This window comes from Procambarus clarkii, chromosome 70, assembly GCF_040958095.1.
Source record: "Procambarus clarkii isolate CNS0578487 chromosome 70, FALCON_Pclarkii_2.0, whole genome shotgun sequence".
NCBI lineage: Eukaryota > Metazoa > Arthropoda > Malacostraca > Decapoda > Cambaridae > Procambarus > Procambarus clarkii.
Window position 1 is genome coordinate 16,217,641 of NC_091219.1, and position 72,089 is coordinate 16,289,729.

Here is a 72,089-nt window from a genome sequence, read left to right on the forward strand (position 1 = left end):
ATGTTATGCTTCACAGTCCAAAAGTATAATTTTCCTTTCATTATATTGAAAATTATACATATGGGAGGGGGGGGGGGAGAGGGGAATCTATAACTATTTAACATGTAAGTGTGCTTGCTTAGTTAAAGATTTACAGGAAATGAATGTTTAAATTATAGAGTTGTTGCACCTGACCCAGTCATATTAGAAAGCACACAATACAGATTTATTATACAATATATAAATTTAAACAAATTTAACACCAGGAAAATCATACAAATGACATGTCACGTATTGTTATTAATGTCTAATTTACACAGTTTCTCACTAGATGCTGATGCATCCTACTTAGTAAATAAAAGTAAAACCAATGGCTTTTGCACAATTATGCAAATTTTACCCATTGGCCAATATGTGAACTAATCTTAGCAAAATCTAACAAGGTCTAAAATTTGCACCTAGCGCAATGTTATACCATAATGCATCAAATTTGTTTTCCCCACATTCACACATAATGTGAAATAAAATCTACCCACTGACACATCCATTTCACACACTTGCAAACTCCCACTCACATTGTCTTCAGACCACATGGGTCAAAATTATGACTAATTTGTGGGTTCTATTTTGTGTGTACTTTTGGAAACTTACTAATTCTAAATGTCTGTAAAATGAATCTTCACTTTAAAATTAACAAAATTGCACTCTTCTTCACAACACGTCACTCCTACAGAAATACCCACATTTAAAATTGTTCTGCCTTTGCAACACAAATTCACGTCATACAAATCAAGATAATTAACTCTTAGGCAGCGTTATCGTCATAACTTGATTCACGGGGTAATACCGTTTTTGTCACATGAGGATTATCATCTGTGGGGGCACATTGGTGGCTTACGCCTTTGTTTAATTTATACTCTCGCCCATATGCATATGGTGCCAATTAGGCCATTTGTCATGGCCCAGAGCCCAACACCATTGAATATTATGTTCATATCCTTTTCACTACTCTATATGCTTGCAATGGAGTATACCAGATAAACTAACCATCAATTGAAGCATTATCGTTTGTTATGTGAATTATGTGATTTACCGAGTTATTCAACAAACACTCTTGTAAATAGAGAAATAAATGTGAAACATTGGAGAATAACACAGAAAGTGTCAGCAAAGTCGAACACGAGGCAGTGACAGGCGCCAGACACAGCCACCACGCCACTTGCCTGAGCGCCACCACCCAATAAAATGACAAATAATATTCACTTATTTAAGTGTTTTTCTTACATTTGGAATACAAATGAATAATTTTATAATGAAAGTATATATATATATATATATATATATATATATATATATATATATATATATATATATATATATATATATATATATATATATATATATATATCTATCTATCTATCTATCTATCTACATCTAGAGGTTATCTTGAGATGATTTCGGGCTTAGTGTCCCCGCGGCCCGGTCCTCGACCTGGCCTCACTCCTAGGAAGCAGCCCGTGACAGCTGACTAACTCCCAGGTACCTATTTACTGCTAGATAACATATATATTATATATATATATATATATATATATATATATATTATACTGTATATTGCGCATAAGCAGGCATGACCATTTTCTAATAGTCGCTGCCCAAGGGTTAATTATATACAGTATTACACAATTATAGCATACATATTTGAAATATCTATTCTTAGATAAAACTGTGTAATGCTAGTATACTATCCATGGTGCCATGAAATTTGCCTAGTAAAAAACTCAGAATGAAGAAATAAATATAAAAATTTCATACCAAATATGAAACCAATATGATTTTCAGTCACTGAAAGTCAAGGCTAAGGCTTTGCTGGCAGTATGATTTAGGAGAAGGCAATGGGTTTTACCTGTAATATCCCTTCATTAGCCAATGCTTCCTTACTTCAAAGATCATTTATGCCCTTTAGTTTTAATAGGTAAGCTTAATTTAAACATGGTTTAAAATTTCTTAACACGTCTTGCATTTAATATAAGAAAAAGACAATGGCCCGGCTCTCCAGGTACTTAATAAATAAGACTAAAGTGACATGAGAGAAGGTAGAAAACTTGTTTAAGACATTCTCGAGATGAAATTAAAAATAATAAATACACAAATTAACTCGCAGTTTATGAGATATTGGTACCAGAATATACATCTTGATACAAAAATTATATGCTTTATAATCAAATGAAAATATATAAATAAAAGGAACTTACATCATCCAAAATTACTGGAGCAAATTATTTAATCCGTCCTCGTATCTCTACTGAACTGAACTAGTTTCAGCTCCAAATAAGAGCCAAATATCATGCAGGTAGGAAAAGCTTGAAAGAAAAAAGAAAATTCAACATGTGAGAAACTCCATTACTAATTAAATTTCGAAGTACTGTACACTGTAAAGTTATACTGTACCTTATTTGGAGCTGCCAAAATATACAATTTAGGCAAATTAATTGCATCTTTATGTCCTTCCTAACAATAAATTTTCACTAACGCTGCATATATTTATATACTGTGTAATCATATCAATTTTGCAGGAATACTTTCAGAAGAGCAGAGGCCTTCCTAAAGAACCTTGTATCTTCCTTGAGCCTTTACAGGACCTGCACTAGTTCTCAGTTTCACAAGTTCTTCACGTATTAATCGAATGATTTCAGCTTTCGCTTTAGACACAGCTAACTCGGATGTAGATTCAATAGCTAAGAAGAGTTTGCGCTCCCCTTCGGGCGGATTTTTACCCTGAAAAAGATAAACAAACATAAGTAAGCTGCAGAATGATAATACTGCAAATTGGAAGTGTTTATAATACAGTTTACGTAAACTTACTTATCTTTGTCAATCAATTAACTGAAACTCATATTAAAATGTGCTACCTGTTTCGCCAACATACTACAAAGACACAAGGTACATACCGCTGGACAGAATGTTCCTCTTACTGTTATTCCAGCTTCGGAATATTCAGAGATTTGGGCCAGAGCTTCCTTACTCGTTACTCGCCACCTGAAATGTGGATAATCATCACAAGACTGGCACAACAAAGCTAGAATAAATAACAATGCCAAAACCACTCTTTGTGGACGAATCATTATATTAACATTTCTACACAAAATATTATAGGAAAAGCAGTAAAATATATTCTTCATACAAGAGCATAGACAAATGGGAGTAATGGGAGGCTTTAACAAAAAATTATAAAACAGTTACACAAACATCTCACATAATAAAAGCTTTAAGAGTGACTAGGACTCAAATTTACAGTTTCATGGAAAATAGTGAACTTCATAACCCAGGACAACAGGGATTTAGGGCGGGAAGATCCTGTCACAGTTACTCAATCACTATGACAAAATCACAGAAACTTTAGAAGAAAAATAAAATGCAGATGTGGTAGACACAAGACTGTGCAAAAGTATTCAATAAATGTGACTAAGGAGTGACAGCCCATGAGATCATTAGGAATAACGGCTAAAGTATCTGTAAAGATACGGATACGGGGGTAGTTGGATTTTCAACTTTCTGTCAAACAGAATTCAAAGAGTAACAGCCAATCAAATAAGATCAAGCCCAAGTGCAGTTACAAGCTCTGTACCCCAGGGTACAGTCCTAGCACCACTGCAATTTCTCATTCACATCTCAGATTTAGACAAAAATACTAGCTAGTTACAGCTTTGTGTCATCCTTTGCAAATGATACAAAAATCAACATGAAAATTTCCTCTGTAGAAGACACTAAAAAACTTCAAGCTGAGATAAATGAAAACTTTGATTGGGCAACTGAAAATAGTATGATGATTAATGGTGATAAGTTTCAGGTACTTAGGTATAGTGGAAACGAGGAACGTAAATGAAACACATAGTACAGGACACAATCAGACTTAATCATACAATGAAAGCAACATGTAAAAGATCTGGGAATTATGTCTGATGTGACATAATTTAGTGAACATTTAGTGACATAACCGAGCAAATATAGAGACAGCCAGGAAAATGATAAAATGGATTATGAGAATGTTCAAATACAGAGACCCCACAGCAATACCAATACCAGTATCCACTCGATTTAACGGCCTCTTTTATACCGATCTGTTGGTAATAACGACCGATTTGGGACACAAGTATCTGGAGCCTCATATACTGGTCAGGCGGTCGATATTGGATTTGTTTTGGTATAAGCAGGCCCTCACATGACAACAGGCCAGCGACCTCCAAGGCATTGAGGGAGGGATGGGAGGCAGTGATTGATGGAGGGAAGGCAATGAGGGGAGAGGCAGGGAGTGATAGAAGCAGTGAGGGAGGGAAAAAAATTAAGCAATAATGAGACCCAACAAGCGAGAAGTCTCGCTTGTTGGGTCTCATATACTGTATAGGAATATTCAATCAATTCAATTTCAACAATAAGAGGATTGACTGGGAAAAAATAAATGTAGACCTTGCAACCATTCAATGGGAGACAGTCTTAAGCGACAAAACTCCCACACAGGGAATAGCTCAACTGACAGCTGAAGCTTACAAGGTCTGCTTGAAGCACGTGCCTGTGAGGAGGGGCAGAAAGAGGACCACTCTAGAAAGAGAATGCAAACGACTGTACAGGAGAAGGAAAAAAATAACGGAAATGCTTCAGCAGACACAACTATCACAAGCAAGGAAAATAAGCCTAAGCAGGGAGATCGAAGAAATAGAACAAACGTTGAAGCGATCATATGAGTCTGAGGAAATGGAATTGGAACAGAGAGCTATACAAGAGATAAGGAAAAATCTGAAATATTTTTTCACATACGCAAAATCAAAATCCAAAACCTTGACCAGTATTGGACCGTTAATTACAAATGAAGATACGTACATAAAGGACAACAAAGAGATTAGTGAAATTCTAAGAAGCCAGTATGAGGCTATGTTTAGCACACCAATAAACAACATGAAAGTTGATGACCCAGACGGCGCCTTTATGAATGACATTCAAGCTGCAGATAATATAACGGATATTACCACAAACTCGGAAGACTTTGAAAGAGAAATTGACAATATGCCTATGCACTCAGCTCCTGGGCCTGACTCATGGAATTCAATATTCATAAAGAAATGTAAAGTACCAGTAGCGAGAGCACTCGGCGTAATATGGAGAAAGAGCCTGGATACAGGGGAGATACCAGCAGCACTTAAATCTGCAGATATAGCTCCATTGCACAAGAGGGGGAGTAAAGCCTTTGCCAAAAATTATAGGCCAGTTGCACTAACATCACACATAATAAAAGTGTTTGAAAGAGTGATTAGGAATCAAATTTCTAGTTTTATGGAAAACAATGAATTGCACAATCCAGGACAACATGGATTTAGAGCAGGAAGATCCTGTCTGTCACAGTTACTCAACCACTATGACAAAATCACAGAAGCCCTAGAAGAAAAGCAAAATGCAGATGGTGTATACACAGACTTTGCAAAGGCGTTCGGCAAATGTTACCATGGGGTGATAGCTCACAGAATGAGGTCAATGGAAATAACTGGAAAAGTAGGACGCTGGATACTCAATTTCCTGTTGAACAGAACACAAAGAGTAACAGTCAATCAGATAAAATCGAGTCCAAGCGATGTTAAAAGCTCTGTACCTCAAGGTACAGTCCTTGCACCGCTACTGTTCCTTATTCTCATATCTGATATAGACAAAAATACACGTCACAGCTTCGTGTCGTCCTTTGCATTTGACACAAAAATCAGCATGAAAATTACCTCTGCTGAAGACATTGAAAAACTACAAACAGATGTCAACAAAGTTTTCGATTGGGCAGCAGAAAAAACATGATGTTTAACAGTGATAAATTTCAGGTACTCAGGTACGGCAAATATGAGGATCTGAAACATAATACAGGGTACAAAACACAATCGAATCTTCCCATAGTAGAAAAACAGCATGTCAAGGATTTGGGAATAATGATGTCCGACAATCTAACGTTTAGGGAGCATAACCAAGCAAATATCGCGTCGGCAAGAAAAATGATCGGATGGATTACGAGAACTTTCAAATCCAGGGATCCCATCATAATGGTTGTACTCTTCAAGTCACTTGTGTTGTCCTGTCTCGAGTACTGCTCAGTACTCACTTCCCCCTTCAGAGCAGGAGAGATTGCTGAAATAGAGGGAATGCAGAGAACATATACGGCACGCATAGACGAGATAAAACACCTAAATTATTGGGATCGTCTCAAAGCTTTCCAAATGTACTCTCTAGAAAGGAGACGAGAGAGATACCAAATAATATACACATGGAAAATACTGGAGGGCCAGGTCCCAAATCTACGCAGTAAAATAACAACGTACTGGAGTGAACGATATGGAAGAAAATGCAAGATTGAACCAGTGAATAGCAGAGGTGCCATAGGCACAATCAGAGAGCACTGTATAAACATCATAGGTCCGCGGTTGTTCAACGTCCTCCCAGCGACTATAAGAAATATTGCCGGAACAACCGTGGACATCTTCAAGAGAAAACTGGACTGTTTTCTAAGAGAAGTTCCGGATGAGCCGGGCTGTGGTGGGTATGTGGCCCTGCGGGCCGCTCCAAGCAACAGCCTGGTGGACCAAACTCTCACAAGTCGAGCCTGGCCTTGGGCCGAGCTTGGGGAGTAGAAGAACTCCCAGAACCCCATCAACCAGGTATCAAGCAGGGGATAGGGAGTGTTGGGTGTGTGGTATGGTGTGGTGGGGTAGGGGGTGTTGGGTGTGTGGTATGGTGTGGTGGGGTAGGGGGTGTTGGGTGTGTGGTATGGTGTGGTGGGGTAGGGGGTGTTGGATGTGTGGTTGGAGGTGGGGGGATGGGGTGTGGTGGGGTAGGGGGTGCTGGGTGTGTGGTTGGAGGTAAGGGGAAGGGGTGTGGTGGGGTAGGGTGTGTTTGATGTGTGGTTGGAGGTGAGGAGATGGGGTGTGGTGGGGTAGAGGGTGTTGGGTGTGTGGTTGGAGGTGGGGAGATGGGGTGTTGTGAGGTGGGAGAGGGGTGTAAGGGTGTGGTTGGGGGGTAGGAGGGGAAATTGGAGGATGGCACCTAAAATGTCTTACCTAGCTTGCTGTGGGAAGTCATTAATTTCAAGTTCTTCCTCATACTTGTGATGAGTCTCTTCTGCAGTCCTCTTCCTCCTCCTCTTGATCATCACGGGGCTGATAGTTCAACTTATTATTCAATTTTTGTGCCATCTGAGAAAAGATATCTAATTAGTGGCTATCAGACATTTTAAAGTTAACAATTTGTTGTTACACTCACTTTGAGTTTCTAATTTGGAAAATGTGCAAATATGAGTCCTCCTCCTAAAATGAAAGTACTTGTAGGAGTGATGTGGTTGAAAGTACAAATATGTCATGATGGACCACCAGAAAGTAGACTTTCGTATTACTGAATTTGGATAAATTGAAAAATGTTTTATATTTAATTGCTAGTAAGACCTAACTGAATCCAACCATTCTAGACCTAATACACTCTATTCTGAGACCTAATATATCAACCCATTCTCGCAAATTTAATAAGTCAATATTGACTTATTAAATATGTGCATAGGTGACATACTTAACATAATAGATACCCTTAAAAAGATTCATAGAAAACACCGACCTTACCTAACCTACTTAGTATGTTAAGATAAGCATCTTATTGCTTCGTAATTACAATTATTACCTAACCTATAATAGGTATAGGTTAAGTAATAATTGTAATTACGAAGCAATAAGATGCTTATCTTAAGATACTAACAAGGTTAGGTAAGGTCGGTGTTTTCTATGAATCTTTTTAAGGGTATCTATAATGTTTAGTATATCACCTATGCACGTAGTTAATAAGTCAATATTGACCTTACGAATTTGTGAGAACAGGGTTGAATATATATATATTTTTTATTTTTCTATTTGTAATCACAAGAATTTTTACATTTTTGTACAGCCACTAGCACGCATAGCGTTTCTGGCAAGTCCTTAATCCTAATTTTCCCTGGAATATGACCCGCCAAATCCTGTAACAACCAAGTAACTATTCACTGCTGGGTGAACAGAGACTACAGTTAAGGATAGGTGCCTAGTCAATCCTTACCAGTCAGGATATGAACCAAGGCCAAATCGCTCACAAAGCACCAAGCGAGTGTTTTACCACTGCACCACGGGGACTGCTTAGTAATATGTAATAAATATATAAATATAAATATATATATATATATATATATATATATATATATATATATATATATATATATATATATATATATATATATATATATATATATATGTGCTATACTAGGAATATTTAAGTTTGGTTTTAGTTTTAGTTTTTTCCAGACTATAAAAGTGAGACTTACTGGAGCTCCAATACTACACATAGTATTACTACTGACTCAATAGTTACAAAAAGTGTTATCATTTCAGGAGGACAGGTTGAAATATTGTTATCATATTTGGTAAACATGCACTACTTTTGAGAAAAAAAATTAAAGCAATTGTCAGGAAATGGGATATTACACAGAGCAACAACCAAAACTGCGAGTCGACTCGCAGACGACATTTATAAAGCTCGGCACAACAATATTTTCTTAATCCTTTGGCTATGCTAATTCCACTGACATATAAGTTAGGGACAAGGGAGGCTGTACCTGTTCTGCAACAGTCTTGGCAGATATGGTGGGTTGCATAGCTGCTCCGCCCTTGAGAATAAACTCTGCAGCCTGCTGACTGGCACCTTTGGCCTCCTTGCCAATGTTATGTTGAAGATTGATGCGCTGAGCCAATTTACGAGCCAGTTCCAACTTGTCGGAGGCAGAAGGACCACCGAGGGAGATGCCCGACATGCTATCCCCTTGCGTTGAAGACACGTCAGGAGCCTGTCGAAATGTGAAAGCCTTCGAAAGATGTTATAACAAATTTATAAACTTGTTACCCAACCTGCTGTACATACTTTCTTTAAAAATACAATGTCACTGACTATATTTTAGTTGGTTATCTAATATAATCTCATAAAAAATCAAAATTATTTCACACTGCAAAATTATTTCAAACTGGTTATAGAAACATATATAACAGACACAATCATGCAGATCTATTTTAGTACTAACATTAACGTATACACATAAAAAAACATTTAAGTGCTTCAAAATTTAACATTTACAATTTACTCTTCATCTTCACATGCACAAAAGACATCATCAACACTCGCCAAACAAGACAGATGAAGCTGTGTAAAACCAACCACTGGACAAAAAGGACAATGAACACCACTAACCACCTTAATTTCCTTGACTGTCCTCTTTGTGTTTAGCATACTCTCAATCTGCTGGTCAATGTCCTGCTCAATGTCCTCGTCATCAGAGTCGGCAAGACCCAGGGCAGCTTTTTCAAATTTCTTCTTCTCCGAGGCAAAGTTTGCCTCAGATTCATCAAACTTGTAGCCTTTGCCATGGAAACCCCCGCCGGTTTTCACTTTTTTCCCCTCTCCTTCCATTTTCTGCTTATATTCATCATAGAATTTCTGAGGAAAAAACAAAACAAAAATCAATTCTGTTCCTCCTATATAAATTTCAAAGCCAAATGAGTTGAGATTGTAGTTGATCAAGAGAGAAATCTATGGGATGTAATACTTCAGTACAAGAAATTAGTACAGTACTGTAGTAATGTACTGTAGTGTAACAACCCAACCCACACGTATGAAATGAAATGAAAGTGTTAACATTTCAGCCCCATTCTGGACTCTTATTAAGGTCAGCTGGTAACAGTTCAAGAATCAATTCAATTTCTTTCTTTATTATGCACCCCATACCCATCCAGCGGGCGGTAGTGTAAAGGATTACAGAGGCACATAATCGGTTCAGGAACTGAACCCTCTAGTTCGTTTAGCTAAGCAAATAACAAATTAAAAAATGTCACATTCATTTAATTACATGTGTGAGTTGGATTATTTGTTTTAAAGTTACCTTATTGTGGCTTTTTATCTGCATAATATAATGAGTACTGCAGGTGCAATTATACAGGCTGCAGTAATAAGTACAGGAAACATAAAGAGTAAAATACAGGGAATATGATGAATTTTAGGTGGAGCTATGACCACAGGATGCAACAATAAGGGGGAGGGGGGAGGTTATCTTGAGATGATTTCGGGGCTTTAGTGTCCCCGCGGCCGGTCCTCGACCAGGCCTCCACCCCCAGGAAAGCAGCCCGTGACAGCTGACTAACACCCAGGTACCTATTTTACTGCTAGGTAACAGGGGCATAGGGTGAAAGAAACTCTGCCCATTGTTTCTCGCCGGTGCCTGGGATCGAACCCAGGACCACAGGATCACAAGTCCAGCGTGCTGTCCGCTCGGCCGACCGGCTCCACTCCCCACTTTCCCCTCCCCTCCCGGGGAGGGGAAAGAAGAGGTACTGTATGGGGAATAGAGTGGTAACAATAATGGAGATTGTACCTGGTACCTGGATTGTACCTGAATGGGGTTCTGGGAGTTGTTCTATTCCCCAAACCCAGCCCAGGGGCCAAGCTTGACTTGTGTAAGATGATAGATGATGAGAGATGATAACTAATGGAGGATATAGTAATTATGATGGTAATGGTGGTGGTGATGGTGATAGTAATGAGGAGATTGGTGATAGTTACAATAGCACAGTAGCAATGATACTGGGACAAGTGTCCTACCAACTACCCATTTTGGTTCAGTGTGTACTTAACTACTTCTGTGAAACTTTGATTTGTTATTGTATCTGCTCTTCAATTAGTGATTGTCTTTCCAGTTTCCACAAATGTCCTTATGATCTACTTTTTTTTTAAATAAAGAGGCTATATTTATTTGCCTCGTATACTTCTTGCAATTGGAGGGGATGTGGTTAATGTTCTGGTGTTGGGGAGGGAAGGGGGGGGGGCAGGGGTGCTGCACAGTGCTGGGAGGGGGGGGCAGGGCTGCTGCACGGTGCTAGGGGGGGGGGGGGATTGTTGTACTGGAGTTGGGGAGGGAGGGAGGGGGGGTGATTGTTGTATTGGTTAGGGAGGGAGGGGGTGATTGTTGTATTGGTTAGGGAGGGAGGGGGGTGATTGTTGTATTGGTTAGGGAGGGAGGGGGGTGATTGTTGTATTGGTTAGGGAGGGAGGGGGGGTGATTGTTGTACTGGTGTTGGGGAGGGAGGGGGGGGGTGATTGCTGTACTGGTGTTGGGGAGGGAGGGGGGGGGGTGATTGCTGTACTGGTGTTGGGGAGGGAGGGAGGGGGGGGGTGACTGCTGTACTGGTGTTGGGGAGGGAGGGGGGGGGGGTGATTGTTGTACTGGTGTTGGGGAGGGAGGGGGGGGGGGTGATTGCTGTACTGGTGTTGGGGAGGGAGGGAGGGGGGGGGGGTGACTGCTGTACTGGTGTTGGGGAGGGAGGGGGGGGGTGATTGTTGTACTGGTGTTGGGGAGGGACGGGGGGGGGGGGGGGTGATTGCTGTACTGGTGTTGGGGAGGGAGGGGGGGGGGTGATTGTTGTACTGGTGTTGGGGAGGGACGGGGGGGGGGGTGATTGCTGTACTGGTGTTGGGGAGGGAGGGAGGGGGTGATTGCTGTACTGGTGTTGGGGAGGGAGGGAGGGGGGGGTGACTGCTGTACTGGTGTTGGGGAGGGAGGGGGGGGGGGGTGATTGCTGTACTGGTGTTGGGGAGGGAGGGAGGGAGGGGGTGATTGCTGTACTGGTGTTGGGGAGGGGGGGGGTGATTGCTGTACTGGTGTTGGGGAGGGAGGGGGGGGGGTGATTGCTGTACTGGTGTTGGGGAGGGGGGGGGGGGTGATTGCTGTACTGGTGTTGGGGAGGGAGGGAGGGGGGGGGTGACTGCTGTACTGGTGTTGGGGAGGGAGGGAGGGGGGTGATTGCTGTACTGGTGTTGGGGAGGGAGGGAGGGGGGGGGGTGACTGCTGTACTGGTGTTGGGGAGGGAGGGAGGGGGGGGGTGACTGCTGTACTGGTGTTGGGGAGGGGGGGTGATTGCTGTACTGGTGTTGGGGAGGGAGGGAGGGGGGGGGGGGTGACTGCTGTACTGGTGTTGGGGAGGGGGGGGGTGATTGCTGTACTGGTGTTGGGGAGGGAGGGAGGGGGGGGGGGTGACTGCTGTACTGGTGTTGGGGAGGGGGGGGGGTGATTGCTGTACTGGTGTTGGGGAGGGGGGGGTGATTGCTGTACTGGTGTTGGGGAGGGAGGGGGGGGTGACTGCTGTACTGGTGTTGGGGAGGGGGGGGGGGTGACTGCTGTACTGGTGTTGGGGAGGGAGGGGGGGGTGATTGCTGTACTGGTGTTGGGGAGGGGGGGGTGACTGCTGTACTGGTGTTGGGGAGGGAGGGGGGGGTGATTGCTGTACTGGTGTTGGGGAGGGGGGGGGTGACTGCTGTACTGGTGTTGGGGAGGGAGGGGGGGGGTGATTGCTGTACTGGTGTTGGGGAGGGGGGGGTGATTGCTGTACTGGTGTTGGGGAGGGAGGGGGGGGTGACTGCTGTACTGGTGTTGGGGAGGGAGGGAGGGGGGGGGGTGATTGTTGTACTGGTGTTGGGGAGGGAGGGGGGGGGTGATTGTTGTACTGGTGTTGGGGAGGGAGGGGGGGGGGTGATTGCTGTACTGGTGTTGGGGAGGGGGGGGGGGTGACTGCTGTACTGGTGTTGGGGAGGGAGGGGGGGGGGTGATTGCTGTACTAGTGTTGGGGAGGGAGGGAGGGGGGGTGATTGCTGTACTAGTGTTGGGGAGGGAGGGAGGGGGGGGGGGTGATTGCTGTACTGGTGTTGGGGAAGGAGGGAGGGGGGGGGGTGATTGCTGTACTGGTGTTGGGGAGGGAGGGAGGGGGGGGTGATTGCTGTACTAGTGTTGGGGAAGGAGGGAGGGGGGGGTGATTGCTGTACTGGTGTTGGGGAAGGAGGGAGGGGGGGGGGTGATTGCTGTACTGGTGTTGGGGAGGGAGGGAGGGGGTGTCTGACCGCCTCCGATGCGGTCAGCTCTGCCCATGCTGTTAGTTGGGAGTTGCAACAATGATGATATTACCTAATTTTTTCAATGTCTCTGACTGATTTTTTCTCAGCTTTTTTTGCAATAATATTATTCAATAGTATGTAGTGTGATATATTTATATAATAAAATGTGTGAACCATCACCATACTCAAAAGTATGCTGTGCATATTAGTGATTCAATAATATATACACTATTTACACATGCTATATATAAGTATCTGCATGTTTAGTTCACCATAACGAACAACAAAGTTGGTATGGTGAGCCCAAACAACAAGAGTGGCCACCACACACTAGCCAGCATACGCCACCTTCCTCCATCCTTCAACACCCTACTCGCCAACATTCCTCCTCCCACCATACTGTTTTTGCTGTTATTACACTATATACAGATGTTATATATAAGTATCTACATGTTTTGCTCACCATAACTGTACAGCTACACTGGTATGGTGTCCAAACAACATAGTGAAAACACAAAACTGCATGATAAGTGACACAGTAGCTAGCAGACGACAGCCTCCTCGCCCTCCCTCAACAACACCTTACTCACCAAAATGGCTCCTTCCAACATATTCCTTTTGCTGTTATTACACTATATACACATATTATATATATAAGTACCTATATTTGTGTTCACCACAGCGAACCACAAAGCTGGTATGGTGAGTCCAGACAATAACAGGTTGCCACACAGAGTCAGCAGACGACACTACCTCCCTTACTCACCTAGATTACGCCTTCCATCATATTATACACAGTGCTAATTATCACCACATTCCTGCTATTATCAGAATCCTGGTCATTTTTATCACAGTCAGGGGTCTTCTGTAATACTGTACTATCATCTCTAAAAAATAGCAGTTACATATATATTTTGACATTTTTAGGCGATACTGTGGTCACAAGCTGAACAGCAATGCTGTTAGTTCATGCTGCATACACCGGCCTTGGTTGCTCACTCAATGCTGAGGCTCTCACACCTGGGAATGTTGCCCACAATTTTTTTTTTAAATGGCGTCTGTTTACCAGAGCCCTAAGGAAGCTGATGTGAACTCTATGTAGCTGCGGGACATTTAAATTGTGTGCGGCACCCTCAATTGACTATATACTGTACCATGTGTGCTGTTCAGTGACATTTACTCAAATTATATACATATATACAATTTGTGCAGTTGAACTTCAGGATGAAGTTCAAAGTAAGTGGCATTTGACAATACTACAATTATGAGGAAATACTTTGTCAATTCTGTCAGACCACTGATCACTCATATTAATCACTGTACAATTTAACTGCTCAAAATATACTGTACACAACTACACACTACTACACTACACACAAAATATACACAACTCTTCATATTATATATAATACATACTTGAAGATCAGTAGGAACTGGGGTCTCAGACAATTCCATGGCACGAATAATTTCTCCTGCATAACGAGGCTGATCTTGAGTTAGGAAGGTATAAGCCCACCCTTTGTTGCCAGCACGGCCAGTACGACCACACCTAAATCAAACGGTTACATGGATGAGATAATATTCATAAAAATCTTAATGTACATTACTATAAAATTTAAATATAAAACCACCGTTGAATGTAATGAAACACCATTTTTTAGGTGAGACTCGGAGGCTCCCCGGAGCTATACCAGGCTAATATGCTAATGTCAGACTTTGGCATCAGTCATGTGTATGGAGTTCTTAGGGTCCTACCGGGGACCACGGCCAGAACCTGGACCCCTCAGAGAGGCAAGGGGAGCAATGGCCTATAGAAACCCCCGTGTGGTTGGAAGCATTCTATGTATGCCATCGACCGGGTCAAGCATCCAGAAAGGTAAGTGTCCCAAAACAAACCTCTATTCTGGTTAAAATTGCTACCAAAAGCCAAACTAGTGGATAGAACTCCCCAACAGAAAACATGGAAACTAATATGACTTCACACGTCACCGCGCCGCTGTCTGTGCAGCTCCCCCTCCCCAGGAGGGGGAACGGGTAGCCCCAGACCTCTCACGCCGGCTATCCACCCATCAGTTCTTCGGCTGATGCTACAGGCACCGGTTGTACTCGCCTAATTGTGCTTGCGGGGTTGAGCTGCTCTTTGATCCCATCTCTCAACCCTCAATCAACTGACGTACAGATTCTGGAGCCTACTGGACTCTATCGTCTCTACATTTGAAACTGTGTATGGGGTCAGCGTTCCATCTGTTAACTACTCTGACACTGAAAAAGTTCTTTCTCACGTCCCTGTGGCTCATTTGGGTACTCAGTTTCCACCTGTGTCGCCTTGTTCTTGTGCCACCCGTGTTAAACAGTTTATCTTTCTCAACTCTGTCAATTCCTCTGGGAATGTGGTGACATTTTGCTGCGGTTTTGATACTGCGGCTGCGTGTTGAAGCATGGTTGTGGCGTTTTGTTTGGGCCTTCCGTGCATTTTTCTGGGGCCTTCCTTGTTTGGGTTCTTTGTTACCATGATTTTTCTGGATTTCTCATTCCTTGCCGGTCTTGCTGTACCGGGCTTGGCTTTTCCATGTTCATTAGATTCTCTGTAATACCCTCGTTGTCCTCACCTAGTTGTGCTTGCTGGGGATGAGCTTTGGCTCTTCATCTTGCCCCTCGCCTGTTATTCGATTTCTGTACAGGTTCCGGAGCCTACTGGGCTTTCTTGCCTGCACTTGACGCTGGGTGTGGGGTTGACCTCCGCCACATCCCTTCATCATGCATTCCTGTTGTCTCCTGCTCTGACACTGGTATGCTTCTTCTATATTTTATACGGCTCATTTGGACATTCAGTTCACCTTGTTGCCCCCATTACGTGTGCCCCATGTGTTCCTTGCCTTGTATTTCTCTACCCTGTCATTTCCTCTGAGGTTTTGCTTAGGGTGGTCATGTCCCCTCTGGATCTTCGGTCTCCTGAGGGTGCGTGGGACATGTCCAGCGGCTTTTGGAGTTGGTCCTGTCCTTTCGTTCCCGTTTGCTGCCTGCCTTCTTTGTTCCTCAGCTTCCTTTTGTCCTCCTCGTTGTGTGTTTTGTTTGTGCCTTTTGGCTCCTGTTACCGGGTATCATTTCTGATTCCTGGCTTTTCCGGCCTCTTGGCATTTTCAGAGTCTTGCGGTGTCCCTTCTCTGGAGTCTGTCGGGGTCTTGGTCTCCACCTTCCTGGCGGCTCGCTGGCGTTGGGAGCCAGAGAACACTTGAGGCTCGTTCGGCTCTGCCTCGAGTCTCGCCTTCTGTTGGTGGTCGGATGACTTCGTAGCTGGTGTCCCACCTGCGTGCTTCTCGGCGGCAGTGTGGGGTATTTTGGCGGTCCTTCCTTTTTCCTTCTGTCCCTTTTCGGTGGCGGTGTGTTGTTGGTGTGGTCTTGTCTTTCTCTTATGTGGGTTCGGGGCTGTCATTTTGCCGCATACTGTCGGCTCGTTTCGTTAGGCGCTGGCAGAGCCACTTCCGCTTGCGTTCGGGGTTGATGTTACTTCTGCGCGGTTCGGTACGCTGTCTCATGCGTTGGTTCACCTCCGGCCTGCTCATGCGCCTTCTGAGCCGTCCTGGTCATGGGACTGAGTGCTCTCTCTTTTCTTCTCCTCGGTTTCTGTAGCCCCTTTGGTTCCGATTGGTGTCTCAGGAGCTCTTTTACTGTTGGCGTTGACCTCAGGGGGTTCGGCTTGACGAGCTTCGTTCTCTCTTCCAGGGCGGGGGTTTTTGCTCCTTTGGTCGGGGTGATCGTTTTGTTCCTCTGTGGCCTTCTCCTTTTTTGGCGTAGAATGTGACTGCTGCTTTCCGGAGGGGTTCCTGGGTGGTTGATGCATTGTTGGTTTGGCCGGGGGCGCTTCAGGTTTTGTGCCCAGTTGCGGCTCTCTGCTGTTTTTGGTGCACCACGGCTTCTGTGTCTGTGGACGCGCTTAGGTTGATCCAGTTTCCCCTCTTCCCCGTCCGCAGGGTTATTAAGGCTGGCTGGCCTGCGGCCTCTCCCCGTGCCTGCGACGTTCGCAAGTTCGCGGCTCTTGTTGTCATTCCTCGTTACTGTGTCTTGGGCAGACATTCAGGCGTGGGGATTTTGGCAGTCAAACTGGGTCCAACTGTCACCAACACAACAGTCTCTTGAATTGAGGAGAGTTGCCGGTGTGCAGGTCTGGGACTCCCCTGCCCCGTCCCCCTCCTGGGGAGGGTGGGGTTGCGCAGATGGATACTGCGGTGGTTGTAGTGACGACATGTTTGTTTCCTTGTTTTTGATTGAGGAGTTCTGTTTGCTAGTTCGGCTTTTGGTTTGCAATTTTTGACCAGCAGTAGTTTGTTTTGGAATTCCTACCTTTCTGGGTACCTGACCTGGTAGATGGCAGACAAAGACTGCTTTCAATTACACGGAGGTGTCTTTAGACCATTGCTCCTCGTGCCTCTCTTGAGGGGGCCAGGTTCTGGCTTTGGTCCCTGTTAGGCTTAGAACTCCTACGATTGACTGTTGCCACGGTCTAATATATACTCAACATTTTGGTATAGCTCTCTGCAGATTTTTTTTTTATTAAAGTACAGTTAAGATCATATTTTCCAATACAAGATATGATCAAAAACCCAACGATGTATTCTTTGATTACTCCAATATATAGCATTTAATATTTTTTGTTACAAACAAACTGTGAAGCATGAATGCACCATTGCTTTCTGTTTTTGTCTTAATAAAGTTTTTTCTTTTTCATATACTGTCCATCATTGGTATTTACAGGCTAATGTGGCATCTTTAAAAGTACTTATACAAAATACTTATATTTAATATCTGTAAATAACCTAACCCACATTTATGAAATCAATGTTATGATTTGATAAAGGTTAAGGAAGGAACAAAATGTTGTCATTTTCATTCCATTTTATATGTGGGGTTGGGTTATTTGTTTTCAATCTTGCTTTTATGACTTATTCTGTGCATTTAATACCAGTTACTGTGCAGTGCTGGTATACCAATGCAGAGCTGTATTAGGCAACTGGCTGTGAAACTGACCATGAGGACAAAACAAACATTTGCAGCTCAGATAACCATCTAGAGGTTATCTAGAGGGTTATCTAGAGGTTATCTAGATAACCATCCACCAGTCCACTTGACATCATGATTTTTGCTATATGCTTCATATCACATTTACCCGGTATATTACTCAAGATGAAATGGGATTTAACAGATTATGTAACCGACTGCTTAGTCTTAAAACATGCTAATGCAACTAGATATTTACCTATGAACATAATCCTCATAATGATTGGGGCAATCAAAGTTGACCACCAAAATAAGCTGTTTGACGTCCAGACCTCGAGCAGCAACCGAAGTAGCCACCATGATGGGTACTCTTCCAGCTTTGAAATCCAACATTGTACTATCTCGATCTATTTGGTCTACTCCTCCATGAAGAACTAAAGCCCGGTATGAATGGCTGAGCAAGTCCTGGCAAAATGAGAGGAAACAGACAAATTATTTGATGTGTTTGAAGTGTAAATAAATGCATTTAATTAACCACTGTACAACCTGCGCTAACCAAGAAATCTTGTTCTGAGAATTGTGCTTTTTTTTTAATTAGGCTATATTTTAATGTTTTTTAATGTTTTCATTACTCTTTGTGTTTTGAAATAAAAGGATTGAGTTTGGAAACATTTTGACATTAACTTTACCTGTTACCTGAACATTACAACTTTACCTGAACATTTATAAAAACAACAAAAATATGTCATTAATAATTGCACTATGAAGTTTTTGCCAAAAACAGGTGCACATTGCAGGGGTTAAAGTGTAGCCTGTTAGTAAAAACACTAAAAAACCAGCGTTGAATGTAATGAAACGCCATTTTCAGCATCCTAGGCTGAACCAATCAAGCATCAATAACCCAAGGACCCCACCGGAAAACATCCGTCTCGACCATCCAGAAAGACGAAGAAAGGCTGCAAACGTACAAACCTACCTCCAGTACGAAAAGAGCAGAAACCCCTGCACCAAAAGGAGAGCTGGAAGCTCCCTGACCCGACCCGCAAAGACCCATGCCAACAAAATATGGCCAATGAAAACCAAACTTGAACCAAAGGGGCTATCACAGTCTAAGGAGAAGAAGATAAGAGGGCACCCTGATCAAGAACCAGGACGGCTCAGGCGACCCATGAGCAGGTCGGAGGTGAAACAAAACATGAGAAAGCGTACGGAACGGGGCAGATGTGATGTCCACCCCTAACGCAAGCCGGAGCTTGCGTAATACAATTATGAAGACCAACAGCGTTCACCATGTCCTTAGCACAACTCACCTGTATCTTGGTACAATGATCCAAGGAGCTGCTAATGTAGTAGTAAACTCAACAAGATAATGACCAAAGCCATTGGAGATAGCAAACTGGTGGAAACTCTTCAAACTAGTAAAGTTTGAAGGGGTTCCGAGTGTTTATGAATGAATCATTCAGATTACTCCAGAATGAAATGAACTTTTCTCCAATGCCTTCCTAATGAAAGGGACTAGCAAGAGACCAGCCAGTTGAGTTAGCTTAGTAAGGTATTTCAATTTTCTATTTATCTCAACAAAACAGCACCAGATAAGAAAATCCTGACACAAAGCTGCCAGTGAAAAGAACTAAGCTGTGGCAAGCACACAATTGTTACACAGTGAAGTGAACAAATTGTTTGCATTCAGCTTTGTTTCAGGATTTCCTTATCTAGTGCTGTTTTGTTGGTAAGTCTTTTGCAACCCAAGATATCTCTTCTGTGGCAGAATGGTGTTGCACTAAGACAAAGTCTTGAGGATTAGACCGATACATTATTTTAGTGGCTACTGAAGAGGGTCTGGTGAGTCTAACATTTGTTGTTTTGCAAAATACTGTAGTGAGCTGGACTCTCAATAATGACTTATGTTACAATTTGCCACTTTTGCCATTCCCTCAACTACATAACCAGACTATTCAAATATTACTTGTCAATGTGGGATGAACAAGTCATTAGAACATGCAAGTGGAATGTATCTACGTGGACTCTAAGCCCATGTGAGCAATCCCGGACAGTCCTCGAGTCAGAAGAATAATATGAAACCATAAAGTATCCCGAGAATATCTAATAATGAGTAAAATCTAATACAGTAATAAGCATGTTGAAGAACTACTTATGAGTTATGGGGGGAGGGTTAGGATACATTTGCAGATGAACTTGCAGCATTATCCCAAGATCGCAGTTGTAGGAAGGAACTCCATTCTTGGAAGGGATCCAGTGCTGAGAATTAAAATGGTTTAATGAATGTTAACGTTTTAAGATAAAACAAAACCAAATAAGTAAAAAATTCTTACCTTAAACAAAGAGTCAGCATTTTCTTGCTTATCAACAAAGACAATTGTCTGACCACGCTCATAAAACTGGCCAAGGATCTCTAATAACTTCAGGAATTTCTGATCTTCGTCAAGAAGGACAACCTCCTGTGTGACATCTCTGCACACAACAGATCTTCCTCCAACCTGCACCAGTCAAGTGATTCATTAATCAGAAATACATTATTATTATAAAATCAAAAGATCATAAATGTAGATGAAATATTCCTGACATGGAATCTTGAAGCTGAACCGGCCTACATTATGTAGTCACGTATGTATATTCAAAGAAATTTTATATGTATAAACAGCTGAATCAGTGCCTAATATACCCCACCAAATTAATAAAGGTGAAACTTATATAGAAAACTACATCTAAAAGGTTTAAGTAGTATTAGTAAAGGTACAGTATCTATTTCAAGCTGAAAGTTCTTAACAAATCATTTATATTTCAAAAAATTTAAATATTCAATGGAAACCATAAATTATCACGAATTTGCCAAACTTAAACAAATATAAACCCAAACTCACATACTTTAGACTGCAAAGTGTGCATTCCAAAACCCTTTTTAAACTACTTACCAAGAACTGATTTTAAATATAAACAGCCAAATTATTATCATTAAGTTAACTGAGCATCTTAAAGTATACTTAATGGTACCTTAAATAAAACCTTAAGATGACACTTCTCTTCACAGGAGTTAGCACAATGTAGGGCTTTAGCATGAGTACAGTAATATAAGTATGGAATTAATTTCATGACTTACCATGATTTCAATCGGTTTTGTAAGTATTTTTTTAGCTAGAGCTTCTACTTGTCGTGGGAATGTGGCTGAAAACATGACCGTCTGACGGGCTGGCTGAATATTTTCTATTATTCTCATTACCTAAAAAAAATTGAAAGGAAAAGAATAAGTGACACTTCTAAAATCTATTTATACTGTACAACAAATATTCTCTTTAAATTACAGTACATACTGTTTGTCCTGGTGCTTGCTCATGTATGGTCAATGATGTCCACTGATCAGAGTTAGCTCACATGCAACCTAACTTTAACAAAGCTGCCTGCACAGAAATGGTAGAACGGAAAAGGAATAAAGTGCAACCAAATGGAACGGATCAGAAAGAGAGCTCATCATGGTAGCTAAAAGCCTTAGATTTTATCACTTACATACAGCTAATTTCTTAAACACCTACAATGTGGCTATGGATGCCACAAGCCAATGAAAGTAGCATACTTTTGTAAGTCATGCACACACCAGAGGGTACATGTATAGCTGACTGAACCTGACCATGAACTGTAACAGCTGGGAAGTACATGACTGTACATGAAAGCATTGACCAAGAAATATATGGAAAAAACAGATAACAGGGTGCTGGCTTCTTGCTATCTGATGGATGTTTTGCATCCTCTCTTCATCTTTGTGAAACTGGGCCACTTAGCATGCGGCTGTAGTGTCCTTCGTTACCCTTTGGAATTTAGTTTGGTCAGAGAGTATGAGGTTCATTTTTGCCAGATATTCGTCTTCAGTCATATCTCCATAACCTGAGCGTTCTCTGATATCCAGGGAACATTTTCATGTGTGTGTGTGTGGAGTATTATCAGGTTGGCTGTAAAATTGACATTTAAGTTTGATTATGCAAGGGGCTTACGCCCTTTTGGGGCACAAGATGGCGCCGAGCCGTTCTGTTTCCCTCCAAAACGTCGTGACACCTCCCAGCACTTGATTGGCCAGGCGAGGTCACGTGTCGGAAGTAACCAATGACGAGAGCCCTTGGGCAGTGTGACGTCACAAGACGGGGGGCTTCCGGGGCGGCTGGCGCCTGGGCGGGAGAGTACGTCACAGACTGTCACAGAGTGAGGACGCATTCCGGTGTGCTCCAGATCTTGAGGCCAGAAAGCCCCTACCAGTGGATTTAAGCATCGCTTTAATACTGCAGACATCCCATGGAGTGCCAGGAAGCAAGGATTGGCCAGGATAGAGAGTCAAGAGCTCTATATTCAAGAGTCTGTAGCAGGAACGGACGTGGGGCTGGAGACGTCGGGAACGACCGGAGGACCGCGTTCTACATATCAAGCAAGTAGTGACAGCCGGGCTGAATCCACTGGAAGTGAGGCAAAAGGAAACCCACTGGATCGCAAGTGCATCTACAGTGCCACTGAGAGGAGGAAGAGGACGACGGCGCAGGTACCTGACTCCAGTACCCCGAGTGAGAGGAGGAGGACCATACCTGCCGGGTGTGAGTACGGCGAAGATGCGATACTACGAGGACGACTGAGGAACTTGTATGTGTGAGAACTGATCGACGGAAGACCAGAAGAGAGAACCAGGAACCTCATCATCCATCGCAAGAGGCCCATCGGTTTCGTAAAGGAATGAAGTAAGGTAGATAGTTAACTCTCCCTTTACTCATTTGATCTAGGTGAGCTAGGATATTTTATATATATCGTGAGCATATTTTGTTACCATTTATTGTCTATGTGATAGTGTTAGGCTAGGAGCCAAGGAGCTCATGTAGGTGTAAATTGGTGGTGGAACATAAGTACGTAGATGCAGTGACGTTAGTGTATCTGGGAATAGTAGCTGGTTCTCAAGAAGCCAGAAACGAATTTTGAATCGTCCAGCTGATCGTGTTGCCAGAGGCGCGAGGTGTGTGCCCGCCGCCTGACATGTGGACCCAGTCAGCTGACCGTGTTGCCAGAGACATGACGAGAGAAGGTTGCCGCCATCGGAAAATTCCACCTGATTATTTCCCTATACAGATGTACATATTTTTCTCCAGTAAATTTTTAATCTTTCCTATGTGTTTGAGTGAGCCTCTATTCTCTAGGGCTATTTTGAGTGAAACCATTTATGTCACCTTGCACTGCACATGAAATTGCATCCTTAAATTAATTAATTAAGATAACTAATGAGACCACTGACGTGTTGCTGGGACACGAGTATAAACACCCAGCTGGCGACCTGAGCAGAAGAGATATCTAAGAGAGAGCATCCCAGTGTCAAGACGGGCAGGTTCAGGTGTGTCACAGGTAGACTTGAACCTCTCCACTCGCTAGGGGTATATATAAGGCCAGCCCTTAGTTGACTGGGGGTGCGCCAGGGCGGGCAGTGGCGCTGGTACCGAGGGGCGAAGACCCTTGGGACGACCCCAACCATAGGTAGGAAGGGGGGTGAACCCTGACACCTAGTCGGGCCTGTGCTGCTTTGGGTCGGCGGTTGCAGCCAGTTGTCTGGACTTCGTGTTGGGGAGCGAGTAACCACCGCCTCCCGGGTAAGTCCCTCTTGTTTTTGTCTTTTGGTAAGAACAGTAGCTCCGGGGAGCTGTAGGGGCTTCCCCCAGAAAACCAGCGTTGAATATAAAGAAAAGCCATTTTCTGGGTGAGACCCGGAGGCTCCCCTGCAACCCTCCCTTCCTCCGGTCAGCATTTTTCACATGTTTTTTATATCCAGCCTCAGAACTGGGGTTTTGGGTAGCCGGTGCGAGGGGCCTGGGGCTTCCCTTTCCCCTCCCGGGAAGAGGAGAGTGGTGCAGCGACGTGGTGATGTCATGCTCATTTTTGCTCGTTTTTCTTTGGGGAGTTCTGTCCACTACTTCAGCTTTCAGTAGCAATATCTTAACCAGAATAAGGGTTTGTTTTGGGGCACTTACCTTTCTGGGTACCTAACTCCCTTGATAGCAGACATAGAATGCTTCGAACCACATGGAGGTTTGTATAGGCCATTGTTCCTCGTGCCTCTTTGAGGGGAGGGCCAGGTTCTGGCTCGTGGTCTCTGGTAGGCCAAAGAACTCCATTCAAATGACTGATGCCTCAGACTAATATAGCAGGGTCAGCCTGGATAGCTCTGGGGAGCCTCCAGGTCTCACCCAGAAAATGGCATTTCATAACATTCAACACTTGTTTTTTGAGCACAGCCTATAAATGGTTGCTCCAGGTCCTATGCATATTCTCCTGTGTGCAGAGTAAGAGTTTATGTCGGGAAGAAAGTGACATCATCTCGCTCTGAGAACTTTGTTGTGATATCAAACATATAATTAGATTAATTCTGAAATTCCACCAGAATCATCATGAAAGTAACAGCCACCTGTTTTGAGTACACTACTACTGCACTAATGTGTATTTTAATTTTACATCATAAATTTCACTTGCAATGAACAGTTAAAACAACAGTTAAAAGAGGAACAACAGTTAAAACAATATCATTAAAACAATGGACAAAATTGTATTTACTTTTTAGATTTAACTAACCTGTGGCTCAAATCCCAAGTCAAACATACGATCAGCTTCATCTAGTACAACATACGTGACTCTGCGAAGATTGGTGACTCTTCCACCATTTGCAGCTAACATGTCAATCATTCGTCCAGGAGTACACACAATGATTTCAGCTCCTCTTTTGAGCTCAGCTATTTGCTCGGATATTCCTGTACCACCATAGACACAGCATACTCTCAAATTGTTTTTTGCAAATTTTTTACATTCTTTACCTGTTAAAAAAAAGAATTCTATAGTAAATTTCATCAAATTACAACTATTGTACTAATATGGAATTAAATTAATACATTACACATAATATCCAGATTAATGTAAATTTATATATTTACTGAAACTCTTCTCTAATGACTAGCTTATCTCACATGACAGTGAAACTTTCAAAATTCAGGCCACCAAACTGGAGATTCCTGTAAATGAAGTAAACCTCCCCATCAGATTGCCGCCGCCCCTCCCCCCCAAAAAAAAATCAAATTTTTAAGAGGCAAATTTAAATTCCAGAGGGGGCCATGGTAAAATTAAATAATTTCTAGCAAATATATATTTTTTGCAGTAATTCCCCAATGCTGCAACTTGGAAATATAAAAGCTTTGGGAAACACACAAGGCCTTTAAAGACCTGCAATTGCAAACCGGGTACAAGGGCAGTTGTTTGTTCCTGTTCCCACCTGTGCATACAAAAAAATCCAGCATTGAATGTAATGAAACGCCATTTTCTGGGTGAGTCCCGGAGGCTCCCCGGAGCTATCCATGGCTGATATGGATAGATACCCTAACTATTTTGCATCAGTCAATGTGGGTGAAGTTCTAGCCTACCGGGGACCATGAGCCAAAACCTGGCCCCTCACAGAGGCACGGGAGCAATGGCTCATAGAAATGCACATGTGATTTGGAGCATTCTATATCTGCCATCAACTGGGACAGGCACCTAGAAAGGTAAGCGCCACAAAACAAACCCCTATTCTGGTTAACAACGAAAATCGACAAACAAGTGAACAGAACTCCCCAAAAAAAAAGAGCAAACAAGCATGACGTCACACGAGCCATGCCACACGTCTGCGCAGGTGTAACACGGGTCGGGTTCTCCTCTCTTTACTTCTCTTCCTTCTCCCTCTACCCGTATTCTTACTTTTATTTCTAAACCAAGGGACTCCAAAACTTTTAACAAAGCCAACTCCACGCCACGTGGTCCTAAGACGATTGACCGACTTAGGATTCTACACCCAGTATGACGTGACCTAAGCTCTGAACAAAACCCTAGAGTCACCTCTGCTGCCACCACCAGACCAGTAATACAAGAGCAATGATCGAGGTCTGGATCGATCACGCTAATTAATCAACCTAGGGGCTTGATCCCCACTATAAACGATGACCTTGAGTGTGGAATAAATTACACGGTAATGATAATTCCGATTCGATGTTAGAATCGGCGCCCAATGCAACTCTGCCTCGTGTGGACCACGTGACCAGGACAAGTATACACATAAAACACATGGAAACAATAAAATGCAAATTAATAACAAATTTAATTTATTAAAAGAAAACTAAAACAAAATCTAAATATGTTCACTCCCTATCACTTTAACACTCCCTACTTGACCTGAGTGGCAAATGAGAAGACTATTTCTATAATTAACAATAGCAACTATACCTTGGGCGACCACAGCTCTAGATGTTGGGGCTGGTCTTGGGGAGAGGTAAGATGGTTGGCCTCTTATCCCAGCTGCTTCCGTGACCACACTGATTTGTCCTCGTCTGGCCTAGCCCAGACTAGAACCTTGTATCCTTCCGCCTAGTCAAAGTTTTACCAAGTTACTAGCCAGGTTTAAGTTATAACAAACTCTGTTGTACTTAATTGATCCAGACTGGTTGAATTATTTTACTTTAATTAGATTACACAAACATCTAACGGCAAAGCTGTTCCCGATCACAAAAATGGTTATTAAAACTTTGAGAAATATTAGACATGTCAACCCTGCTGACCTATGACCGCCGGTCACTCCGCTTTAGAAGTTAGATCTGATTCGTGACGTCACTGATGGTGACTTAAACTCAATAATTAGAATACTCTTGATATTGTATCCAGTACTATTATACAATACAATTTTAATGCAAAATGAATAAAGGCTAATTTCTCTAAATTACTGAATACTATAGGATGATTCATTATACGCAGCTATGAACAAAGCGTCGGTTATTTCCACCGCGAATCCCCCTGGGGGTCAGGTCACCATGCGGCTCAGCTTCCCATTCTCTTTTGTCGATAAACCACTCTGGATAATTCTTACAACAGCCTAGTTTGTTACACAGGGAAGGAAAAGCCCCAGACCTCCGAGCCGGCGATCCCCGCTCCAGTTCTGAGTCTGGATATAAAAATCGTGAAAAACTGCCAACCAGAGGGCAGGAGGGTTGCCGGGGAGCCTCTGGGACTCACCCAGAAAATGGCGTTTCATTACATTCAACGTTAGTTTTCTGGGGGGAGCCCCTACAGCTTTCCGGAGCTACTTCACCAAAGACTACTTAAGAAAACAAATGGGACATACCTGGGAGGCGGTCAGTGCTCCACTCCTCAACTCGAAGTCGAGACAACGGACTGCATCCGCCGACCTAAAGCAACACAGGCCCGACTGGGACCAGCAATGTTTACAAGGTTCCCACACAAACCCTCGAGAAACCGCCGTGTGACCCGGGAGCCCCCCAGAAACAAGCACTTGCAAGACCGCAGCTGAAGGAGACTCTGGAGAGAGAGACAAGGAAGTGGTCCAAGAGTATCACACAAGACCCAGCCAGGTCCAAACCTGGGAGGGAACCAGATGGGACTTCCGCCAGTTCACCAGGAACCTGATCCCGGCTAGCCGGGAAAGCAGCAAACCCCTGGCGAGCAGACACACAAACCAAATGGGAGCCCACACCAGCCAGTTGTTGAGGTAAGCCAACACCCAAACCCCTGAAAGACACAAGACGAGCCACCATGACCCGGGTAAGGCGTGTGAATACGCGACGTGCCAGGTTCAACCCAAAAGGGAGACAACGAAAGCGGTAACTCTGACACCCCACAACAAAATCGAGCTAGTCCCTGAACGCCGGATGAATCGGGATGTGCCAGTAAGCTTCCTTGAGGTTTAGGGACACCATCCAAGCACCCGGTTCCAACAAAAGCTGGACCTGGGACAGAGTGGTCATCCGAAAGGAGGGGTAAGAAACCCAGGGAGTTCAGACGGGGACAAGTCCAGAATGAACCACAGGTCTGCACAGTCCCGTTTTGGAACTGGAAGCAGGTGGGAAACCCACCTAAGTTGTTGTTGTTTCGACCACGCCCAAGCGCACCCACTCCGAGACGACCTGACAGAGCGCAGGAGAAGAGGCCTGCCCTGCCAGCCCCGAACCCCCGAAAGAGGAGGAGCCACCCAAAACCACCGCAGGCCGCAAGAACCACCCAAAAAGCCCATGAATCGTGAGAGCAGGCGTGAGCAAACAAAGAAAGCCTCCCTCTCCCCCCATCGCCCCATGGATCAAACCACAAAAGGGTCGACGCCCCTTACGAGAACCCGACCTGCACACAGAGCGATCATCGCGCCAACCAGACGCAGACAGTTCCAACGGCGGCACCGGCTCCGAAACTGGCACCTGTGGCCTACCCCGACAAGCGGAACCCTGAGCCCTAGCACAACTTCTCCAGGAAGAACCTAAGTGGGACATCGGACGACAGATGGAAGAAGCCACCTGCATATACTGCTCGACCGCAGAGTCCACAAACAGCAAAGGATAAAAAGGCGAAGACAACCTAAGTGGCAGGGTCAAAGCGGGTTCCAAGGAGGAAGCGAGCACAACCTGTCAACACGCGAGACGCACAGCAAAAAACCAGCATTGAATGTAATGAAACACCATTTTCTGGGTGAGTCCCGGAGGCTCCCCGGAGCTTACCAGGCTGATATGCTAATGTCAGACTTTGGCATCAGTCATGTGTACAGAGTTCTTATGGGCCTACCGGGACCACGAGCCAGAACAAGGCCCCCACAGAGAGGCAAGGGAAGCAATGGCCTATAGAAACCCCCGTGTGATTGGAAGCATTCTATGTCTGCCATCGACCGGGTTAGGCACCCAGAAAGGTAGGCATCCCAAAACAAAACCCCTATTCTGGTGAAAATTGCAACCAAAAACCGAACGAGTGGATAGAACTCCTCATGGGCCCCAGTTGGCCTAGAACTCCATCGATTAACTGTTGCCATGGTCTAATATATACACGTCAGCCCGGTATAGCTCCAGGGAGCTAGAGGGGCTCTCCGAAGACATCAACTAAAAATATGTAATTAAATTTGTTTATGACTAATTTGTGTGTAAATACATGCAATGACTAATTTTGAGCACATTGTTGTAAAAATTAATTAATGTTCTCAATGATAGCAAAGTTTTATTTGTTAAAACTGTTTTTTTTTATATTTTTAATATAAATTAATCTATGTTCAGCATTGTATTTTTGGGAGGAGGAGGAGAGAGCAGAAACTAACACACCAATACATACCAATTTGCATGCAGAGCTCTCGTGTTGGTGTCATAATAATGGCAATAGGGCCATCTGTGTCCTCTAAAGGCGGTTGATCCACAATATGACGAAACATTGGCAAAAGAAATGCCAGAGTTTTTCCTGATCCAGTCTTGGCAATTCCAATAACATCCCTTCCTTTCATGATTGCGGGTATAGCCTGATAATAAAATTGAACAGTAATGAGAAAAAATAACATTACAATGTCTTGTCAATCTCATTAACCACTTAACTGCGCCAACCGAGTATTCTCGGTCAGCGGGAAACTGCGCCAACAGAGAAAACTCTTTTTGATTTTTCGGTACCAATTCCAAATGCATACGAAGTTGGTCGTGTACGAAATGGACTCTTATAACCTCCAGTGAGAGGCAGCCATCTTGGAAAAAATTCCCAGAATGCCCTAGAGCTGCTGGCTGGGTTAGTAATGAATGAGCAACCATGGGTGGCGCACGCACCTCTGGCTCCCAAACACCTGTCCGACGTGGTGTTGAAAGATAACGCTCTGTCGGTGAAATTCAAACCTTATTGTTTGAAGAACATAAGGGTCATAATATTGGTGAAGCTAGGCGCAATAAGGACCTAACACAAAGGTTGGATGCAAGTGATATAGCACCTATGAGGATGATACAGCGAGCGTATCCAGTTGTAGCTCCGAGTGTCGCCCTTGCAATCCTACACTATCTCCAATTTATTTGGACGATACATAGATGAATCGTTTTCTGCGTTCAGTGATGATACATCTGATACAAGTAGCATAGATGAACAGTGTTAGCGGCATCCATGGTGGAGTTTTCCATAGATATTTTCAAGAATACCTGAATCTCTTCCTAACTGACGGACACTCTTTGAGGCTAGCTGAAACTCTTTCTGACTGACGGACACTCTTTGAGGCAAGCTGAATCTCTCCCTGTGGTGGACCATACAAAGCGATCTTTTCAGGACTACCTTAGAAATTGATCTTTTCCTATAATCTTTTCAATACTACCTTATGCTTTACAAGCTTGGCTACATACAACCTACAAGTACTAAAGCCAAAGGTGTATATGAGAGCATTATTTGCAAGCACACAGAATGAAGAAACAGGAAGCGAAAATTTATCTGTACCAGGTGCACTGAGAGCGAAGTCGCGGTGTGTACCATGGACTACTTCATTGATTATTACTCACTTCCGAAGTACTGAATGTGTAATACAGTGCGTTACTGTGTAAACAGTGTGTGAAACTGTACATATTGTAATTTTAGTGAATTTTTAACAGGTAATATTACGACAATAAACATTTATTGTGGACACATTACTGACACATGTATCACAGTTCCATGGAACATTATGAACGTTCTACTGTATACATATTGTAAAGGACACAAATATGCATCATATACAGTAAAAAAAACAAATAAAACCGCATTGGAAATACATAAAACAAATAATTGAAAATATAATTGTGGCAACACACGTTGCTTGAATGGCCCGCGCGACCGTGTCTGGGCGATTCACCCAGGAGCGACCAGGCCCTGATGCCGTCACAGTGCACCTTGTCCACGTCCCCACAGCCAAAATAAGTGGAATTTGCTATTTTATTTTTACATAGACATGTTCAGGGAAGATAATTTATCATTTTACAAAGAAAAAAAAATTTGGGGGAACACTTTATTTCATGCGCACCGGGGAAATTTCACAATAAACTCGGCACAACACGGTGGTTAAAAATATATGACGGCATGCATTAAAATATAATTGGCAACAATCGGTATATTGTGCTGAAGTGATAGAGCCATTATGAGTAGGCAAAGTACTGTCAAAGGCTATAAGTGTTTCTCTGTAGGAAGTTTGGAATAAGTGAGTTAGTTGTGTAAAGAGTGACTGTTTCTATATTAATGTAGGCATGTGTCAGGGTTATTTGATGTTCACCTTTGTTATTCAATAAATACATGGATGAGGTTCTGAAGGAGGCCAAGGTGAGAATATTAGAAGAGTGTAAACCTAGTGTATAGGTGGTGTTCATGCTGAGATATGACTACCATCTTGCGTCTTCAAAAGGCCTTCCATGGTGTTGTGTTCCTTGTTTATTCACCAGGTTTGGGTATTGTATGTTGCTACTACATATATGTCCAAACCTTTGCAATCTTAGATTCTTGTTCTTGGCTCCACACTGGGGTGGTCACATTAACCCACATATATATTTATTACCAATCTTCTCTCAAAATTTATATGTACAATACTACTGTGTTCTGAAACAGTTTACTGCTTTGGTAAAGAAGGACATGATATTCAAGGTAGGATAATATCTTACCTGCACTTGAATTGGTGTTGGTTTCTCATAATTACTCTTCTTCAGCACATCCAGGATCCTCTTACTCACTCCACACTGAGCCCAGGTTTTGATTGGTTTGGGACATCCCTGACCTTTCACCTTGATGCCTTCCAACTCCGCTCTTGCAAAAGGATTAATGAATGAAAATTTGGCAAAGATACAGTATAGGAAACAATCAAATGCATTAAACAAGCTTTTGGATTAAATGACCAAGCACAATTCTCTCACAAACTTCTTTACTGCTATCAAATTATTTCTAGTTATGGCCATTACAACATCTTTCAACATATCTACATGGCTATATACGACCTTACACAAAGCTTATATTTCCGTGTTTTATCCATTTCATATAACACTGGCACATCCTCCTGGAATACAGTAGTCATGCTTAGACCATCACGGGAAGAATAGTATATATGGTTCCTATGCCAAACATGTCTCACAATACAGAAACAGAACGCTAAGTGTAATGAAAGACCTCATTTTGAAGTAGCGTCTCAGAAGCTTAATAAATAAAGTAATAAAAAATTACTTTACAGATAAATAACTGGTTTCCACGTGTATGGCAATCTTGTGAACTGCCACTCGGTAGTCAACTGAGTTAGCCTGCTGTCTCCCTTACCCTTTTCTTAATTGCAAGACCAATGGCAAAATTATTGTCACAGTGAGGAAACAAGTCATTTAGAACTTAATGAGTAACTGGACCCCTGGTTTACACTTCTGATTCTGAGCTAAGGATTCAGTCAAGGTTAGAATACTGGCGATATATGTATACTTAGCACATGGCCTAATATAAATAACTCAAGAATGTAAAATTTTACGTGTACAAAAGGAGTGTAACTCAGAAAATCACAAGCCATACAAATCCATACAGAAAGAACCCATACAGTGAGAGGGTGGTGAATATATTATGATAATCAGAACACACTTGTAAGACTGTCTGGCTTAATACCTGTATGCGTCCACATCCTCTTTGCTCATATTTGCAATCTCTGGCACTTCCACATAGAAGTCCTTCCTGAAGGGCACATAATCGATGGTTGTGTGGTCAACCTTCACCAACTCCTACAATGAATGTGGGAATTAGATTGTTTCACAAGCAGGACAACAATTTTATTCAAGAGTAATTATTAATATTTGGAAAATATATACTGTATGTGTGTGTGTGTGTGTGTGTAAAATATTATATTATATTATATTATTTTATATATATATATATATATTATATATATATATATATATATATATATATATATATATATATATATATATATATATATATATATATATATATATATATATATATAATATATATATATATATATGTGTCGTACTTAGTAGCCAGAACGCACTTCTCAGCCTACTATGCAAGGCCCGATTTGCCTAATAAGCCAAGTTTTCATGAATTAATTGTTTTTCGACTACCTAACCTAACTTTTTCGGCTACCTAACCTAACCTAACCTATAAAGATAGGTTAGATTAGGTTAGGTAGGGTTGGTTTGGTTCGGTCATATATGTATGTTAATTTTAACTCCAATAAAAAAAATTGACCTCATACATAATGAAATGGGTAGTTTTATCATTTCATAAGAAAAAAATTAGAGAAAATATATTAATTCGGGAAAACTTGGCTTATTAGGCAAATCGGGCCTTGCATAGTAGGCTGAGAAGTGCGTTCTGGCTGCTAGGTACGACATATATATATATATATATATTTTATTACACAACATTTGCAGTAGCCTATTTATATTGGATTTACATATCAGAGAGAAAAGAAACTTGCACCATTTATGAATGGCAAAATGATTAATACAAGAATCAACAAGAAGGCAGTAAGAGATTATTATCATTTGCAGTATACTAATTATGGTCTGATCATGTTTTTTTAAATTATAATCATAGGCGTTATTATTAAATCAAATTCAACTTTCATGAGGTGGGGGAGGCATCAGTTTGTTAAAGGTGAAAAGTATAGTCATTGAAGGTTATATATATTACACAATTAAAAAATATCACATCCAGTGATTACATCATTCACATTACATAGATCACAGATTAACAAACACAACCAATTACCAGCCACTACGGCTCATATGATATGCAGACAAGTAGAGCATATCTTTTTGCTCTTTAATAAAGAATATCATTGACACCACAAGGGGGCTACCAAGCCCAATATAAGCCAAATTTAACACACACAGTACCCTATGGAAGAATGCTAAATTCTATGAAATTACTGACAATTTTATCAAGTATAAATAGGATGTGTTTTGTGGTGGAAGAGGGTGTGAAGGTCAGACATTTGCATGAAGACACCTTGTAAAGAAGGCATGTGAGAATGAATGTATGATGTATATAGCATTTATGCACTTTGAAAAAGCATCTGACAAAGACATTGAGGGACTCTAGAAAATGTATGGAGAACAATGTTCTATTAAATCATAAATGTCATAAGAAGCTTCTATTTAATACATTCATATGATGTACTCGTACATATGTACGAGTTATTGACATAACGAGTGACAGGTTTAATATTAATGTAGGTGTATATCAGAACTGTGTGATGCCACCCTTGCTGTTCAGAATATACATGCAGCTTCAGTCTTGAAAAGTCAACGTCAGAATATTGGAGATAGGTGTATACCTAGTACATGGGCCTAATATGAATAACTCAAGAATGTCAAATTTTACGTGCACAAATAATTATTTGACAAACAATCCATTAATTTACTTTAGAATCTTGAAATACAGTACTTAAGGTGTGGAAGATGGTCAGTAACAGACTGACCATGTAAATGTAAATTATAATTTCAAGTGGGGTAATCTGTAAAAATATGAAGAAAATTATATATTTTTTTATGTATTTTACAAGGGTATTGTGAGTAAATTACAATTTTACTATGTTTCATACATTTTCATACAATTTTAGGATATTTCATACATTTATTGACAATATTCCTATCTGGCAGAAAATATGGTAGACATTAGGAGAGCAAAACATTGTCAGTTTGATTAGCACCATGTAATAAGATACTGTAGCACAGAGAACACCATGCAGAACGACTCTATACCCTCCACTCTCTTAATACAAAGTAAATGGCCCACTTCACCTTCTTTCCTTTAGAGTTGATGCTTGCCATGGTGTCTTTGAGATCTTCTCCCTCTTCCTCAGATGAATATTCTAATGCATCTTGGTTTTGTTCCATTAACTCTCCTTTCTTCTTAGCATTAACTTTCTTTGCCATTCCTACAATAATAACTGGCTTCTTCATTCCCCCAGCTTCATTTCCAAATACTGAGGACAACAGAAGAATTTTTAAAATGTATCAATGTTCATAATCTGTGTGTGTGTTGTGTGATACTAAACTTTATATACTGCACAGGCTGAAGGCGAGGCAATTATGAGAAAGCAGCAAGCCAGTACAACTATATATTACATACTTGGATGAGATATGAGGATAAGGAGTTGGGATAGGACAGAGAGAATTAATGGTGAATGGAATGTACACTTGGAATTGTATGCGAACCCACAAGAGAGGCCGTTGCTGTACCAATCAGTCCAAGTGGCTCTAGCCGAAGCAACAGCTAATAGCACACAGTGTAATACACATCAGGTAGCTTCCCAATACACAACAGTAACAAGCACCTGTACAGCAGGAAATGTTGCCAAGTAGTCAACCTCCTGTCTGGCGAGAATCCTTCCACTAATACAACAATGCCTACTGTACAAGTGTGGTCTCTACAATACATACTTTGACACATGACAATCACAACACAATTCCATCAAATCATCTAAACAAGTACTTTACACACTACCCTTAAATCTACATACAGTCTTGACATACATCTTATTATATTTGCCTAACTTATTCTATATACAGTGCATTCTTTTAACAAGGCATATTTATTTTTCATTCAACTCTTGAGCTATATTCCACTTAGTCAATGACTACTTTTTTAATTCAGTAATATACCAAATACAAATTTGTTACTACACGCATTTGTCAATATTCTAATCTCTTATACATGACTACAGTATTGTACAGTGATTGTACTGTACTGTACAGTACAATACTGTACACTAACTGATTCGAACCTCGGTAACACAAATTTCTGGGTAACTCAGCCAAAATTATTGCCAAGTTTGACTGTCAGACAAAATCTGAACTATGGAGCTTACTTGTTGGGTTACTGAAAGATGCACGGCACCTTATGTTTACAAATACAGTAACATAGTGCTTAAAATACCATACAAATACATATACAAATATATTACCATTAACTATAAACTTTCATACTTACCACTTGTTTTCACTCCACGTCTCACACCTCCTCGAATGTCTACACGATTTATTTTTCGAACTTCTTCCTGAATGCCTGACATAAATGCATCGAGTGGGTCAACTTCATCTTCCTGAAATAGAGAAATGATAATTAACAATACAATATTGTAGATACTTCTACAAAAGTCTGTGTTTGAGAATTGTGAAGTGGTTACACCTTCATCTGAGTGTAGGAAAGAAAGGGCCAAGAAGAAAGTAGACACGTGTGGTGAGAAAAGATATTTCAAAATGTACAAGATGGTTATCTTGAGAGGTTATCTTGAGATGATTTCGGGGCTTTTAGTGTCCCCGCGGCCCAGTCCTCGACCAGGCCTCCACCCCCAGGAAGCAGCCCGTGACAGCTGACTAACACCCAGGTATTTATTTTACTGCTAGGTAACAGGGGCACAGGGTGAAAGAAACTCTGCCCATTGTTTCTCACCGGCGCCTGGGATCGAACCCAGGACCACAGGATCTCTGGCGCATTGCCGGGAAGAGGCAATGAACAGTACAGAATACTTTCACAATAGTGCCATTACTAACAATTTCTGTGACATTAATATGAGTACTTTATTCTTAGTCTATTAAAACTGCTGGGATACTGCTGGGATGTTCTGGTAGTGATGTGGTAGTGCTAGTGATACTACTGAGATGGCAGTGCTTCTTAAGTGGCAGTGTTAATTTTAATGGTGAGGTGGAAGTGGTAGTCATGGTAGTTTGCTAGCTTTGCTAGTAACTAATAATGCTAATGAGGTGGTACAGAACTAGTCATGCTGAAGCTGGTGTATTATGTTCAAATGATGATTGGACTTGGTATACGTCATTCCAATCATATAGAGTTGTAAAAATCATATTAACACAATTGGTGTACATATCATGTATATCATGTAATTATAGTGAAATTTGATATCATGATGATTACTGCAATAACATAGTAACATTTGTAATGATAACCGCGTTTGTATAGTAGGCAATAATGAAACGATGTCAGGATTTTTTCATGAGGCAGGGTAAACTCCACTACATCCATATAGGGATATTATATCCATATTAGCATCATTGGTATAAAACTCAAATAATATTAGTTTTAATCAATGTATGATAATAAATACATTACCCTATGAATCAATGTATTACAAGAACTATACTTTGAGGGTTAAGGATCTTCAGACTAGACTGAGGTGTCAGTGTTAACTTCTTTAAATTTATACCATTTAAAAATTAAAAAATATATTACACTTAAAAAAAAAAAACTCAAAATGCTGAGGGTCAAAACTTTACCCTAGCCAGTTTGGTATCACATTACCTCTTCCGGTTTACCATCACCCTCTTTGTTCTCGCCTTCTTCCTCTTCCTCATCATCCTCTAGACTCCAGGCTTTTATTGAGACTTTTGGCACATTGGCTCCTAACGTTCCTTTCTCTGCTTCCTTCTTGGCTGCTTCCAATTCCCGTTTCTTTTTCTCTGCTCTCCACTTCTCAATACGCTCTCTTCTTTTTTGCATTTCAGCTTCAAGGCGTTTTTCTGCCTCTTCCTGCAAGAACAAGGCACTGTAAATGATAAATCAATATTCAACAATTACATCTAGAAATAGAATAAAAATACCTTCTTCTGCATTTAATGTACATATAATACAAGTGAATATACTGCGCAATGGCTGAAGCCTCAAATAGGAGAGGACAAAAGGGCAAAGACGTCCTAAGAGCCAAGGCCCAAGCGGATTCCACAGAAAAGGCAAGCACCGCCTGCTGACACACAAGCCGGGAAGCATAAAACAGCCCAACCGCATCCCGCAAGATCAGCACAAAAAGCTTTAGCAAGGCAGCCGACGAGCGAGCCGCCGAGGCCAAGTCGCCAGAACCAGGAACAGCCCCAAGCGCCCTCAACATCCTCCGTGAGCCAGTCCGAAAACAGCTCGAGGTGGGAAAAGAAACACAAGGCCGAAGCCAAAAGGTCCCAGGCGCGCAAGTCCTCAGCCATCTGTGCCGCCAAAAGGGAGGGAACCTGCACATGGAGCTGAACGACACCAACATCCCAGGAAAGGGCAGGAGCAAACTAGCACTCATTGAGGTGCTCTAGGTGACCCCCCAGGAAAACTTGCAGCACCGTCGAAGCCTCCCGCCACTGAAGCGTGTGGGAACGGCAGAAGGCGTGCCAGGCATCCAAGGCATCCAAGATCATCCACAGATTAGGGAAATTGAGTCACCAGCAAGCAGCAAAACTCACAGGACTCAGGGTCGAAAGTGTCACCGACCCAACAGGCAATGTGACGGAGGCAAAAACCGTGAGGGTCGCCCTGAGACAAGGGGACTGAACAACCCTCAAACTCACATAAAGCGAGGGGGCACTCCGGGGTCGCATCCATCGGATCCACACGACCCCTAGGGAAATGCCAGGGTCCTGAGCGTTTACTATAAGAGGACTCGCGCTCAGGTAAACCCAGGCAGGGTACTGCTAACCGGTGCCCAAAACTACCAAACAAACTATCTACAGCTGAACCCCAGGAACATGTACGCTCACGGGGACCTAGCAGGGTGCACCACCATGTATCAGGATGAGGCCAAACACCAGTGGCAAGTAGGGCAGAACCCCCTACCAAGGCAAAAAGAAAACAAAACCCCGCAAAAAGGCAGCATACCCCAAGGAACAGAGCCGGCCGCTGTGATTGGTGACAAGCTGCACAGCACCCTGCATCCCTTACCAGTACAAAACTGCCTGCTACCCTAAGTTAAACTAGGGAGACTGTTATGACTCAGGATTCCATAGTTGGAAACCAGAGGTCAAATTGAGCTCTAAATAATTACTATACATTAATTCATAGAATTGGATCATGTGAGAAGGATATTTAATTACAATAACATTTATATCATGGCTCCTTAAACCGGAGGTATGCTTTATTCCCGTCGCCCTTGCCAAACGTAAGATTGCTCCCCTTGCCTCTCTGAAGGGACCAGGTTCTGGCCGTGGTCCTCGATAGGCCCAAAGAACTCCATACACATGACTGATGCCAAAGTCTGACATTAGCATATCAGCCTGGATAGCTCCGGGGAGCCATAGGGGCTTCCCCCAGAAATAAGACAATCACCACACAGAGGGCAAACACAACACTAATATATGATAACACAATAGACTAATTGATATTAAAGGATTAAAATTATGATTTGTTCTTCTAGTGTTAAAGAGAAATTCACAAGATTCATTGGGGTTAAATAAAGCCTTGTGCAGGCTTAATTGAACCATCATTAGTTGAAACAGCTCAAAGACAAGTGTGAATAAAAAGAAATAAATACAGGGTAGTAGCAACAGGAAATGCAAAAAAACAAAAGGATAAAAAGATACAACCTTCAGCAGCTTACAAGTGCTTCAAAAATTAGCACCTACATATTCATAACTCTATACAGTAATGTATAATAAACTTGATTAAAACCAAGAAAACTATCCTAAGCACCAAGTAACTACATTCCTGACTGTGCCATCTTCCATTAATATTCAACCAAGAAAGCTATGAATATGCATCAATTCTTAACTACTGTATAGTATAACTACAAAATCTGACCTTATCTACTTTGGAGGGATCAAAGTCAAGACCCGTCTCCTCCTCATCCTTGGGTTCTGCAGGCAATGGTTCTTGAGGCTTTGGAGGATGGGCGACAGGTTTGACTTTGGCTGGAGAGTGTGACTTGCTCCTCTTGCTCCTCTTTCTGTCTCTGTCTCGTGATCTGCTCCTACTCCTCTTCCTGTCTCTATCACGAGATCTTGACCTCCTATCCCTATCTCTTTCTCGAGATCTCGATCTGTCTCTTGATCTTGAGCGTCTATCACGGGATCTTGACCTCCTCCTCTCTCTGCTGCGTGACCTGTGGCGGTCTCTGGATCGGGATCGACGGGATCTGCCTCGATCCCTGTCTCTATCTCTATCCCTATCCCTGTCTCGGGATCTGTTGACACAATTATTAATTGTCAAACAATAAATATCAGCTGTAAGTGATTAAAGAAAAGCAAAATACAGTACATGAAAAGAAGATCCTGCAAGGCAATACTCTGATCAGGTTTATCTATCACCAGGAGCTTCAGGCCTCAGGCTTGGGAGCGAGAGCAAAAAGAAAAAAAAAAAAAGCCTGCAATGAATGTAATGAAACATCCTTTTCTGGGGGTAAGAAGGGGTAAGAGTGCTAGTGCACAAGCTGGAGATGCAGGCAGGAGTCAAAGGAAAGGTACTCCATTGGATAAGAGAAAAGCAACAAAAAACCTATAATGTTTCTGATATATGTGAATGATCTCCCAGTGGGAATACTCATTCCTCTCAATGTTTGCTGATGATGCAAAAATTATGAGGAGGATTAAGACAGAGGAAGATAGTATGAGGCTACAAGATGACCCAGACAAACTGAAGGAATGATCCAACAAATGGCTACTAAAGTTCAACCCAAGTAAATGAAAGGTAATGAAACTTGGCAAAGGAAACAGGAAGCCAGACACGGGGATACCAAATGGAAGATCAATTCCTTCATGATACGGACAGAGAGAAAGATCTAGAAATTTATGTCATGCCAAACCTGTCTCCTGAAGCCCACATCAAAAGAATAATATCAGAGGAATATGCAAGACTGGCTAACATCAGAACTGCCTTCAGAAACCAGTGTAAGGAATCTTTCAGACCCCTTGTATACCATATATGTAAGACCAATCCTGGAGTATGCAGCCCCAACATGGGGCCTGTACCTTGTGAAGCACAAGACGAAGCTGGAAAAAGTTCAAAGATATGCCACTAGGCTAGTCCCAGAACTAAGGCATGAGTTACAAGGAAAAGCTGCATGAATTGCACCTCACGTCATTGGAAGACGGAAGGGCTTGGGGAGACATGATCACCACATACAAAATTCTCAGGGGAATTGACAGGGCAGACAAGGATGGATAACACGGGTGGTACACACACACACAAGGGGATACATGTGAAAGCTGAGTACCAAAATGAGCCACAGAGACATTAGAAAGAATTTTTTAGCATCAGAGTAGTTAGTAAATGATATGCACTAGGAAGAGATGTGGTGGAGGCTGACTCCATACAGTTTCAAATGTAGATACTGTATGACAGAGCTCGAGATGCTCAGGAATCTGAACACACATAGAAAACTGAGTATCCACTGTCCTACTTTACCAGTTATTCCTATTGACCTCACTTTGGGTGCTATCACTCCTTGGTCACATTTATCGAATGCTTTTGTGAAGTCTGCGTTTACCACATCTGCATTCTGCGTTTCTTCTAACGCTGAATTTTCTTCTAATGCAAAAGATTTTCTTCTAAATTTCTTCTCAGTGATTTTGCCGTAGTGGTCAAGTAGCTGTGAAAGGCATGATCTTTCTACTCTAAATCCATGTTAGCCCGGGTTGTGGAGGGCATTGGTCTCCATGAAACTGGTGACCTGACTCCTGATCACTCTCTCAAATACTTTTATTACGTGGGATGTTAGCACAACTGGTCTATAATTCTTTGCCAATGCTTTGCTCTCTCCCTTGTGTAGAGGGGCTATGTCTGCTGATTTAAGCACATCTGGTATCTCCCCCCCATATCCAAGCTCTTCTACCACACTATACTAAAGTGCTACTGGCACTTTACATTTCTTTATACAGTGACACCTCGACTTACGATTGCCCCGAACTACGATTTTTTCGAGTTACGGTGTAAATTTGGTCGGAAAACGCAATTCAACTTACGATGTCGTCGACAAACGATCTACGTTGATACGCATTACGGTCAACCGAGCGCATGGTTCCTGGTGGCACGGGCAGACCTGCCTCAGTTTACCAGAGCCACCCGCTTAGTGACGATCACGCTTGTAAGAAATTCCATCATTTTGGTGATTTTTTGTTTTTTGAACATAAAAGTAATTATTATATATGGGACCATGGGTCCCAAGAAAGTCAGTGGTAAGGTTCAACATATGAAAACACATGTAAGGATGACCATAGAGGCAGTACAAAATGTCTCTTCCTCAAAATTTAAGAAAATGTGAGCAGCATGGGAAGAACTGCAAACTTTTGCTGAAACGACTCACCCAAATCAATCTGCAGTAGGCCGTTGCTTTAACCTTTTCAATGATACTGTGATGCATCACTACAGACAAATGTTAAAACGAAGGGAAAACAAATCTCCATGGACAAATTTTTAATGAGACAAACAAGCAGTGAGCCACAACCAGGTCCTAGAGGTAAGCAGGCAAAACTTAGGAGAGAGTGTACCCAAGAGAAGTCATCACTGCCTGATGTTATAATGGAAGAAGACTCCCAAACAGTAACACCTCTCCTCCTCCCCCCCTCCTCACCATCTTCTATACACCAACAAGAGTCCTCGATAAAGGTAAGATAAACATATGTACTGTATTGTAGTTAGAGAAAAAATGGTATTCAATATAAAATGTATTTTTAAGTTATATTTGGGGGGTGTGGAATGGATTAATTGAATTTCCATTATTTCTCATGGAAAATTTGTTTCACCTTGACCCGTCTCTGGGAACAGATTAAAATCATAAGTCGAGGCCCCACTGTATACAAGGGTCCATACTTCACACATTTTCTTAATGAGGAAGGGACATCCTCTACTGCCTCTACTTACAACTATTTACTTAGGTTGAACCTTACTACTGTCTTTCTTGGGACCCATGGCGAGATATATATAGTAACAACTTTTATGCTTAACACTTTGGCGTACCCCGCGCTCCACCCTTCAACTATGCGATATGGGACCCAGGGTGTCACGGGAGCGTGCGTAAATTCTGAAAAGTGTATACTCTCTTCAACTTTGTCACCTTAATTCTCATCCTACGAGATTAAATTTGTTATCATTGTGTTCGCAATAGACTTCTCTACAGCACTAAATGCATATAAACTCCAAAAGCCCAGCTAATTACCCGCAGCAAACAGAGAAAGTGCGAATGATTTACCCAGGAGCGCGCAAACGCGATAAAATGTTTTCACTATTTTCACTCTGGTCACCTCAATTTTTGTCCTAGGTCTTTCATTTTGGTCTCAATGGGTTCGCAATAGAATTCTCTAGAGGAACATTAGCATATAAAATAAAAAACCTGGTCACGCTCCAACCGCCGACGAGTTGAAGACGGGCCACGCGTTAGCCGCGAGTGAGCGCTCAGATGCCTTCCAGCTACACTCCCAATTCCCTTCCTTTTCAAGCCTTTCTTTCGCAATTTTCTTCCTGGAAGGGCCTTGATCATGATCACTATCCATCGTGGAGTAAGCGTAGATAGTTTCTAAAGCCGCAGTAAGAAATATAGCTACGGAAAATAGACGAAATGTTCACACGTTTGAGATGTGAGGGGAGGCGACATTGGTCACAACAGTGGAGCGAAAACAATGGGCCGACGGCGTGTGCCAAGCCACCTGAGGGCCACGAGGCTCAACAAAGAAAATGGGAAGACATCAGCGCACATTTTAAAACCAGTCCCAAAAAAATCGGATAAAAACCTGATTTTTGGCGATTATTTGAAGTGGATGACGCAATGCTGCGTCATCCCCGGTATTACCGCCAGTAAACGGATGACGCAATGCTGCGTCATGCCCGGGCGAAAGTGTTAAATGACCAAAAATCCAACAAAAAACTGTAAATCCTTGTGAAGAATTCAGGCGGGATTTAGTCACTGGGCGCGAGGCACTGGTAAACTGAGGCGCGATCACCGTGCCACCACGTGCTAGGTCGGCCCGTATGCGTATCAACAAACTTGTATCCCAATGCAAATTTTCCGACCAAATCGGGCTCGTAACCCGAAAAACTCGTAAAGCAGGACACTCGTAACTCGGGGTTCCACTGTATATTGAATTCCATGAGTCTGGACCTGGGGCTTAGTGCATGGGGATGTTGTTAATTTCCCTGTCAAAATCTGCCATGCTCATGTTGACATCAGTGATATTAACAGGGCTTTGGATATCACGCATAAAAAAGTTGTCTGGATCTTCCACTTGCATGCTGTTTATTTGAGTGCTAAACATGTCCACATACGGCTTTTTTTGGATTTCAATAATATTCTTTGTCATCCTCAGTATATGAACCTTCACTCATATGAATAGGTCCAATACTGGCAGTGGTTTTATCTTTTGATTTCGCATATGTGAAGAAATATTTTGGGTTTTTCTTTATTTCTTGAACTGAGTATTGATGATAGTTTGCACTTCAATGAGCATGTGATCCTAGTACTGCATGTGGTATCTGAGATCGTAATGTCCCTGACTATATCTTCATTGTTTGCAAAGGCCAGATATAGAATATTTTTATTCCTAGTTGGCTCTGATATCTCCTGGTTAAGTGAAAATTTTTCACAGAATCTAAGTACTGTAGTTCTCAAATCTATGGTTGGTTGTGTCTAGATAGATTTCCTGGTATAATATTATTGTTTGCTATTCTCTATCTTAGATTAGGCAGGTTGAAGTCACCTAGGAAGATAATATGAGGTATTGAGTTTGCCAAATGATCAAGGTTATTCTCTAGTTTTGTTTATCTGTTCTGTGAATTCCTATGCTGTTGCATCTTGGGGTTTGTATATTAGAATAATAAGTAACTTTATTTTCTTTATGTTTACCCCCAGTACCTCTACCACCTTATTTGTCGAGTTAAGCAGCTCCAAGCGTACAAGGTCTTCCCTAATATATAGAACCACTCCTCCTTGTGATCTATTTACCCTATCACATCTGTATAGATTATATCCTGGTATCCAGATTTCACTGTCCAAGAATTCCCCTGGATGGGTTTCTGTGAAAGCTCCAAATACTGTACTGCATTTGATTCAGTGAAGAGGCCATTTATGAACAGTACTTTGTTTTTGTTATCTTGTTTTTAGTCCTTATATGTTGGCAATGATGAATGAGGTTACTCTATTTGGGGTAGTTTGACTGGGAGACTTTTTTGGCAGGTCCATTATGTGTGGACATATCGAGTTTGTTCTGACCAGTGCTGATCGCTGAAGGATTGTTGCCTGTCGTAGTTGTAGCTCTGTTGTGGTATAATTACCTAAGTGTAATTAGGTAATTACACCACTGTGTATACACAATACATGGTGTGTAATTGTATCTGTGATTATGGTATGCAAGTGGGTCTTTCATCCAGTTCCATACATTCTCTGTCCCCCCTTTTGACATTTCTTTCATCTTGGTATAAAAAAAAGTCTGTATATAATGTGAGTTCTTTATGTAACCTATGTTACGTTTGCAATCTTGGTTTAGCTCAAAAAAAAAAAAAAAAAAAAAAAGTCAAATTGGTGGGAGATTTTCACTTAAAGAAAAGAACACTCCAAGTCTGACTCCTACTTCTAGGTCAGACGAATGGCACCATAAGTCAGGAGAGAAAGGCCAGAAACATATAACATTAGAGGGAAACAACCCCAGATATCTGACAAGGAGAAAGACCTATGAGATGGCATGACACTAAGCCTGTCTCCAGATGTATAAACAAACCAGGTAACAGAATTACACGCAAGACTGTCATACATTAGGACTGCCCTCATAGGCTTCAGGAAGGATTCATTGATGAATCTATGAACTATTTACATAACCAATCCTTCACTATACATTATCAGCATGGAGTACCAACCTAACCAAGGATGTTAAAAAATTAGACTAAATGATCTGCATCTCATCATACAGTTAGTGAAGAACAGGTGGTGTTACAAATGCAACTTACTAAATGAACTTAGGTATAGTTAAGGTGGACTATTTCAAACTAGGCGTGACCTAGACCAGGGGCTATAGATAGCAGATCAAAACACAGTTTCAGTGTTAGCATAGTGAGGAAGTGTAATATGCTAGGGAAATAATACTGTAATTTAAGCTAACTTCTTGCATGCTTTCAGAGGTAGGTATGATGCAATGCAACCATGCCAGTTGATTAAAGGTTAAGAGGCAGGCTTAGGAGACTCAACCCCTCCCCACCCCTCAATATATATATGGCATAAGTGCCACACACATGATGGTAAACATGAACACACTTTTTAAAACCGATATTTTATCAATAAATAAATATTCAGTAAGCTGGTGCATTACATTTTACTGTATTTTAAATTTAAAAACTGTATTGAATACAATATACAAATGTCCTATAATATTAAATAATAATATAATAATTGTATAAAATTATGACTGTGTAATACTGTAATGAAGTCTTAAGAAATCAAACTTACCGTGATCTTCTGCGGTCTGGAGTCCGAGAACGGCTACGAGACCTCCTGCGCCTAATACAAAAGATAAAATAAATAAATCTATCATACTGGTTAACATTTTGAAAAATATATTACACAGTGCAATACAGCACAACGAATTTTTGAGCATTACCATTATTTATTTATATAAAGTGGAACTTTGGTGTATGATTGCATCTGAATACAAATTTTCTGGGGTATGACGAAATTTTTTTCGGAAAATATGTACCTGTATTTTCGACATCCGTGTATGACATTTGCTCCAGTGTACAAACTACTTGTTCATAATTGTCTGAGTTGGTAAGATCATTTTACACTTGTAACCTGCCTAGTGATAACTGTGCTAGAATTCTCTGTTAACAATTTGCCAAAAGATCAAGGTTATTCTCTAGTTTTGTTTATCTGTCTGAGGAAACTGGACAGTTTTCTGCATGAAGTGCTAGACCAATCATGCTGTAGTGCAAGCTGCTCCAAGCAACAGCCTGTTGGGCCAACAGAGCCTTGATTCCCTAGGCTTGGGGAGTAGAAGAACTCCCAGAACACTCTCCAGATAAGATCCAGGAAAGAATATATGTCCAAGTGGAAAACCATGTAAGTGCAATATGGATAAAGGCAGAGCCATGGGAAGGGAAGGGCAGGGCAGCGACATAGGTCAAGACACAGCAGGAACTAGGGCAGAACCAGTCACAATCCAAAATGACTTAATAAAACCTGGTAGCCACCAGAACAACACAGAGGGCACCATGTAAACAATCTACCTCACTGGCTACTTTAAAAGCTTTAAAAATAAAGTGACTATAGCATTTTCAAGGGCTATGAATTACGACTTAAGAGCAAAGAAATGTGGATGGAGTGAAGAAACATAACCCAGCCACCTATCTTGAGGTTATCTTGAGATGATTTCAGGGCTTTTTAGTGTCCCCGCGGCCCGGTCCTCGACCAGGCCTCCACCCCCAGGAAGCAGCCCGTGACAGCTGACTAACACCCAGGTACCTATTTACTGCTAACCTAGGCCAATACAGATCAAATGGTGGCCATGTCAGAAGCGAGGTCGTCGCTCTAACCACCAGTCTAAGTGTATGGCATCTATACTTAAGTGTAGAGAAACGACTGAAATTTCACGAAAATTGAGCAGGTTGGAGCTACGACTCTGTCCCCACCCACCAGTCCAGTCTCACGTGTATCTCACCTTATAAGGCTCTAGAACATATTAACACTAATCTAAACAGTAACCATAGGAGTGTAGCATATGACCTTACCTGCTATCTCGCGACATTGTGTAGTAATCTGCTTGTGAGGCGCTTGTGGCTCCCTTAAGGATACAACGCTGCTGCCCGCTCCGACACCTTCCTTAACAACCGCTCACGTTACACACAAACTTTCATTGCAAATGTTTCCATTAATATACTAAATATATTATAACCCGCTCATTATTAGTTAAACAACCTTATTATGATATTATTCATATTAAACAAATGCGTTTAGATGAGAGTTCAATTTCACTCTAAATATTGTATATTGAAATACAACTTTAAATCACCCGTATTTAGCTGAGCTTTAAATTCGGAGAGAAATCTAGCTGTAGGAGGAGAGCTGCCCGGGTCCCTCAGCTGCCAGGCGGAGCAGCGGCGCCTCGTCTGGTCTGGCAGCAGCCCCATTCATTCTCTGTACTTACCTAAGTGTGCCTGCCTAATTGTGCTTTAGAAGGTGATGAGAGGTGCTAATGTGGACATGCTTGGATTTGATGGTGTAAGAAGTTAAAGCGTGTTAACTTAGAATATATACCTGAGAGCCACAATTTTTTGCCAGTTGATTGATATACCTGAAGTATACTTTGGAATTACGGCTTCAGTGGATAGGCAATGCCCTGTAGGTTAAAAAGTATATCCTGTTTTCTCATTTACACTGTGGCTTGTTGAGCTTAAAATTAGTGATCCATGTGTGTGATACAATGGATCTTTTAAAGGAGTGTTCTTTATTAATATCCTTCAATTTGTTCAATAATAATAATAATAATAAATAATAATTTTTATTTAGGTAAAGGTACATACATAAAGAGATTTTACAAAGTTTGTTGGCTTTATAGATAGAGCTAGTACATACAATGCCTAAAGCCACTATTTCTGACCAGGGGGAGAAAGATACTGGCAGTATGGGGCGTTAAAGTTTATTGAAGATTAAATTCTGCAGAACATGTAAATATATAAAGTTCACATAAAGTAAGTAATTATATAAAGTTTATATTAAACACGGTTTATATTATAGACTTAACAAAGTTGATATTATATAAAACTTAATATTGAACATGTAAATATACAAAGTTTCAAATATAATTTAAGGAATATATAACGTTTATATTAAAATATATAAAGTAAATATATAAAGTAAATATATAAAGTAAGAATTAACAGTAACAATTCCAAGGACTAGATTTAACTTAAAAGGTACACCCGTAGTAAGTATGAGACCTTAGCCTATAGTGACATGGAAACTAATTCTGCAGAAACCTAAAGGTTAACTGGTACTAGAATTAAGGCCGAGTGCAAATGTGTAGTAATTATATAACACTAGGATATAACAGGCAGGACACAAAGAATAACTAATAAGTGAGAGACCACATAACACGTAATGTACCCGGCCAAGAGGCCGTAAAAGACCTAATGGATAAGGAGAAGGGGGTGTGACTACAAGTAGGGCTTACTAGCACCTAGACTGGGCAAAGTATTAGCTGCGGACAGCGGGACACTTGGGGACCGGCGCTGCACCCCCACCGCAGGCCAGCGGCCGGACCCCCCCCCCCCCCCGAAGGGCGAGTGCCAGCTGGCCGCGTGAGGCACTCAATGTAGCAGAGCAACAACGTCCCGTCTGACGTAGGATGTGAGCACTACTCTTCCGCCTGCCGTTTGCCATTATTTCTGATGTGGCGAGCCCGTCCCGAGACAGCTGGGTGCGGAGCGTAGTCATCTGGAAGTCAAGCCTAGCGCCGAGAGGGCAGCGCGTAGGATCCTGGAGAAATCTCGCCTGGTGACAGGAGCGCTTGTAGGATCCGAAGAGTGTTGATTCCTGACCATGTAAGCGATACCTGGTCCAGTCGGAGCGTGCGTCGATTTTTTGTCGCGTAGCTCACCTCCCCCGGGCTGAAAGATATAAGGCAGTAAGGGTGGGCAGAAGCGGCGTGCAGTGTTATCGTGACAGGCAAGAGCACAGACGAGAGGGAAACCCTAGCTGAATCAATACGGAGACGAAAAACGGGGGAGGGAGCCCGGCAGCAGGAATTAAGAGAAACCTTAATTAACAATCCTGGATGAATAAAGAGCATCCGAATAATTATACTGTAGCAATGAAGGGGGGCTAACAAATCTAAGAATCTTCCAGCAAACGGAAGGGGGAAGTACCTTTGCTAAGAGCAAAGGTGGGAGAAAACCGGTAGAACAGCAAGGAGGCACAAAGCAACTATAACAGGGTAAGACGAAACACTATAAATCTTGAATATAAACAATACATATACCAAGAAAGGGTATAACAACTAAGCAACATATACATAAACAATAAAATGGAATAAGAACCAATTCTTAAAGCCAAATCTATAACATGCTTGTGTCCTAATCGGATGTAGAATGTGAGCGGGGAACATTACCCTTGGTCTCTATCCCATCTCTGCCTCCAGACGGGTGATTGGGCTGGATAGAAGCCAAGGAGTCTGCCTTGAGTGGCCGCTGAGTGTAGTCTTGTGTTGTCAATGAGCGTCTGCGAGCCGCAGCTAGTACGCCGTGAACTTCGGCAACATCTTTAGAACAGGAGCAAAGTGAAATCGACGGCAGGGAGCTGCCATTCAGTAACTGTAATAAGGATAATAATAAGAATACAATGTTGTAAATAATCGTACAATGAAGAATACAATGTAATATCGTAAATAACAGATGACGGCAAGTGCCGCAGAATGGAAGAAATTAAGAAAGCAACGCCAAACCATAATAACAATTTATATTTTAATAAAATAATACTGGAATGACAGTAACGGTACGGAGTAATATTAATACTGCCATATAGCCCAGCAAATAAAGAGAAGATAATAGTATTAACGTAGGCCCTGGGCGGCTGCATCCCGGCACCGCTGCGTGCGTTGATGGTGATCAGAGGAATATCCGGCTCGCGTTCTCTTCCTCGCCGCAGTAGGGTGTGAAGGGGGGGGGGGGGTTCCGGCTTGTCGTGGCTGCGAATAAAGGGAACAGAAGAAACCGGCATTGAGCGCCAAGCGGGCAGAGCGCAGTGGAAGGAATAGCGGTTGGAGGTAAGGGGCCCCTAACCTAATGATAGATGAGGTAAAATTAAATAGAATACTATTACGTAGTAGGAAACAACAATGGCGAAGGAACAAGAAGAGTAAAATAGCCCAGAAGGCCGGATGGCCAAAGAACGTTAGCGACCTATGGCCAACAGCATGCTGGCTGCGCTGGCCAACCACAAGCTGGCCGACGTCATGCTAACTGACTGGCTTGAGCTTGCCGAAAGGAAGGCCGAATGGCCAGTTTTTTGCATGACACCGTGCGCGAGGCCATGCTAAACTTCTCGGTAGCATCCAAATGTAACTTAATGTACTGTCGATACGATGAAGAATGGGTGGTCAGATATAATGCACAAAATTCAGAATAGAATAAGTAGAGGGCAGGGGTTTTGCGAGGGCAGCGGCGAGGGCAGGCAGAGTGAGGCGGAGCCCCGTTGTGCGCCCGTATTTATACGGCCCCAAACTGCCCGCGCAACGCCGCGGGACGCGCTGCGCAATTGTTTCTTTCTCCCCCGCCAGAAACATCCCCGCTTGTGATGCAAGCAGTGACCATTTACGCAAAGCGTAATAATAGGAAGGAATATTTTAAAAGTCTTGGTAAGATCAGCCCGGTCGTATCTGGTTTGTAAATGTTGTTAGTCATGTGGCCTTCAAGTGTTCTTGGTATAAAAGTTGACATAGTTCTGGAATATTTTTTCCTACCTCCGTGCTAAAAAAAAAATCCAATAGCAAACGGCGTCATCCGTTTGTATGCGCTGTGTTTCATACGTCGGTAGTATGTACATGTTCATACGTAATTCTCTGCTAAATATCCCCAGTTTGCTAACAGATGTTTATTCAGATGTTTATTCAGGTAAGGTATACACATACAAGTGATGTTACATTAATGGATTGATATATAGATAGAGCTAGTACATACAATGCCTAAAGCCACTATTACGCAATGCGTTTCGGGCAAACTGTAGATTCAGACAGATTCTTTATTCAGGTAAAGGTACATACATTACAGGGGGGTAGAAATAGCCTAAGATACTCTATCCCTTCGAGATGTATTTCTTTCTTATCTCAATAAACATACTTGAACTTGATATACATTACAGATGAGTTACAAACATAATGTTGGATTTAAAGAAAGAGCTAGTACATACAATACCTAAAGCCACTAGTACGCATAGCGTTTCGGGCAAGGTGAGGGGGAAAAAGCACTTAGACTAAAACTTAATACTAATTAAGATTAAAAGTATAAATTGCGAATTTAGGTTTATAAATTTGCAAATTTATACCTAAAATTAAACCTCGCGACTGCTGGAGGTTCACCCAGCGTCTCTCCTCCATTATTGACGCTACCTTAGAGGATACTGGGAAACCACTGTTGCATACCACACATTTAGATCATGAACGTCACCCGGTCTTAGAAGAGGAACCAGAGGGAGTTTTCCTGAACTGTAAACATGCAGGAAGGAAGGAAGGAAGGAAGGAAGGAAGGAAGGAAGGAAGGAAGGAAGGAAGGAAGGAAGGAAGGAAGGCAGGCAGGCAGGCAGGCAGGCAGGCAGGCAGGCAGGCAGGCAGGCAGGCAGGCAGGCAGGCAGGCAGGCAGGCAGGCAGGCAGGCAGGCAGGCAAGCAGGCAGGCAGGCAGGCAGGCAGGCAGGAAGGCAGGCAGGAAGGCAAACAGATTGGAGGCGAAACGCCGCCAACTTACAGAGGTAAACAGAGACCATGCCGGCACCACGCGGCCTCAAGATCAACCTCCACAGCTCAACCGAGGTAGGCCAAGTTCTTCTGATTTGCAAACTTTCATCATTGCCTTTGATGGCGAATAGGAAAATGTTTTCAGAAATAACAGGGCACAAAGTATCTTATATAATGCCATTCCCAAGATATTCGGGATCAACGTGCACGATATGAGACCTAATAAACAAAAGAACTTGATCGCAGTGGACCACAAACACGGCGAAGAACTAGAGCTTTCAGACATTACTGACATCTGTGGCCACAAAGTCAAGTGCTACAAACCACTAGGGGAGACCGATTAACAAAATATGTAATCCGACATGTGGTAGACATCACTGTAGACCACATCGAGGCACAACTTTAAACACATGACATCCCAATCTATGGAATCAAAAAATTTATGAGAAGAACAAACGGAGAACTGAGTGATACAGGCACTGCCCCGCTTATCTTTCTAGACTACATTCCCCCTGATCTGGTTTGGTTAAACGGCTTCCTCCATAAACTAGAGGTGTATATACCACGTCCCACTCAGTGTTTTAAATGTAAAGGTTTTAACCATACATGGAAAGCCTGCACCAAAGACATTAAATGTGGGAAATGCTCTGGTTCCAATTACACACAAGATTGTACATCAGATACACTCACCTGCTCAAACTGTGGTGGCGATCACGACATTACATTCAAACAATGTCCTTCATACATAGCAGCAGCAGCAAAAACTAAGGTTTTCCCTACCAACAACTGGCAATACAGTTGTGCATTGAAACAACCTAACTCAGCCCATCATCAAACACTACCTCACACTCAACCACAACCTTTGCGTGTACCTGATATATGTCACCGACAATCCCACAACTTCAAGGTCCAACCATCTCTCAAAATACACAACTGAGTCCTGATCTTGTTGAAACTCTTGTCACTCGCATTGAAAATGATCTTGTTGAAACTTTTGTCACACGCTTCGAAAATGCTTGGGGTTCTACTACCCCTTTGTGCTTGGGGTTCTACTACCCAAAATCATTTACGTCCTCTAATTACTCAACACAAAGCTGCTATTAGGACAATATCTAACTCTGACCCCAGATATCACTCGGTACCCTTACTCAAATCTCTGAATATGTTAGATATTAAGTCACTGCACATCCTCTCATGTGTATTTATATATATAAAACGCTGAACTGTAATGTCAATCCTGACCTTAAAAGCTTCCTAGAAGGTTGTAACAGATCCCATGAGCACCACACCAGAAACAAATACCTATTTGATATGCCAAGAGTACGACTTAATCAAACTAGAAATGCTTTACAAATCAAGGGACCCAGAATATGGAATGACCTTCCCAATTATGTTAAAGACTGTACCTCTCCCAACCAGTTTAAGATAAAAACTAAGTATTACCTAATTAACTCCATGTAACCTACCTCACCCCCAAAATGTCAACCCATGTCTTCTATTTTAAACAATGCTGTCTGTTGACCAAATTGTATTTTTGCTATTTTTTCTGCCATGTTCCCCCGTTTTTTATTTTTTTATTTTCTCAACACAATTTATACTTTAATCTCAATTAGTATTGAGTTTTAGTCTTAGTGTTTTTCCTGCCCGAAACGTTTTGCGTAATAGTGGCTTTAGGCACTGTATGTTCTAGCTCTATCTATAAATCCATCAACGTTTTGTATCTCACCTTGTATGTACGTACTTTATCTGAATAAATATTTGATTTGAATTATTTGATTTGATGCACTAGAAAAGACGCTGGACCGACTTCTAACAAAAGTCTTTACACAAGTAACACAATCCACCCCTGAGGCTGACCCAAAAGACATCTAATCAACAGCTACAGACACTGACATCCGCCCAGACAAAGTTACCATTGCTGGACACACATTGTTTGAACAGATGATGGAAAAACTCGTGCATACCTTAGCACGCCTTACCAAAATAATTCCCCAGGCTGACTTGCCACAAACCCAAACCACCAGTACTAAGAGTAAGACACAGCCCCCATCCACATCTAGGTATCCAACACGTAGTACTATTGGCATACCAAGGAAAACAGACACATCCTAAATGGCTCCCCTAACCTTCATGACATGGAACGCCAAAAGCATTAAAACATCCCTCACAGAACTTAAACAATTCCTCTACTCATCCAAACCGGACTTAGCTTTCATAACAGACTCCTGGCTCACTCCCAAACAAAATCCTATTTTTAAAAACTTTCCGATGCATAGACTGGACAGACCAAACCGTATGGGGGGTGGTATTTTCCTCCTAACACTGACTAATATGACATGTAAACCTGTAACACTTACAGATTTTGTGAACGGTAAACTAGAAATTTAAGCATGACTAATACCTTACAATGGTACACACATATCCTTTCTGGGTTTATACAACCCAGGTGGCACAATAAACTTAAATGAACTGGAATTCTATCTTAACCAATTACGACACCCGATCATTGTTACAGGCGATCTCAATGCAAACCACCCCACATGGAGTAGAGGTACCCAAAATACTGCAGGCACCGATCTATATAACTACTCAGACACTACACCATATATTCTTCTTTCGCTGTCCTACCTTGCAACCTACTTTAACTACAGAACCAATTATCAAGAATCAGAATCAAGGGACCCAGAATGTGGAATGATCTTCCCAATCATGTTAAAGACTACCTCTCTCAACCTGTTTAGGATAAAAAACTAAGCTCTCCCTCACATAAATGAAAGAAATGCTGCTAATGTCTTTGTAACTAACTTTGTAAGAAATGTCTTTGTAACTATCAAAATGCATATATCTTTGCTTTCACTTCAGTTATATTTATGACAAGGGATTTAAAATTTGCCTATATTTCTGCTTCTCTGATGACATTAAAAACTTTCGTTTATTACAGTAGCTACATAAAATTAACATTTATCTTCATTAGGTTGTAGTTCTCATCAATAGGGAGAGCGTCGGTAAAAAAAAAAAAAATTGTTTAAATATAAATATCTTTTTTCTCAATAATATGCCCGAAACGCTATGCGTACTAGTGGCTTTAGGTATTGTATGTACTAGCTCTATAAATCCAATATTATGTTTGTAAATCGACTATTTATGTACTTTCCTGAATAAAATGAACTTTACTTTACTAATATCTAATCTCTGTGACTAAAACGTAAGAACGACTTTATCTATGCCTTTTTGATAACATATACAATTATAAGCTTTATTAGTGAATCTCTATTAATTAAACAATATATCAGAGAGTGTGTAAGGTTCGATGTTCCATGTGCGAAGAGACATGGGAGATTTTACATCAGTACAGTAAATGTTTTAAGTAGCGAACGCATACTAACGAATAACGATTAGTATAGACCAACACTATTGTTCTATGAAGTCGATTTAACTTCCAGACATGTATTTTTCAATAAGTCTTAAATATTTTCTGGCTAGTTATGTTAGATATTATTAGAAATACGTATTCTACTTGTTAATATAATAAACTAAATTTGCGATCATTTAAGGAGAGAAGTGCGACGACTGGATCACTGTGTACAGAAGGTTGATATGCCAACAAACACTTTCCAGACAACAATATATCTTGGATAAGTCGCCCCACAACATTGACACCTGGACCGTTGACTTCCTATGAGGCCACATATTTACTTATTTCATAATGGAAGTATATTATTTTATAGTAAATATATGTTTTCTCGTGTTCTGCATTAAGTACCAACATTATAGTGAATAAATATACCATATTTCTTCATTATTTAAGTAATGCTAGGAGGCTTTGAGTAGCTTTGGGTCATTAGGTGAACAGAATCTCCAATAGATGGGGCGAGAGTCGCGCTATCTCTCGCCCGAGCGAGAGTCGAAACTTATTTTAGAATTGATATATCTTTGTCCTCCAACAAGATATATTTCCTTTGGTGCACTCACAATAACGAGCATATCTCTGTCTTTCTGAAGGGATATAATATTTTAGGCTTTATAAGCGTATCTTTGTTAATTACACACTATATTGGCAAGTGCGTAGGCTTCTGCATTCCATGACCGACAAGCTACTGAATGCCACTAAACGTATGTATCTTCACTTGAGCTTTATATATGTCTATGTTAAAGTATTTAAAATGAAGCTTATATTTCTATCTTTCTTGAGACATATAAAACATATGTGTTTATTAACGAATTTACGTGAAATAAGCATTATGTTCTGAGAGTGAGTTACTCCGTTGCTCGATCTGTGCGGGATCGGAGCTCGCCGATTAGAAAAATACACGTATCTTCGCTTTAAATACAAATATGCCCATGGTAAGGCATTTAAAATGAAGATTATGTTTCTATCTTTCTTGAGACGTATAAAAATCTTACGTTTATTAACGATTCTGCGTGAAATAAGCATTGTTCTGAGATGAATATTGTGGATTTCCGGCTCTACGACCGATGAAAAATGCAGCTTTTATACAACTACAAATATCTTTAGTTTTACTTTAAATTTTGTCCTGAAAGAGTTTTCATATATAGATCCAGTTTCTGCCGTTCTTCTGACATAAAAAGACCTTTGGTTTAATAAGTTATTAAGATGTTTTCAACAATATTAATAGGGCGTTCACCGATTCTAACATGGGCGACCCTTTTGGAAACGCAACACATGGGTTGACCTGATTGATATATGGGTCAGAATCCATTAAGGTTCGGAACAATGACGTAGCGGCTGGGCCAGTTCACCGCGAGGAAGAACAAACTAGCTGGGAATACAAACGACTGCAGTCGTTTGTTAGTTAGTTTAACGATTAGCCAGAGTATCTTCTATGTCGTGAGCAGGGCTCACCAATGTCTATGTTTCTAGTAAGACACAGTTGTGAAGGGAGATACTATAGAGCTCTCACGAGATATATATATATGGTGTGTGATTGCACCTGTGGTTTGATGAAGAGATTACTGTGACAAGGACATTTATATTTACATGTCATTTATATTATAAGTTCGTGCCAGAGGTTATATATATAAATATACAATTTAATAGTGTAAGGCTGTGTGCCTAGAGTTACCTCTTTATTATAAATATTGATAAAGTGAACTATATATACTGGAGTTATTAATTACTATTAATACTTGGTGGTGACTGGCTAGAGAGAGAGACACCCCAACAATATACAGTAACCTTCCCAGGATACAGTAGATGCATAGCTATTGTATATTGCATTCTTTGCACCTCTCTTTTGCCATTAACGTAACTGTCACATGTTTATATTTCTTTTACATTACAGTATATATTGTGGTATTGCCAAGTGGATAATGGGATTTGTTTTTTTATTAAAGTTAATTTTGTTATATTAAATGTTATAAAGTTATTCATGCTTTTAAATTTTTCACCCACAGCGCTCACATAGTAAAGAGGTCAGAAGCAGTCTTTTATACTTTATTTTACTTTATTTTACTTTTATTTACTTTATTTTACAATGTGGACATAGTTTACATGGATACCAACCTAAATATCAGGAGACCATTTAGAGATTACCTCAGCCAACTAACACAGACTGATTACTCTGCTTGTGAGCATTTTGAGAAAACGTTTTATATTATTCTGGCAGATAAATTGCAAAGCAATGTTTTTCTTTTTACAGCGATATAAACCAAGCTTGTGCGCAGTTTCATATTATTAAGTTAAAAAGTAAAAGGAATCTTGAAAGTATATAAGGGATGTTGAAATATTCATAAACATTTGTATATTCAGCACTATTATACATAATTTATCAAAATGCATTTTATTTTTTATCTATACTCTAGCAAATTCATTTATTAAAGTTTTGACATCAAATTTTTAGCTTTTTAGTATACTTAGCAGCAAAAATGTCAGTATGAAATTACTCCTTAGAACCTGAGAGTACCCGGAATGTTTAAAAATTATCATTCCCAGCCATCAAGTCAGTTCAAAACCAAAAGACCATGGGTTTGATTCCCATGGCAGGATAGGCACTTAATCAGGTATGTTTACTTTCACTGGATGCCTGTGTACACCTAGCAGTAAGATGAAATTTGTTATGTATAAAAACAAAATGCCCTCAATGTTTAAAAATTTACAACTTGAGCAGTTTGTTTTAATACACACACAACCAATTAAAGGAGCACATGTAAAAAATGACATTTCAGTAATGAATGTAACTAAATAATATCTTAATTACAAAACAAATTCAGCTGCAAATAATAAATAAATATAATATTTACAAAGGTAAAGAAAGATTCCTACACATATCATACAAACTTTGGCAATGTTCAGTAAAAGTGCATAGGTAATAAATTTATACAACAGTAAACAATCTCAACATTTCATATTTAACAACAATTTGTGCAAAACATTAATATAATGTATAGTAAGTATTGCGATACATTACAAAAAATTTTATACGTATAAAACATTGATAAAATTGCTAACTAATAGTCATAAGTTTGCCATGGAATACGTACAGTAATGTGATATTCCATGCTCGACAAAAATAACTAACTAATAGTCGCAAGTTGGCCATGGAATACCCTAACAGCAATGTGATATTCCATGTTCACCGGCCCACCACGATGAGGTCTGCGACTATTGGGCCGGACCAGGGTTAATCGTCCGTCGAAAACACTGCTTCGACGTTACGTGGAACCCTAAACCACGCACCGAAGGTTACTTTGGGATTCCCGATGATAGCTAGGTTATCACCGTGAATCATGCTCGCCCGAAGGCGATATGCTGACGGCCACCCACAAGGAGTGACGGGGTTGGTGAAAATAAAAAATAATGCAAAACTTAAAATAAATTAATGGTTAAATAAACAGTAAAGAAAATAATAAGTGCCATACATGGATAACCAAGAGAATCCAAGGAAATCACATGCATGTAAAATGGTGTAAACTAAAAATAATAAAATAAAAATAAGAATGTGCCTCCATATAGAAAGGCTTCTTGTCAACGACAAGGTTATAAGCATAAAGCTTGAACTATTGTGATAATTTTTCACAATATAGGATGCAAGTCATGAGGGAGCAAACAAATTTAGTTCTCTAAAATGATGTCCCAATAGTGAAAAGGTGCTTGTGTCCAAGCCCTTGCAAGTTAAAACCAGGAGATAATGGGAAAACCATGTCTCACTCAAAATAATGAAGCATCACATGGCACTGCGTAAAAAAAAAAACTGCAGGCCAATTAAAATTATTAGCTCCAAGAAGATATTATTGAAGCAAAAAAGCTTAAACCCAACCAGTCAAAGTCAGAACCTTAAAACCAGTGGGTAAAATGTCACGAGATTCAAAAGCTAAGCTTTATTACCAAACCTAGTTGGCATATTGAATCCTGTGGCACAGTAATTTGGTTCACAAGCAGCAATGCCTGGGTTTGATTCCCATGGTAGGACAAGACACTTGTTTCCTGAACATACGTAGCAGTAAACAGGTATACATGGAAGTACTGTACAGTACTCCTAAAAAACTGAGAATACCCTTGATACATCAAGGGGCCATTAAGTCAGTTCCCATCCAAAATGGCATGGGTTTGATTCCCAAGGCAGTACTGTATAAGACGTCATTATGCCTGTAATTCAGGCATTACAAAAATGCCTGGCTTTGATTCCCATGGCAGGACGGACACTTGTTTCCTGTGAATACCTAGCAGTAAACACTTATATGGTACATGGAAGTACTGTACTCCTAAAATAACGATACATCAGTGACCAATAAATCGGTTCACATCCGAAATGGCAAGAGTTTGGTTCCCATGGCAGGACAGACACTTGTTTCCCGTGAATACCTAGCAGTAAACACGTATATGGTACATGGAAAGTACTGTACTCCTAAAAAAAGATACATCAGTGACCAATAAATCGGTTCACATCTGAAATGGCATGAGTTTGATTCCCATGGCAGGACGGACACTTGTTTCCTGTGAATACCTAGCAGTAAACACGTATATGGTACATGGAAGTACTGTACTCCTAAAAAAAGATACATCAGTGGCCAATAAATTGGTTCACATCTGAAATGGCATGGGTTTGATTCCCATGGCAAGACGGACACTTCTTTCCTGTGAATACCTAGCAGTAAACACGTATATGGTACATGGAAGTACTGTACTCCTAAAAAAAACGAGAATACCCTCGATACATCAATGGCCAATAAATCGGTTCACATCCGAAATGGCATGGGTTTGATTCCTATGGCAGCTTATGACATTAATTCAGGCACATTAACCTTTACTCGGTGCCTTCATACACCTAACAGCACATAGGTACAAGTATGAAATTGTTCAATAAAACCCAAGAATTTCCTCAAGTTTCAACAATTAAGGATATGGGCATTCGTATCAGTTCACAACCGAAATAGCCTGGGTTTGACTCCCATGGCAGGACAGACACTTAATTATTCGGGCTCACTACCTTTCACTCGGTGCCTAATATACACTTAGCAATAAATAGATTTAATATGAAGTTACTCCCTAAAATCTGGGAAATGCCCTCATTGCCTAACAATTTTCGTCACGGGCCATCAAGTCAGTTCACAACCAAAATGGTCTGGGTTTGATTCCCACGGCTGGACAAACACTTAATCGGGCACGTTTACCTTCACTCAGTGCCTCTGTATACCTAGCAGCAAAAATGTCAATATGAAATTACTCCTCAGAACCTGAGAGTACCCGGAATGTTTAAAAATTATCATTCCCGGCCATCAAGTCAGTCGAAAACCGAAAGAGCATGGGTTTGATTCCCATGGCAGGATACGCACTTTATCAGACATGTTTACTTTCACTGGATGCCTGTGTACACCTAGCAGTAAGATGAATTTTTTATGTAAAAAAACAAAATGCCCTCAATGTTTAAAAATTGGCAACTCGAGCAGTTTGTTTTAATACACACAAGCAATTATAGGAGTACATGTAAAATTGACATTTCAGTAATGAATGTAACAAAATAATACCCTAATTACAAAACAACTTCAGCTGCAAATAATAAATAAACATAATATTTACAAAGGTCAAGAAAGATTCCTACACATATCATACAAACTTTGACAATGGTCAGTAAAAGTGCAAAAGTAATAAACTTATTTACAACAGTAAACAATCATAGCATTTCATATTTAACAACATTTTGTGTAAAACATTAATATAAAACATAGTAAGTACTCTATTGAGGTACATTATAAAAATTGTTACGTATAAAAAACATTGACAAAATTAGCTAACTAATAGTCTTTATTAAGTTGGCCATGGAATATGTACAGTAGTGTGATATTCCATGTTCAACAAAAATAGCTACTAAGTCGCAAGTTGGCCATGGAATACCCTAACAACAATGTGATATTCCATGTTCACCGGCCCACCACGATGAGGTCTGCGACTATTGGGCCGGACCAGGGTTAATCGTCCGTCGAAAACACTGCTTCGACGTTACGTGGAACCCTAAACCACGCACCGAAGGTTACTTTGGGATTCCCGATGATAGCTAGGTTATCACCGTGAATCATGCTCGCCCGAAGGCGATATGCTGACGGCCACCCACAAGGAGTGACGGGGTTGGTGAAAATAAAAAATAATGCAAAACTTAAAATAAATTAATGGTTAAATAAACAGTAAAGAAAATAATAAGTGCCATACATGGATAACCAAGAGAATCCAAGGAAATCACATGCATGTAAAATGGTGTAAACTAAAAATAATAAAATAAAAATAAGAATGTGCCTCCATATAGAAAGGCTTCTTGTCAACAACAAGGTTATAAGCATAAAGCTTGAACTATTGTGATAATTTTTCACAATATAGGATGCAAGTCATGAGGGAGCAAACAAATTTAGTTCTCTAAAATGATGTCCCAATAGTGAGAAGGTGCTTGTGTCCAAGCCCTTGCAAGTTAAAACCAGGAGACAATGGGAAAACCATGTCTCACTCAAAATAATGAAGCATCACATGGCACTGCGTAAAAAAAAAAACTGCAGGCCAATTAAAATTATTAGCTCCAAGAAGATATTATTGAAGCAAAAAAGCTTAAACCCAACCAGTCAAAGTCAGAACCTTAAAACCAGTGGGTAAAATGTCACGAGATTCAAAAGCTAAGCTTTATTACCAAACCTAGTTGGCATATTGAATCCTGTGGCACAGTAATTTGGTTCACAAGCAGCAATGCCTGGGTTTGATTCCCATGGTAGGACAAGACACTTGTTTCCTGAACATACGTAGCAGTAAACAGGTATACATGGAAGTACTGTACAGTACTCCTAAAAAACTGAGAATACCCTCGATACATCAAGGGGCCATTAAGTCAGTTCCCATCCAAAATGGCATGGGTTTGATTCCCAAGGCAGTACTGTATAAGACGTCATTATGCCTGTAATTCAGGCATTACAAAAATGCCTGGCTTTGATTCCCATGGCAGGACGGACACTTGTTTCCTGTGAATACCTAGCAGTAAACACTTATATGGTACATGGAAGTACTGTACTCCTAAAAAAAGATACATCAGTGACCAATAAATCGGTTCACATCTGAAATGGCAAGAGTTTGGTTCCCATGGCAGGACAGACACTTGTTTCCCGTGAATACCTAGCAGTAAACACGTATATGGTACATGGAAGTACTGTACTCCTAAAAAAAGATACATCAGTGACCAATAAATCGGTTCACATCTGAAATGGCATGAGTTTGATTCCCATGGCAGGACGGACACTTGTTTCCTGTGAATACCTAGCAGTAAACACATATATGGTACATGGAAGTACTGTACTCCTAAAGAAAGATACATCAGTGACCAATAAATCGGTTCACATCTGAAATGGCATGAGTTTGATTCCCATGGCAGGACGGACACTTGTTTCCTGTGAATACCTAGCAGTAAACACGTATATGGTACATGGAAGTACTGTACTCCTAAAAAAGATACATCAGTGGCCAATAAATTGGTTCACATCTGAAATGGCATGGGTTTGATTCCCATGGCAAGACAGACACTTCTTTCCTGTGAATACCTAGCAGTAAACACGTATATGGTACATGGAAGTATTGTACTCCTAAAAAAAACGAGAATACCCTCGATACATCAATGGCCAATAAATCGGTTCACATCCGAAATGGCATGGGTTTGATTCCTATGGCAGCTTATGACATTAATTCAGGCACATTAACCTTTACTCGGTGCCTTCATACACCTAACAGCACAGAGGTACAAGTATGAAATTGTTCAATAAAACCCACAAATTTCCTCAAGTTTCAACAATTAAGGATATGGGCATTCGTATCAGTTCACAACCGAAATAGCCTGGGTTTGACTCCCATGGCAGGACAGACACTTAATTATTCGGGCACACTACCTTTCACTCGGTGCCTAATATACACTTAGCAATAAATAGATTTAATATGAAGTTACTCCCTAAAATCTGGGAAATGCCCTCATTGCCTAACAATTTTCGTCACGGGCCATCAAGTCAGTTCACAACCAAAATGGTCTGGGTTTGATTCCCACGGCTGGACAAACACTTAATCGGGCACGTTTACCTTCACTCAGTGCCTCTGTATACCTAGCAGCAAAAATGTCAATATGAAATTACTCCTCAGAACCTGAGAGTACCCGGAATGTTTAAAAATTATCATTCCCGGCCATCAAGTCAGTCGAAAACCGAAAGAGCATGGGTTTGATTCCCATGGCAGGATACGCACTTTATCAGACATGTTTACTTTCACTGGATGCCTGTGTACACCTAGCAGTAAGATGAAATTTTTTATGTAAAAAAACAAAATGCCCTCAATGTTTAAAAATTGGCAACTCGAGCAGTTTGTTTTAATACACACAAGCAATTATAGGAGTACATGTAAAATTGACATTTCAGTAATGAATGTAACAAAATAATACCCTAATTACAAAACAACTTCAGCTGCAAATAATAAATAAACATAATATTTACAAAGGTCAAGAAAGATTCCTACACATATCATACAAACTTTGACAATGGTCAGTAAAAGTGCAAAAGTAATAAACTTATTTACAACAGTAAACAATCATAGCATTTCATATTTAACAACATTTTGTGTAAAACATTAATATAAAACATAGTAAGTACTCTATTGAGGTACATTATAAAAATTGTTACGTATAAAAAACATTGACAAAATTAGCTAACTAATAGTCTTTATTAAGTTGGCCATGGAATATGTACAGTAGTGTGATATTCCATGTTCAACAAAAATAGCTAAGTCGCAAGTTGGCCATGGAATACCCTAACAACAATGTGATATTCCATGTTCACCGGCCCACCACGATGAGGTCTGCGACTATTGGGCCGGACCAGGGTTAATCGTCCGTCGAAAACACTGCTTCGACGTTACGTGGAACCCTAAACCACGCACCGAAGGTTACTTTGGGATTCCCGATGATAGCTAGGTTATCACCGTGAATCATGCTCGCCCGAAGGCGATATGCTGACGGCCACCCACAAGGAGTGACAGGGTTGGTGAAAATAAAAAATAATGCAAAACTTAAAATAAATTAATGGTTAAATAAACAGTAAAGAAAATAATAAGTGCCATACATGGATAACCAAGAGAATCCAAGGAAATCACATGCATGTAAAATGGTGTAAACTAAAAATAATAAAATAAAAATAAGAATGTGCCTCCATATAGAAAGGCTTCTTGTCAACGACAAGGTTATAAGCATAAAGCTTGAACTATTGTGATAATTTTTCACAATATAGGATGCAAGTCATGAGGGAGCAAACAAATTTAGTTCTCTAAAATGATGTCCCAATAGTGAGAAGGTGCTTGTGTCCAAGCCCTTGCAAGTTAAAACCAGGAGACAATGGGAAAACCATGTCTCACTCAAAATAATGAAGCATCACATGGCACTGCGTAAAAAAAAAAACTGCAGGCCAATTAAAATTATTAGCTCCAAGAAGATATTATTGAAGCAAAAAAGCTTAAACCCAACCAGTCAAAGTCAGAACCTTAAAACCAGTGGGTAAAATGTCACGAGATTCAAAAGCTAAGCTTTATTACCAAACCTAGTTTGCATATTGAATCCTGTGGCACAGTAATTTGGTTCACAAGCAGCAATGCCTGGGTTTGATTCCCATGGTAGGACAAGACACTTGTTTCCTGAACATACGTAGCAGTAAACAGGTATACATGGAAGTACTGTACAGTACTCCTAAAAAACTGAGAATACCCTCGATACATCAAGGGGCCATTAAGTCAGTTCCCATCCAAAATGGCATGGGTTTGATTCCCAAGGCAGTACTGTATAAGACGTCATTATGCCTGTAATTCAGGCATTACAAAAATGCCTGGCTTTGATTCCCATGGCAGGACGGACACTTGTTTCCTGTGAATACCTAGCAGTAAACACTTATATGGTACATGGAAGTACTGTACTCCTAAAATAACGATACATCAGTGACCAATAAATCGGTTCACATCCGAAATGGCAAGAGTTTGGTTCCCATGGCAGGACAGACACTTGTTTCCCGTGAATACCTAGCAGTAAACACGTATATGGTACATGGAAATACTGTACTCCTAAAAAAAGATACATCAGTGACCAATAAATCGGTTCACATCTGAAATGGCATGAGTTTGATTCCCATGGCAGGACGGACACTTGTTTCCTGTGAATACCTAGCAGTAAACACGTATATGGTACATGGAAGTACTGTACTCCTAAAAAAAGATACATCAGTGGCCAATAAATTGGTTCACATCTGAAATGGCATGGGTTTGATTCCCATGGCAAGACGGACACTTCTTTCCTGTGAATACCTAGCAGTAAACACGTATATGGTACATGGAAGTACTGTACTCCTAAAAAAAACGAGAATACCCTCGATACATCAATGGCCAATAAATCGGTTCACATCCGAAATGGCATGGGTTTGATTCCTATGGCAGCTTATGACATTAATTCAGGCACATTAACCTTTACTCGGTGCCTTCATACACCTAACAGCACATAGGTACAAGTATGAAATTGTTCAATAAAACCCAAGAATTTCCTCAAGTTTCAACAATTAAGGATATGGGCATTCGTATCAGTTCACAACCGAAATAGCCTGGGTTTGACTCCCATGGCAGGACAGACACTTAATTATTCGGGCACACTACCTTTCACTCGGTGCCTAATATACACTTAGCAATAAATAGATTTAATATGAAGTTACTCCCTAAAATCTGGGAAATGCCCTCATTGCCTAACAATTTTCGTCACGGGCCATCAAGTCAGTTCACAACCAAAATGGTCTGGGTTTGATTCCCACGGCTGGACAAACACTTAATCGGGCACGTTTACCTTCACTCAGTGCCTCTGTATACCTAGCAGCAAAAATGTCAATATGAAATTACTCCTCAGAACCTGAGAGTACCCGGAATGTTTAAAAATTATCATTCCCGGCCATCAAGTCAGTCGAAAACCGAAAGAGCATGGGTTTGATTCCCATGGCAGGATACGCACTTTATCAGACATGTTTACTTTCACTGGATGCCTGTGTACACCTAGCAGTAAGATGAAATTTTTTATGTAAAAAAACAAAATGCCCTCAATGTTTAAAAATTGGCAACTCGAGCAGTTTGTTTTAATACACACAAGCAATTATAGGAGTACATGTAAAATTGACATTTCAGTAATGAATGTAACAAAATAATACCCTAATTACAAAACAACTTCAGCTGCAAATAATAAATAAACATAATATTTACAAAGGTCAAGAAAGATTCCTACACATATCATACAAACTTTGACAATGGTCAGTAAAAGTGCAAAAGTAATAAACTTATTTACAACAGTAAACAATCATAGCATTTCATATTTAACAACATTTTGTGTAAAACATTAATATAAAACATAGTAAGTACTCTATTGAGGTACATTATAAAAATTGTTACGTATAAAAAACATTGACAAAATTAGCTAACTAATAGTCTTTATTAAGTTGGCCATGGAATATGTACAGTAGTGTGATATTCCATGTTCAACAAAAATAGCTAAGTCGCAAGTTGGCCATGGAATACCCTAACAACAATGTGATATTCCATGTTCACCGGCCCACCACGATGAGGTCTGCGACTATTGGGCCGGACCAGGGTTAATCGTCCGTCGAAAACACTGCTTCGACGTTACGTGGAACCCTAAACCACGCACCGAAGGTTACTTTGGGATTCCCGATGATAGCTAGGTTATCACCGTGAATCATGCTCGCCCGAAGGCGATATGCTGACGGCCACCCACAAGGAGTGACAGGGTTGGTGAAAATAAAAAATAATGCAAAACTTAAAATAAATTAATGGTTAAATAAACAGTAAAGAAAATAATAAGTGCCATACATGGATAACCAAGAGAATCCAAGGAAATCACATGCATGTAAAATGGTGTAAACTAAAAATAATAAAATAAAAATAAGAATGTGCCTCCATATAGAAAGGCTTCTTGTCAACGACAAGGTTATAAGCATAAAGCTTGAACTATTGTGATAATTTTTCACAATATAGGATGCAAGTCATGAGGGAGCAAACAAATTTAGTTCTCTAAAATGATGTCCCAATAGTGAGAAGGTGCTTGTGTCCAAGCCCTTGCAAGTTAAAACCAGGAGACAATGGGAAAACCATGTCTCACTCAAAATAATGAAGCATCACATGGCACTGCGTAAAAAAAAAAACTGCAGGCCAATTAAAATTATTAGCTCCAAGAAGATATTATTGAAGCAAAAAAGCTTAAACCCAACCAGTCAAAGTCAGAACCTTAAAACCAGTGGGTAAAATGTCACGAGATTCAAAAGCTAAGCTTTATTACCAAACCTAGTTTGCATATTGAATCCTGTGGCACAGTAATTTGGTTCACAAGCAGCAATGCCTGGGTTTGATTCCCATGGTAGGACAAGACACTTGTTTCCTGAACATACGTAGCAGTAAACAGGTATACATGGAAGTACTGTACAGTACTCCTAAAAAACTGAGAATACCCTCGATACATCAAGGGGCCATTAAGTCAGTTCCCATCCAAAATGGCATGGGTTTGATTCCCAAGGCAGTACTGTATAAGACGTCATTATGCCTGTAATTCAGGCATTACAAAAATGCCTGGCTTTGATTCCCATGGCAGGACGGACACTTGTTTCCTGTGAATACCTAGCAGTAAACACTTATATGGTACATGGAAGTACTGTACTCCTAAAATAACGATACATCAGTGACCAATAAATCGGTTCACATCCGAAATGGCAAGAGTTTGGTTCCCATGGCAGGACAGACACTTGTTTCCCGTGAATACCTAGCAGTAAACACGTATATGGTACATGGAAATACTGTACTCCTAAAAAAAGATACATCAGTGACCAATAAATCGGTTCACATCTGAAATGGCATGAGTTTGATTCCCATGGCAGGACGGACACTTGTTTCCTGTGAATACCTAGCAGTAAACACGTATATGGTACATGGAAGTACTGTACTCCTAAAAAAAGATACATCAGTGGCCAATAAATTGGTTCACATCTGAAATGGCATGGGTTTGATTCCCATGGCAAGACGGACACTTCTTTCCTGTGAATACCTAGCAGTAAACACGTATATGGTACATGGAAGTACTGTACTCCTAAAAAAAACGAGAATACCCTCGATACATCAATGGCCAATAAATCGGTTCACATCCGAAATGGCATGGGTTTGATTCCTATGGCAGCTTATGACATTAATTCAGGCACATTAACCTTTACTCGGTGCCTTCATACACCTAACAGCACATAGGTACAAGTATGAAATTGTTCAATAAAACCCAAGAATTTCCTCAAGTTTCAACAATTAAGGATATGGGCATTCGTATCAGTTCACAACCGAAATAGCCTGGGTTTGACTCCCATGGCAGGACAGACACTTAATTATTCGGGCACACTACCTTTCACTCGGTGCCTAATATACACTTAGCAATAAATAGATTTAATATGAAGTTACTCCCTAAAATCTGGGAAATGCCCTCATTGCCTAACAATTTTCGTCACGGGCCATCAAGTCAGTTCACAACCAAAATGGTCTGGGTTTGATTCCCACGGCTGGACAAACACTTAATCGGGCACGTTTACCTTCACTCAGTGCCTCTGTATACCTAGCAGCAAAAATGTCAATATGAAATTACTCCTCAGAACCTGAGAGTACCCGGAATGTTTAAAAATTATCATTCCCGGCCATCAAGTCAGTCGAAAACCGAAAGAGCATGGGTTTGATTCCCATGGCAGGATACGCACTTTATCAGACATGTTTACTTTCACTGGATGCCTGTGTACACCTAGCAGTAAGATGAAATTTTTTATGTAAAAAAACAAAATGCCCTCAATGTTTAAAAATTGGCAACTCGAGCAGTTTGTTTTAATACACACAAGCAATTATAGGAGTACATGTAAAATTGACATTTCAGTAATGAATGTAACAAAATAATACCCTAATTACAAAACAACTTCAGCTGCAAATAATAAATAAACATAATATTTACAAAGGTCAAGAAAGATTCCTACACATATCATACAAACTTTGACAATGGTCAGTAAAAGTGCAAAAGTAATAAACTTATTTACAACAGTAAACAATCATAGCATTTCATATTTAACAACATTTTGTGTAAAACATTAATATAAAACATAGTAAGTACTCTATTGAGGTACATTATAAAAATTGTTACGTATAAAAAACATTGACAAAATTAGCTAACTAATAGTCTTTATTAAGTTGGCCATGGAATATGTACAGTAGTGTGATATTCCATGTTCAACAAAAATAGCTAAGTCGCAAGTTGGCCATGGAATACCCTAACAACAATGTGATATTCCATGTTCACCGGCCCACCACGATGAGGTCTGCGACTATTGGGCCGGACCAGGGTTAATCGTCCGTCGAAAACACTGCTTCGACGTTACGTGGAACCCTAAACCACGCACCGAAGGTTACTTTGGGATTCCCGATGATAGCTAGGTTATCACCGTGAATCATGCTCGCCCGAAGGCGATATGCTGACGGCCACCCACAAGGAGTGACGGGGTTGGTGAAAATAAAAAATAATGCAAAACTTAAAATAAATTAATGGTTAAATAAACAGTAAAGAAAATAATAAGTGCCATACATGGATAACCAAGAGAATCCAAGGAAATCACATGCATGTAAAATGGTGTAAACTAAAAATAATAAAATAAAAATAAGAATGTGCCTCCATATAGAAAGGCTTCTTGTCAACAACAAGGTTATAAGCATAAAGCTTGAACTATTGTGATAATTTTTCACACTATAGGATGCAAGTCATGAGGGAGCAAACAAATTTAGTTCTCTAAAATGATGTCCCAATAGTGAGAAGGTGCTTGTGTCCAAGCCCTTGCAAGTTAAAACCAGGAGACAATGGGAAAACCATGTCTCACTCAAAATAATGAAGCATCACATGGCACTGCGTAAAAAAAAAAACTGCAGGCCAATTAAAATTATTAGCTCCAAGAAGATATTATTGAAGCAAAAAAGCTTAAACCCAACCAGTCAAAGTCAGAACCTTAAAACCAGTGGGTAAAATGTCACGAGATTCAAAAGCTAAGCTTTATTACCAAACCTAGTTGGCATATTGAATCCTGTGGCACAGTAATTTGGTTCACAAGCAGCAATGCCTGGGTTTGATTCCCATGGTAGGACAAGACACTTGTTTCCTGAACATACGTAGCAGTAAACAGGTATACATGGAAGTACTGTACAGTACTCCTAAAAAACTGAGAATACCCTCGATACATCAAGGGGCCATTAAGTCAGTTCCCATCCAAAATGGCATGGGTTTGATTCCCAAGGCAGTACTGTATAAGACGTCATTATGCCTGTAATTCAGGCATTACAAAAATGCCTGGCTTTGATTCCCATGGCAGGACGGACACTTGTTTCCTGTGAATACCTAGCAGTAAACACTTATATGGTACATGGAAGTACTGTACTCCTAAAAAAAGATACATCAGTGACCAATAAATCGGTTCACATCTGAAATGGCAAGAGTTTGGTTCCCATGGCAGGACAGACACTTGTTTCCCGTGAATACCTAGCAGTAAACACGTATATGGTACATGGAAGTACTGTACTCCTAAAAAAAGATACATCAGTGACCAATAAATCGGTTCACATCTGAAATGGCATGAGTTTGATTCCCATGGCAGGACGGACACTTGTTTCCTGTGAATACCTAGCAGTAAACACATATATGGTACATGGAAGTACTGTACTCCTAAAGAAAGATACATCAGTGACCAATAAATCGGTTCACATCTGAAATGGCATGAGTTTGATTCCCATGGCAGGACGGACACTTGTTTCCTGTGAATACCTAGCAGTAAACACGTATATGGTACATGGAAGTACTGTACTCCTAAAAAAGATACATCAGTGGCCAATAAATTGGTTCACATCTGAAATGGCATGGGTTTGATTCCCATGGCAAGACAGACACTTCTTTCCTGTGAATACCTAGCAGTAAACACGTATATGGTACATGGAAGTATTGTACTCCTAAAAAAAACGAGAATACCCTCGATACATCAATGGCCAATAAATCGGTTCACATCCGAAATGGCATGGGTTTGATTCCTATGGCAGCTTATGACATTAATTCAGGCACATTAACCTTTACTCGGTGCCTTCATACACCTAACAGCACAGAGGTACAAGTATGAAATTGTTCAATAAAACCCACAAATTTCCTCAAGTTTCAACAATTAAGGATATGGGCATTCGTATCAGTTCACAACCGAAATAGCCTGGGTTTGACTCCCATGGCAGGACAGACACTTAATTATTCGGGCACACTACCTTTCACTCGGTGCCTAATATACACTTAGCAATAAATAGATTTAATATGAAGTTACTCCCTAAAATCTGGGAAATGCCCTCATTGCCTAACAATTTTCGTCACGGGCCATCAAGTCAGTTCACAACCAAAATGGTCTGGGTTTGATTCCCACGGCTGGACAAACACTTAATCGGGCACGTTTACCTTCACTCAGTGCCTCTGTATACCTAGCAGCAAAAATGTCAATATGAAATTACTCCTCAGAACCTGAGAGTACCCGGAATGTTTAAAAATTATCATTCCCGGCCATCAAGTCAGTCGAAAACCGAAAGA

General features: G+C 40.9%; 1 protein-coding gene across 1 annotated transcript; it reads right to left on the reverse strand.

Moving 5' to 3' along the window:
• Nucleotides 1-262: 262 nt before the first annotated feature.
• Prp5 (pre-mRNA processing factor 5) lies at nucleotides 263-47,315 on the reverse strand. Its single transcript, XM_045770329.2, is given in 20 exon segments — nucleotides 263-2,757; nucleotides 2,931-3,018; nucleotides 7,065-7,132; nucleotides 7,134-7,199; nucleotides 8,636-8,863; nucleotides 9,262-9,507; nucleotides 14,365-14,497; nucleotides 18,203-18,408; nucleotides 20,277-20,441; nucleotides 21,062-21,181; nucleotides 24,547-24,785; nucleotides 29,092-29,272; nucleotides 31,404-31,545; nucleotides 32,377-32,489; nucleotides 34,536-34,720; nucleotides 35,728-35,839; nucleotides 37,054-37,281; nucleotides 39,304-39,685; nucleotides 45,929-45,979; nucleotides 47,206-47,315. Coding segments are annotated over 20 exon segments (3,144 nt in total). The 5' UTR covers nucleotides 47,223-47,315; the 3' UTR covers nucleotides 263-2,583.
• Nucleotides 47,316-72,089: the final 24,774 nt, after the last annotated feature.